This window comes from Ipomoea nil, unplaced genomic scaffold, assembly GCF_001879475.1.
Source record: "Ipomoea nil cultivar Tokyo-kokei standard unplaced genomic scaffold, Asagao_1.1 scaffold1421, whole genome shotgun sequence".
Classification (NCBI taxonomy): Eukaryota; Viridiplantae; Streptophyta; class Magnoliopsida; order Solanales; family Convolvulaceae; genus Ipomoea; species Ipomoea nil.
In genome coordinates this window covers 742,084-795,510 of record NW_017617849.1, presented here as the reverse complement: position 1 = coordinate 795,510, position 53,427 = coordinate 742,084, and the positions used below count along the sequence as shown (strand labels likewise).

Genomic DNA, 53,427 nt, shown 5'->3' with positions numbered 1-53,427 from the left:
ATAAAATTGAGGGGTCAAAACTGAAATTATGGAGTGGTTAGCTTTATGCAGATGCGTCTGGCAAGCCGTACGCTAATCAATGTGAGGGAGGATATTATAAGTTGTACTAATTGTAGTATAAATACTCCTCGTTTATAAAGGAAGGGATTTTGTGAGGAATCGAGGCAATCTCAGTCAAGTTGGTTAGATAGTTAGTTTGGTAATCACAAATTTTTAATGTAATCTAAGTTAATTTATCTCATTATGGTTCTTTGTTGACTAAGGTCATAATATAACTTTCAACTAGACCGCATATTTGTGTAGTTATTGTGAATTTCTCGTAAATCAAAAGGATTTGGACTTACTTGCAAACTAAAGAGATAACAACTTCTTTTGTCTAAAACTAGAGTGAACTATGGATTTTAATTCGATTGATTGAGAAGGCAAATAAGATAATTTTATTCTTCATACCGGTTATCTACTAATTCTTCTATGTTCATCTAACATATTCTCTTGTGACACTAATTACCAATTGTTATATTTGTTATTTAAATATGGTCAGCGTGCATTACAGATTTATGTGCTATTTCGTTTTGAAAAATATTATGTATACTCTAATTTTGAGTTTTTACCCATTTTGGTCCCTTGACTATAGCTCATTCTCAATTTTACATTCCGACTTTCAATTGCACCCAATGTGGTTCCTTGACTTTTAAAAATTACCCCAAATTAATCCTCCGTTACATTTTTCATCAATTAGGCGTTAAGTTTGGGATATTTCAATCATTTCATTGTGTTTTTGTGGGTTTCGGAGCAAATTAAGCTCAAAGGTTTCGGAGCAAAAACAGGGTCTGGGAATGTTGACCGGAGGTGAGCGCTATGGCCTTGACTCATGAGACCCTTCTCTGGCGTACGCTGAACCATAACCGTCGGACGTTGTTCGCCAACGAGAGTAACTTTCACAACAATGGAACTTCTCACACTGTGTTTTTTATCAAACCATTTTAACACCCCAAATGCATAATCAGCAGTAGCGTTTTCCCCCTTTGCTTTGAGAGTAACTTTGAAACTTTGCTCCTCGCCAACCTTTTCGAACTTGAGAATCTTGGGGTTCACAGTGACAGAGAATCCAACCGGGCTACGGGCAGAAGCTGTATAGATATCTGGAGAGCCGACGTTTTTCAGAGTTCTTGTCACGGTGGTTGTGCCTTTGAGGTGAGGGACAACAATTGAGGGATAGTTGAAAGTGAAGAGACTAATGTGGTCAGGGCACTTGTATGGTGTCCCTAAAATCGCCGTGATCTCAATTTCACGGAGACACTCAAGCGCATAACAATTCAAGGGAGTCCGTCTCCCTTTGCTTTTTGTGTTCCCGCTGATTGTTCTTTCGCGGCAGCTCTGGAATTGGTTTAGAAAGGTTCCCTAGTTTTGGATTTTTGAGTTTTTGCCCCAACCTAGGCTAGGGGGTCGTTAGACCGTAGCTTGCTGCTGAAAAACGTAATAGGCTAGTGCGGCTCGCTTCGCTCTTCAAGCTCCCCCCCCCCCCCCCCCTTACTCAACATCAACATCTTAAAAAAAAAAAAAAAAAAAAAAAAAAAAAAAAAACCCTTGATTTAGAATAAGGTAAGCTTTGAAGCCGTAGCTTGCTGATTTTTCCATCATCTAATCCACAACAAATCGAATGAAACCTGGCAAAAAAGAAGTGAACACTTTGCTGAGGAACGAAGCTTCGTGTTTTTTTTTCTTCAAACCCCCAATCCGCTCTCGTTCGCCGCTACTAACGGGCTCTCGGTTGGTTTCCTTTCCTTTAGCTATAGGTTGGGCGCTTTCACCATTCAGCCATGGATACAAAGAGACTTAGCGAGTGAACTAGGCTTGGGTATTCGCTTCTCTATTTCTTCCGTTAAAGGAGATTCGAGAAAAGATAGAATAGGAAGACGTGTTTGACGGGAAACGGAGAGAAGACTTAGTGGAAGTCGCCGACAATACTAGAAAACCTTCGTGGAGTCACCGCTTCGAACAACAACAGCCAAAGAACAATCTGGTCGCCGGATTATTTTGTCGTCAACAGAAGGGATGTGAGGAGCTCTGGTAACGAAGGACCAGAAACCACAAATACCAAAATACAACGAAATCACCAAAATACCCCCAAACTTAACGCCTAATTGATGAAAAAAGGTAACGTAGGACCAAATTGGGGTAATTTTTAAAAGTCAAGGGACCATATTGGGTGCAATTAAAAGTCGAAATGTAAAATTGAGAATGAGTCATAGCCAAGGAACCAAAATGGGTAAAAACTCTCTAATATTTACTTCCAACTTTTAATCTCATACATAAAATTGACATTTGTACTGCGATCACATGAAAAAATAGCTTATCAATTACATAGAAAGTAAAGGGAGTAAGATTTGAAAGTCCATATAATATAACTCTTTCATTTTATACAATTTCATCCTTATATACTAATTTTTTTAATTTAGCATTTACATTGCATACTTTAAAATTTACTCCGTATTACAATCAACGACAATTATTAACAATAATATACTCCTGTTCAAAAAAAAAAAAAACAATAATATACTTAACGTGAATATGACATCATCGTTGTCATGTCAAAAAGATTGACATGAATATATTATGTCATATTTCTCTATCTTTTAAAATTAATAAATAAAATATTTTTTGTTTTGTTTTTAATACTATCAACTCTATTACAAGATAATGCCCATTTAATATACTTTCTCTATCTATTACAATTTAAAGAGTCAATAATACACCATCAGAGTTCAATTATGTGACCACCTTCTTACAAAGAGAGCCAATTTTTTTTTTTTTTTAATTTTTTTAAAAAGTGAAAGTCTCAATCGATTAAGCTTCCTTTGTTGGTTCACTTGGTTGTCCATAGAGTAATGATAATCTGCCCACCCGCACAGCTATTTCTAAGGTGTTTTTGCTTTGGTGATGATAGGGAATTGGAATTTGATGGAGAACAAAAAAGGTGAAACATAATTGTTGTTTAAAGCTTTCTTGCTTCTTTTTATTTTTTATTATTGAATTTATTAATTAAAATTTTGTTACGTAACGAAAGAAATCGTATGTACCACCTGAGAGAGTGCATACTGACTAACTCTCGCTTCTAGAGAGTGTGCACTAAATAAATCTTGTTCATGTATAATAACTCACAAACTACATAAAAAGACTCCAATACAATGAGCTCGGCCAAAAAGATGTTGAGCTTAATTGAACTCGTAACTTTTAAGTATGAGAAGCATATTTTACCCGCTTGATTCCATTTTGATGATTAATTAAAATTTTGATGTAGCAGTTATGACACGTCAATATATTCATATTTAATTATTATACCAAATGTTATAATGTAGGGGTCTAATTAATAAAAAATTAATGTACAAAAACTCAATTAAACAAAATGATATAGTACATAGACTTTATATATGTGATTTGATATTTAATTATCAATTAAATTAATGTACCCGTGGGCTGCATGCCTGCATAGGATCGTGGTCGAGACTAACTCGGAATCAATGGTTCATGCCATAAAAGAGGAGTCTGAGTCCCGTACGAAAGCTGAAACTTTAATCACTAATTGTAAAGCCATCACGAACCAGATTCGAGATATTGATATCATCTATGTTCTATGGGAAAACAATCAATGTGCAGACTACCTACCCAACTTGGGACAAATAAGAGAATAGGGGACGGAGATCTTGAGTACTCAACATCTTAAGGGCATCAAGGCCTTATTGGAGAAAGATGCTAGAGGAGTAGCCATGAAGGAGAATTTACTAATCTTGGAACCGATTGATCCCTCGGACCAAAAAAAAAAAAAAAAACTATTAAGTTAATTCTCATTTTCAAAAAAAAATAATAATCATTTTTTTGCTTTTGAGTTTAAAATTAATTATATTCTATTTATTTAAAATGTGTCAATTTCTTATATTTAGTTGGTGAGAGGTTTTTTTCCTTCAAATTTCAATTTTTAGATTATTGAAAATTTAAATTTCTCTCATGCAGAAAGTATATGAACAGATACTACAATGTAATAGAGTCAGTAACATTCAAAAAAAAAAAAATTCTCTCATGCTTTAAAAATTTCAAATTCCTTATTTTTTAAATACTACTGACTCTATTACATTGTAGTATCTGTTCAAACATATTTTTTAAAAATTTCAAATTCTTTATAACATTTGTAAAATATTTATTGAGCAAACAGTAAAATATAAAGTATTGTTTTATTCATGAAAGTCATTTAAATTTCATTTTTGGTGTATTTATTTCGACACTGTAATGGAAGGTAAAGTAGACAATGAAGGACATGGCAGATCTAATCCCAAATAAGTCAAACCGTATCCAACCGTCTTTCACTGACAAAGCCAAACAATGCACAAAATCATGACACTTCACTCCAAATTACCAAACTACCCTTCTGCCGAATTTCCCGAAGTACCCCCACCTCCTTCCTCACCATGCTTTTCACCGCCTCTCCTCCCTTCACCCTCTCACCTGAATCCTCAATGGAAGACTCTCAGTCCCACTCCCACTCTCAGTCTCACGCGCAACACCACTCCGGTGAAGACCTCGATGATCTCCAGAGCAGTCGTGTGATTCACGCCGGTGATGGAAGCTCCGATGCCGCCGACGCCGTGTTCTCTCGCAGCGTCGCCGGATCCAACTGCGGCGCAAGGTACAAGCTCATGTCTCCGGCGAAGCTCCCGATCGCGAGGTCCGCCGGTATTACCATCCCCCCTGGCTTGAGTCCGACTTCGTTCCTCGAATCTCCTGTTCTTCTCTCTAACATCAAAGTTAGTTTCTCTCTCCCCTTGTCTTTACTCGAGACTGGAACTTATTCCTTTTCTCTACTTTCTCTATTGATTTTTAGTATTTTGTAGCTTCAGATTCGGATTCGGTGCGTAGTTGCCTGTCCTTTGGTTGATAAGAGAATGAAAAATGGATTAATAAAATGAACATTTACATAATTTTAATCATTTTCTTGCTTTGCTTTCTAGCTTTAATTAGTTTATCTGTTGCTAGGAAGGTGTACAGTTGTGCTGTCGTGAACTGGAGTGAACTATACACTTCTGAGTTCTGACTATCTTATACATTAATTAAATCACTCAATAGTGGTTTGTTGCATCAGAATTCAGAAGACTCGCAGTGGAGAATTTGAGGAATTCCTTTATGCCATTGCGACTTTGTTAAAGTAATTTGAATTATTGATTGGATGTTTGGTTCTTTTCATTTCGTGCAATTTGTTCCCTTGATTCCTTTTCCTATATGAGTGCTAATTTTTTTTTTTCCTTCTCTTTTTGAGAATACATAATACATAATTTTATATTATACATGTGGAGAATTGCAATCCTCTTTGTACAATTCCAGACCGTTGGACCTCTGATGCTCACACTGGGGCTATATTTTATTGGATTTGTTACAGAAGTCTGCCTCTAGATTTTCCTAAAAAGAGATTCTTTTTCCCTCTCGACTAGAAGCTGACTAGGCTCCAATGTTGTTTCTTCGCATAATGGATTTTTCCCTTTCCTAAAGGTGGCTGAGCTTTTTTATCGTGTTGTTCCATGGGGAAATGGACGTTGGTGACGTATATGTTCTGATTGAACAATGGCATCGTGATAGTCTTTATTTATTCCATCTTTCTCATTAGTACACGCAGAATTCTGATATTTGTGGGATTTTAGTGAGATTGCTTAGATGTAGTCAAATACGATGGTCATTGAAAGAATGATCACATTTGAGGCTGTCCTAGCTTCCCTTCTTTGTTAGACAATCTCCTTTTCTGCCCTAGGCTCCAGTAGAAGAAAAAATAAGTAGAAACACACTGACACGGAACTCTGATTCTCTGAAGGAAGAAAATTTCTTTATGGTTTCTTCTTCAGAGGGAAGGAAGAGTGAAGGCAAAAGGGGTAGGGGTCCCGGGAAGGCAAAATCTACATGATATAACTTTGAAATTTTGTGAGCTAGCTGCTAGTGAGAATATGTTTTTGATCACCAATTTTCTTAATTGTTTTTGTATTCTTGCAGGCAGAGCCTTCTCCCACCACAGGATCTTTCTCAAATCTTCATTTGATGCAAGGCTCTGGTGGCTCTGCTGCATTTTCATTTCCGGATAGCAGAGCTTTTAGTGAAAGAAAGTCGAGCAACTTTGAGTTTAGGTTTCCCATTGGATCAAGTTCTACATCTGCATCAACATCAATAGAACATATGGTAATATCTAATCACTATGTGAAAGAATCTCCAAGAGGCTCAATATTTTTTTGAATTAGTTAAGAAGATGAAAAAGCAAAAATAAGATCACCATTGACTGTTTTCATTTTTTTGTCCCTTAAAGAAGTTACATTGGCTTTTGTTTACTCGCAGTATATTTGTTCATATTATTCTCCCCTATGCACATATAATTTTGTGCATTGAGAACCTTCAACAGGAATTCGCGCATTGCAATTCATGTCAAGTCATGCAATTAGCATCTTTTATTTATTTATTTATTTTAAAAAAACTGAATTTGATTGTTGATGCCCACCGTAATGCTCTGCATTGTAATGAAGACATCTGCAGGCTTGAACCAGCAGCAAAGTGAAACTCAGAGACAAGTTCAAAATCAATTCGTTTCTCAGTCATTGGTCCCTTCATCTTTGGTCGAATCTTCAATTCCTACATCAAATGGATTGAACTTATCTTCAGCTGTTGCGCTGCATACTTCGTCTGTCGGTACTGATGCAATTGAGTCTGATGGCCTAAATCAGAGGGGGAAAGCAGTGAATGCTGATCAGTCTTCTGTCACAGCTGAAAGATCATCAGATGATGAGTATAACTGGCGAAAGTATGGCCAGAAACTTGTAAAAGGAAGTGAATTTCCACGGAGCTATTACAAGTGTACGTATCCAAATTGTGAAGTGAAAAAGATATTTGAACGCTCTCCTGATGGAAAAATAACAGAGATTGTATACAAGGGTTCACATGATCATCCTAAACCCCAACCCAGTCGTAGATTTACTCCTGGTGCAATGATGCCCATCCAAGAAGATAAATTTGAGAAAGAATCATTTTTCAATGGTCAAGAAGGTAATCTATTTTGAGCTAATTTACATTTCCTACACTGATTTTTAGACAATGATATAATTTTTCTCATCATGTCTTTTCTTGAAGATAAGTTCAACTCCATTGCCCAGACTGGTCGTCCAGAACCAAGTGGGATCCCCATTCTTTCACCACAACGAGTAGATGATGATAGCCATGAAGGTGCAACTTTACTACTGCAGGGTACTAATGATGACACTGATGAGGATGATCCATTTTCAAAAAGAAGGTAAGCAATAAGCCTGTTATATAGGCTTAATTTTTATTTTCATGGCAGTATCTAATGAGTTACCTGAAAACCTAAATCAGGAAGATGGACGGCTGTGTTGATATAACACCAGTGGTTAAGCCTATCCGTGAACCACGTGTTGTTGTTCAAACTGTGAGTGAGGTTGATATATTGGATGATGGCTATCGGTGGCGTAAATATGGACAAAAAGTTGTCAGGGGGAATCCAAATCCCAGGTAAGGCTACATATTTTGATGTTTTGGTGGTTTAACGTCTTGTACACCTATACTGCTGCCTCCTTTGGTAGTGTTATCTCTGGATTTGAGGTTTAGGAAACAAGGGGAGGCTTGTCCTCAATTTTTTTGACATTGCTGGTTTACTTTTTCAAATTTTATGAATTCATAATAATAGTTGCTGCATATTAGAAAAACTAGTGGTGGTAGCAGGGATTATTCCAGTGTTTTTTTTATAATAATTCTTGACAGAATGGTGGTAACTTCTAAATTCTAATCCATACCTAGTTCTTCTTGCTGATTTTACAAGTTTGCTATACTGAGTGTTGGCTTGTTCTTACATAATGCAGGAGCTATTACAAGTGCACTAATGCTGGATGCCCAGTCAGAAAACATGTTGAAAGGGCTTCCCATGATCCCAAAGCTGTTATAACCACATATGAGGGAAAGCACAATCATGACTTACCAGCAGCAAGGACTAGCAGTCATGAAATGGCAAGCACAGCACCCGAAAGTGGAATATCCAGAGTCAGGCCAGAAGAGAGTGACGTGATTAGCCTTGATCTAGGGGTTGGTATTGGCTATGGCACTGAGAACAGGACCAATGACCAGCTTCATTCACTGGCTCCAGAAACTGTCCCAACTCAAGTTCTAGCTTCTGGTGGTGGAATGATGGCAGTTCAAGCACCAGCAATTGCCCGCTATGGTATTGTAAACGGTGGTATCAACCGATTTGGGTCTAGGGAAAATCATGTTCAAGCACCTGGCTTTGAGACTCTACCTTTACAATCGTCCAACCAATGCCCTCAAACCCTTGGACGAATACTTATGGGCCCATAACTGTCTTGCAAACCAAGCTATAGGCGCAGTAACAAAAAGCCACCAATGTCTTGATGGATGACTGGCTATATCTCTAGTCTAGCCTACATATTTTAAGAACTAATGTTGTTGTATAATACCCTGTCTTTGTTCCTTCGCAACCACTTTTCTCTGTAATTAATTGGCTGTCCTAGTTCCTATAGGAGAAACATCTGAAATGTAACATAATATGGAACCCGAGCGATTGTTAGCCCCAGTGTCTTCTGTGCAAGTCATGGCAATTTTTGTCTCTTCTGTACGTGTGAGATGAGAATTTTTATGTGATGCAAATAGCTTGGAGTCCTTGGAATCTGTAGCCCCCTTAGCATGGAACTTTTTTGTCATCTCTTTAAACTTTTATCCTATCTTTGCTGTATAGATAATAAATGCAAGTATTATCCTTTAGACATTGCTATTCTTTATCGCTCAAGGACGTAAGGTGTATAATTTATGTGTTTTTATTTTTCTGTAGAGGATTTTTTTTTTTTTTTAAATTACATGAACACAATTATAGGTTCTAATGGAATTTGGGAAGAGGTTGCTAGGGAAAGTTATTTGCATTAATGACTTTATAATCCTTTATTATATTCATTGACCATTCGAGAACTTTGTGGTATACTTTTTGGGCACTTATTGTTTTGATAAATTTATTTGTATTGTATTAGCCCAACAGCAGTTTTGTAGTTTTGTGTATCAGCTAAGTATCAATGTAGCTTTCCAGGCTTCTTGAGAAAGGCCAAGCAACTCATAATTGGGTCTTTACTCTTTATGCATGCATACAAAGTATATAAATTCATCTTTTGGGTCTTTTAATGCATGCATACAAAGTATATAATAAATTCACTTTTTGTCCATTGTCTTCAACTGTTGCAGGGAAAACTGAAAACGTGGTGGAATGTACTCCCCAAAAACCAACCCAGCCAGTTGTGTTTGACCCTCAAGGGCTTCTGCATATATACAGGTTGGGTAGAGTCTCTGAGAAGTAAAGATGCAAACTTTGATGCAATTGTGAGTTTCAGAGGTATGTTTTGACTTCTAATTGTGAGTTTCAGAGGTTCTGAAAATGGTTTTCTAGCTGATTTGCCATTGCCAGAACGAACATGAAAAGCTGAGGTTCATAGAAAGCATGGCACAGATGCATTCTATGTGGATATCAGTGAAGAAAAATATCAACTGTAAATGCAGGCTGGCAGATGTAATTTGCCACCTACCAAAACCAGCTAATTGCAAAGGCAGCCACTTTCACAACTCAGAAACTGGGCTCACTCCTCAAATCCTGTGTGCCAAGCAATATCTTATATCTACTATGCAGAAGCAAAAACGGTTTCATGGTAACTATCCTATACACCTCTGCCCTTGTTTTCAAGTAATTTGTACACTAGTTGCCTAGAGTGATAGGAAACTAAACGCGTTTTGTGCCACAGAACTGGAGGCTGGGAACCCATCGAGGAACATAGTTGAGATGATCTTTCGAGCTGCTTCTAAAAACCCATCAAAGCATCCCAGGTTAATAAAGAGAGTCATGAGAGTGAAAAACACAATAGATGTCTTGGATAGATTTGAGAAGTACAGAGAGGCGGTGAAGAGCAGGTCTTGTGAGATGTGCAAGAGCCACCCAAGAAGCATGGTGGATGGAAATGAATTAATGCAATTCTATGGCACAACAATGACCTGCTGTAACAAAGAGAGGACAAAAATATCCGACCTTTGCAAAGACCCCAATTGCCGTGTTTGTAGGCTAATTCAATCTGGTTTCAACACTTCATACAACAAGAAAAATGGGATCCGGCTCAGTACAAACAGCGATACCCTCTGTGAGGATACAACCGTAATCTCTAACAGGAACAAAGCCAAGAGGGCAGTGATAGTTTGCCGCACCATTGCTGGCATAGTAGAGAAGGATCAAAACTTGCTCGAAGAAGATGGACTGGATACAAAGCTAGAATATTTAACTGTAAAAGACCCTAGTGCTGTACTCCCGTGTTTTGTTATAGTTTTCTGCTGACTATCCTTGTATAACCATTCAAACCTTTCTTGTGTCGCTAAACAGTATCTACAAAATTCATGTGTATGTATAATGTGTGTGCCGCATTTAGACTAGAAAAGTAAACTTTATGCCATTGCCATGGTACAACATAGATATAGAAGCAAACTGTTTTGATACTTTGACATTTTTAGGAAGTCTTAGAGCAAATCTGAGGTCAACAGATATGAAACAACCTAATTAAAATCTAACATAAGAGATATTAGTTGGATGCATTTACCTACCAAATCAGAGACTCCAAGTACAATGGGAATTCATTGCCACGCACAAGAGGCTACCAAGGCTCTGTTCATCCAACCGAGATAAAGAGCCTGATCTCTCTCCTCAAGTGTATAGTCCTTGCAGTAGTTCTCCAGAAGTGTCTTGATGGTGGCGTTAACAGAAGAGCTTAATGGGTAAGGTGTAAAACCGGCCATTGAAAATCTCGACCTCCATTTCTCGAGAACCTCGTGACGCTCCACTCGTTCCTCCCCTTCACATGCTAGAATATTGACAACTTCCCGAGCCAAGCAATGTTGCTCGACGTTTATACGTTCCTTATGGTCCCTCGGCAGAGCCACGTCTATTGATTCGAACACGGCTAGGTAATAGTTTAGTGTCTCCACGAACCGGGGAAAGAACGGGACTTTGTTTGTATCTGATTCTTGCTCCACGAGGGTCACGACTTTGGGAAACAAGCTCCTGACCATCCTCACCAGTCTGTCTCTGTGGTTTTGCGTGCCAACGTCCTCGTCTGGCATATGGTGCAATACGAGTGGAAAGTTCACAGCCAGAGCTTCTCCGGGTCGAACGTTTAGATGCTCAATCTTGACGTCAGCACATGAAGCAGCCACGGGTCGAAATTCAAACGGGACTTTGCATGATTCTGCAAGTGTAGACAACCTCTTACCCACAATCTCGAGCCCTCCTCCCCTGGCATGAGCCGATGTAGAGTCATCAATCCCTGTAATGCAGATCTGAGGTGGCCCACCAGGTCGGGCTGCAAGGGCGTGGATTAGGGTAATCCACTGGGTACCCTGAGAGATTTGGAAATCAATGATATGAACTCTCTCTTCATCTTTCATGGCATCAACGATTGCTCCATTGGCAGACAAATATCCAAATTTGAAGAACGGGCAGACTTCATAGAGCAAGTACATGTACGAGAAGAGCTCGTTGCTCGTAGGCTCTTTACACCTCAAGGCCTTATAGATAGAGCTTCCCGAGGAGGCTAATCTCGCAACCATACCCTCCAACATATACGCCCCTAACCGCTGTATCGGTTCACCACAAACCGAAACCATCGTCCGAAGCTCTGACATCCACCACTCGGCTCGTGGAATATCGTTATCTTCTATCGCCTTTGCACAGGCTACAAGCGATTCTTTCAAGCCCCTACGAGAAGTTATCCCCATCATCTCCTCTAACTTCTCCGCCTCTGATGACATCTGATCAGGATTGCCCATATTACTGCCATATGCTTCTGAACCATGGCCAAACATCGCAGATTCCAGCTCTCTTAGTTTATGCTTCAAGTCATTTTCATCCGTTAAGCTAGACTTGCTAGCTGCCGAGTGGTAGGTCTCCTCGGGAGAATGATGATGCACGTCTGCAAGATATAACTGCGAATCTTGCTGCAGAATGCCACTTGTATCAGACAAGAAGCTATCAGCAGTATAACTGTGGCCCGGGTAACCATAGGACATAACATCGTGATACTGGTCGTTAGTTTGAGCAAAGAATTCTGCGCCCCCAACAGCAAGAAACTGGTTATCTAGACCACCGGGAGTAGGTAAGCAATAGGACTCGAGATCCTGCACTGGTTGGTTATAGAACCTTCGAGACCCATCCATGTTCATATTGTTCTGAGATGGCTGCATCTCAGTTAACTCAATAAGTGATTTAGAAATTAGAATGGCCTGCAAAATTCAACAAGGTTATGTTATGTTAACCCCCCAAGTTCCCAAACTCCTATTTAAAACATTTGCAGCCTAAGTAAGCATGTTATGAGTGCAAAACCCAGAAATTTCAACCCAGAAAACTTCCTTAGAAAACACTTTGAACTTCAAGAAGTATGCCATTCATAAGCAGATGTTAATTTTTTCTTCAATACAACAGAATGGAGGAAAAAAAAAAAAAAAAGCACTACAAAACCCCATCTTAGGTGAACTAATATGTTCCCTAGGATTGTCTGAAAATCATAATCCAGCAAAAAAGGCAGAAAAGGGCAAGAAAATTGCAAAAGAGAGCTAGAACCAAACAACAAATAATACTCCTGTAATAGAATGAAATTGGAGAGAAAAAACAGATATTAGATGTAAAAAAAATCCAATCTTTTCAAGAACATGAAAATTTCAGAGGAAACCCAGAAATCAGCTAAGCAGATTAAAACAAGAAGACTGATAAATCAGAGGAGATAAGAAACACACTTACCCGGAATTGTGGAAGTGAAGTCAGAAATTAGACCTCAATCAAACTGCAATAAAGAAAGGGTTGAAGCCGACATCAGACAAGGAATAGCAGCGTTCACAAATTATCAGAGCAGAGAATAAGAAATCAAGTTGAAATGAGTAGCCCAGAATACCTGCGTCAAGAATTTCAACGCGTATGATATGATTATAGAATTGACTTGCTGGTATTAATAGTCAGCTCTCGATTTCAGACAAAAAGCTTGACTGTTGTTTTGGTATTTCTTCCTCGTTTTTATGCTTATGGTCAGCATTTAATATTGTCGCCCAGAGTTTTGAAATATTTATTATTATAATAAATGCATTGAACTGAAACGGTTGGAGGGATGGTGTTAAGTGTTAACGAATCAAACTTGGAGGAGAGGAGGGTATCCAAAGTCCTAAAATTCCAGTTTCGAACATAACAACAAATCTATTTCTATTATAGATCCTTATCAATTTTTGTGCGTAAATAAACAAAAGCAGAACAAAACACCATCGCAGTAATTCCCATCTATCAATTTAGTTATCCATTATTAGTTCATTCAAATTAATCTCTAATTGATCTCACAGATTAACTCACTGGTTCAGTATGCTGTATTTGAAAGAAGATACCAAGGTTGAAATCTCAGTGGCTGTGTGGGATTATGCCCAAAATGGACAGATCCCTTGTAAGCACGAACACAGAACACTAGCTGAACCATTAAGCTATGGTAATTTATATCTTCTGTTCAATCGATGATATGTGGGGCCCTTAGAGTTGGGGATTCAATTTTTTGAGAAAATAAAATAATCTCTAATTATACAAAATTTACAAAATTCAGTTCTCTAAAAGATTAAATTGAGTAAATTTTGCATAATTGATCTATAAATTATATTAAATGAATTGATAGTTAAAAATTATAGCATAGTTTAAGAGTTTATTTTGGACATTAACTCTTAAAAAAGAAAACAACATAAATAAACGTACTTTCATGACAAAAATATCCTAATTACTAGCATTTCCTAGTTCGATGTACTTAGCTTGAACAAGGTTATTGGTAATTAAGGAATTCATAATTACTCCGTATTTATTTATTATGATTTGTTTAGCAATTCATTGATGGTATTAACTGTATCACATTAATAATACGGAGTAGTTTTTTTCTATGAAAATATATTAATTGCTACATTGTGATTTAGTGACACGAAGTGACTTAAAATCTCAAACAAACTACTTTTTTTTTTATGGGTTTTAAAGTTGTTGAATAAATAAAAAAATAACATACAAGAATAATAATCTATTTTTATCCCTGTTACTTTTTTTTTTCCTAATAATTAAGTGTGAAAACTAATATAGGAAGGGCACAGCTCTTCCACTGTTTACCCTTCAATAAACTCTTCTAGAATCTAGTTAGTTTTTAGGAAAAGTAGTTGTTTACAAAATATAGAAATTAATTATTCTATTAATTTAAAAAAAAAAAAAAAAAGTAAAACCCTTTTTTTCAGAAAGGCTGTTCATTATGTTTGTGTGATTGTATCAACTGTGTGATGAGTAGGGTGCCATGATTCATTTGTCCCTTTTAAGTGCAAATCACATGCAACCACATGCACATTATATCATAATAAAAGTAAATATAAAAAGTAAAGAAATAAAAAATAAGAGAGTTGATTACAATATAGAATAAAATGTGTTTCCATGTTTTCAATGAAGGTTTGGGATGGAGTTTAAAATGATCAAGATGATAAAGAAGATCAGTAATAATTTTTTTTTTTTGAATGCAAGATCAGTAATAATTTAAATATAAAAAAAAAAAAGAAAAAAGAAATAAGCACATTGTTGGTATATATAGATGTTCAATGGACACATACTCTTCACATCTCTCATCACGTAGGTGATCAGGGTGGTCGTCACTCGTCATTCTCCAGTAATCTAATTATTATATTAAATTTTAAAATGTTTTATCTTTTTTTTTTCTTTTTTTTTTTAGAGTTAAAAACTCTCAAAATATCATCCATCTTATAATATACTTCTCATATAAAGTGTGTTGATTTATATACAATAAATAAAATCATTCTCTCTTGTATTTTGAATTTTGATGTGGACTTTAAAATTGAATACAACAAATAAGGTGCAAGTCCTCCTATATATATACAACAAATTAAAATTGTACTTTTTGCAATATTCTATATAGACAGTTGTCTAGGACTCTAGGTGTTGCGCCTTTTATAGATTATTGTTTAATTTGATTGCCATTTAAGTGACTTGACATTGACACCAACTTAGCTTCCTCTTTAAATCCGTTTTGCACCAAATAATTGTAAAGTATCTAGAATAATAATAGAGATAAGGCACAATTAGCTTACATATAGAAGAGAAAATAATTTTATTTTTAGGTGACAAGAGAAACTCGCAGTCATTACTCGATAATATGCATTGGACTGATTTTGCTTTGTGATTGATAGGCATATACGTAATCGCACTCGAGCTATGAAACAATGTCACCGGTCGGCTTGACTTCATCGCTGCGCAACCTTCTCAAGACCGATCGGCTCCGAGCCCGACCGAGCGATGTGAAACTCCCGACCGGCCGCCTTCTCCCAGTGACAGGCTATCTAGGTAGCATTGGGATGTACGCACCACGTGTGAAGAGCCCCTCAGGCGGGGTGCCGACAGCTGCATGCAAGCCACGCATCCACCATGTCAAGGACCTGGGGTGTATCCCCTCAACTCCTATAAATACCCACATTATTGTTGCGGATGAGACTTTTGACTCTTCGCTTGACCGGGAGCTTCTTGACCCAGGCCACTGTTGTTAGTTCCCGAGCTCAAGTCCTAGACAATCGTACAGTATATACGAGTCACCGTATATACACTATCAGTGATACTATCTAGTAAAGGACCACACGGAGGTAAATTAGCGTAGATTATCTGGCTCATAGCTGATCGGCTCAAAAACCAAGAAGCTAATACCAAATAAAATCCTTATATTATTAGAGTTTTGCTAAAATACGATAATGGCATAATATATAGTACACAAATGTTGGCTAAGCTAGCTAGCTTGCTCGGGCTAAATTTATCTCGAAAGCTTGATGTTGGCAAGACCGCAAGATTACATGAAAGTTTCAAAAGAATTTAATTTTTCTGTTAATGGTGGCATGAGTTGCAAGCTTGTAACACGTATAAAAGATTGTCGAGTTTTTTTTTTTTTTTTTTTTTTTGGTGGGTACTTTTTTTGTAAATGTGGTGTATGTGAATTTATTTTTAAAAGTAAAAGAGTATTGATTGCATAGATGTAAAGAAAATCGTGAAAAAATTGTAAAATTAGTTATCTGTAAGTATGATCACTTTTACATGACGTTTGGTTGGAGGGAATTTAAATTCCCTTCCCACTTAATTCCCACCTAATTTCAAAGGCCATAAAATTCATTCGTTTGGTTGGAAGGAATTGCAATTCCCCCATTTTCATGGAATTAAAATCTTATGTACTCCCTGGATTTTAATTCCTGGGATTTTGGGAAAAAAAAAAAAAGTCGGAGACAAAATTATCCCTCCTTTTTTTTTTTTAACCTAAAATTAATACTACAACAAAAATGGGCATTTTGGACTTTATACTACTTATTATATTCCCTTTCAATACCAATGTTTGGTATACATGGGGTGTAAACCAAACACTGTAATTTAAATTCTCACTTTATTCCTAGTAATTCATCTCCCATGGAATTACAATTCCTTTCCTACGTAATTCCTTCCTTCCAACCAAACGCGCTGTTAGGGGGTGTTTGGTTGAGAGGAAGGAAATGAATTGCAATTCGGTGGGAAAAGAATAAGGTATGAATAATGTAGAAATTCAAATTACATTGTTTGTTAGAGAGGAATAGAATTATCAAGGATGAGAATGAAAAAGTGGTATAAATACTAACATGTCATTGTGTAATAATAATAATAATAATAATAATAATAATAATAATAATAATAATAATAATAATAATAGTAGGCCCTTAGGATTGGGGTTCAGCCTTTTGGAATAATAATAATAATAACAATCAACAATAGTATTTTTGTTATTTTTTTTAATTTTTTCATTTCTACAAGCATTGAATTACAATTCAGGGATAGTTTTTATTGAATTACAATTCAATTACAACTAAATTACATCCAATCAAACGCCTTCTTAAAGCGAGAGAATGATAAAAGATATCCTAAAAGTGAGTCAAAATTTGTTGAGTAAGACATACATACACAAACAAGTACAAATTCTACATTATATTTTTGAATATACCATTAATAAGACATCATCATTATACGCATCTGTAAAAAGGAAGTAATGATTAAAGAAGATGATAAGATGGATGATGGGGAGAATGAATTGAAGACACTCCACTGCACCCATTTTCAATTTTCAACCAGTGAAGAATCTTTTCCAAGATTGCCATGGCAAAAATCCACCTGCAGTTAGTAAGTATATATTGCATATGGAGAACAACGTTAAATAATTTAATCACAACATTAAATATAATTAAGATTATTAATTGATCGGATGGTGTGAGATAGATATGATATGATGTTTGTACCGCAGGTAGGGCATCGGAAATAATCGGTTTCTCTAAGAACAAGGCCGGAGCCACCACAAGTAGTGCATCTCCGCTGTGCCACCTGCAATTATAGTAAAAGAATATTATTGGAAATTTATTTTGTTTTTAATATATAGGTGTAGGCAGGGCAGGGCCGGTGACGTACAATTCTCTTTCCGAACTCGATTCCGGCAACTATGAACGGTGTAACTCCAGCTGCGCATATGCAAAAATCACACTTCCAACTTCAACTTCAATTCGCTCCCAATTAAAATTAAAATTAAAGCTAAACTAAGGCAATTAACTAACAATACTATACATACATACCAATAGTCCCGACGATGATTTGCCAGGTGATCTCCACCGGAGTGGCGGCGGCGTCTGATGTAATAGCTGCAGCAGAAATTACGTCGGTGACGGGGTGGATTTTTGGTGCCAATCTATATGTATTATTATTATTGCGTTTGATGCAGTGGCGGTGATTATTGGCGTTGTAATTTGTGGAGATTGGAGAATATAATGAGTTTGTAGTGGAAGGTGAGATGAAGGGTGGTGGTGTTGGAGTGGATATGGTGGTGGGTGGCAAGACGGAGAGGCGGCGTGCGGGGAGTGAAGCTACAAATTCCATTGTGTTTCTCTTTTCTTTTTTAATTCTGAATTTTTTCCGGCCGGTGTATGATAAGAATATGTGTCTGCAACCACAACCACTGAATACCACTGGAGCTGCCAGTCTACCCACGTCGGCGGTTTTTTTTTTTTTTTTTTTTTTTTTTTGTGGCCAATTTTAACATTAATTGATTAAGTTGTCAGAGGGAATTACTGAGAGTATATGCCATGAAAATAAATGTATAAATGATCTGTTTTTTTATTAAGATATTTGATTTGATATATTTAGTTTATATATCAGGTTATTTAATTTGTAAGTCCTTTGATTTTTATATGTTTTAGTCAGGCTATATAAATGATTAAAACGTGATTAATTATATATGTACACTATATGAAATAATTATATTTGTGTTTAATCAAGTCCTTAATTTGGTTGATAATTTAAGGTGCAAATCGTTTACTAACATGAAAATTTTTCCAATTTTCTGAAATTTTGGATAATAAAAAAATAAAAAACATGTTTATTAGTACAATTTTTCATTTTGAAAACAAAAAGCACTTTCCAGTTTAATAGAAAACTAGAAAACTTTTTAAAAAATTATTTTTAAAATGAAAAACAAAATCATATATCATTTATTTGGCTATATATCACTATAACCACATTCTGACAATTATCTACTTTTATATATATATATATATATATATATATATATATATATATATATATATATATATATATTACTATGATTATTCATTATCGTATTTGCACGTACTCATGATGGTCGAGCTCAGACTCCTTGTGCTCGTGGTGGCCAAGCTCGAGCTCCTTGCACTCGTGGTGGTCGAACTTGGGCTCCTTGTGCTCATAGTGACCGAGATTGGGCTCTTTGCACTCGTGGTGGCCGAGCTCATACTCCTTGTACTTGTGGTGGCTGAGTTTGGTCTCATTTAAGTTTCTCGAGGTGAACTTGGTAAGACATGAGCTTGGATTCTCTGAGCAAAATGAATCCTTCACCATGAGCTCGGTATGTCACGAGCCCGACTTTTCGAAATGAGGCGTGATCTTCGATATGAGATCAACAAATCACGATCTCGACTTCGTGGGGTGGGAAAGGTTCTTCAACGTGTGCTTGGCTTCTAGGATGATGAGAGAAAGATGAGCCCTTCGTCGTGAGCTCAGGAAATCACAAGCATGTCCACTCGTGATAATACCAAGTCCTTCAAATGTGTGCTCGGCTAAAGCAGGACTCGATTAAACTAAGGTTGGCCACCTAACGTCGCACTAGGAGAATTGACATCTACATTAGCTCAGGCTCGGGCTCAAGTTCATTCCTCTTCTTTCATGTCGTGCCGATGGTCGGGGTAAATTGTCCTCCCCATCAACTTGAGCTAGCACTCGTGGCGACCAGGTACCCGCTGTTATGTTCGACCCCGAAGGGGGTGGGGTAAGGGTTTGCTTCCCTTGCACAACCCCATACTATGCCCCCGTGTCAAGTTAAGGGGGCTACACTACTCCTTGGAGCCCCTTAATGAGGTGAGTTAGCAAAGCTATAGCTTGTTGGATTGTGACCACTTCGTCTTGGAGGTCCAAGGGCGGAGGTGGGGCGATTGGGACCGACCCGCCATTGCAGTTGCTGTTGAGTTGGTCCCATGGGTCCCTTAGAGGTCGTTCTCGCTCAGGGTGAGGTGGGTGCTACGAGAGTTACGAGAGTCGAATGAATTGGACTTCTCCATTGCTATGGGAGATTGGTAGGTCAGAAAATAGAGAGCACGCTCGAACTCGTATGTCAAGATCTCAATGAAAGCACCCCTGATCGATTAAATTAACTCGGGTAACCCGAATTAACAAAATTCGATAATTAAAGAATAAATAAATGGATAATGATAAAGACAAAGGTATTGGTCGCGGTGACAAAGCTTATATTAAGACTTGAGTAATGTGATTACAAAGAGAATTTGAGATGTATTAACAGAACAACAATGAACGAATTTATACTAATCCACCCTCTAACTAGGTCCATCAGAATAGGGTGGGTGGTTGGGGACCTATTGATCGAGTCCATGCACCTCTGAAATGCCTACTCACTAGCTACCCCTAGACCACAGAGGTCGAGCCTAGAGCTCGACCTTAGACCCCAAAGGCACTGAGCACTAGGCTCGAGCTTGGGCTTGGTCTTGGACCCCAAGCGCCAGGCACCGGGCTAGGCTCTGAGCATTGAGCTCGGCCCTTGATACCACAAGGCTATGTGAGGTGCCAGACCCGAGTCGGACTGGGTTGCCTCACTTTCTTGCATAGGTCGATTTGTTCTGGACCCGCTCCCATATATCCATCATCTATACATATACAACACATCCCCATAAAACAATGTTCTTCAATTTTTAACCATTCTACAAAGATTTTCTTATATTATATTTGAAGATATGTTTTTTTAAAAAGTTATATTATCCTTCGAAAGCTTCATGTATTAATTACATGGTTAGAAAGATGTTATTACTTCTTCCCCCAAAAAGGTTAAATCACCAATCACAGAGATGGGCCAAAGGCTCCTCACATCCCGGTCTGACAGAGAATTTGGGAGGATGTAAATTACGGTGACTCAATGACTCAATATATAAAACTAAATGCCTGTGCACACAAGGGATTGCACTTTGGGCATAATTTCCACATTACCGCTGTCGAGGCTCGAACATTAATCTATTCTACCAAATATTATCTACTAAATCAGTAAGTTAAGTCCGTGCGGGTAAAAAGATGTTCTTACTTCTTACACGTTTTAGTCAAATAACCTTTTTAAATTTACACAAAAATTATAATTATATTTTCAATGAATAGAACTTTAAATTTAGATTAATGATAGATATAAAATTTCTACATTTAAACTTTTTACCTTACAAAACTAATACTGTTCATATTTTTAATGAATATTTAATGGAAGAATGATAATTATTTAATGTGTAAATATGATTGGAGTAATTTGTAAACATTTTTTTACCTAAATTTGTTCAAATTATACATGGAAGATGATAAACGACAGAAATTAATGGCGGTCGGCCCCGGCGTGACAGTAACAATCCACACCATGCATTCCAGAAAAGAAGAAGAAGATAAGGCAGAGTTGAAACTGCTCAGAAGAATTTTACATTTGAGGACAATAAAACCTCCATTTCTCAACTTCTTTCATATTCTAGGGTTTTAGAGTATATTCTCTGAATCTCTTCCCCCTTTTCGTACTCTCTTCCAAAAGGGAGACCAGCAATGGCGGTTCTTTCTGTCGGAATCGGCCCCTTTAGCCCTTCTCATTTCGACGGAAGACGTGCTGCCGGTAGAGAAAATAGTAGCTTCTCCAGGCTGAACCGGATTGTCGTGGTGTCTTCGCATTCAAATGCCAAAATTGTTAAGCCCAATCGTAAGTCTCGCCACGGCCGTGTGCTTTCGCCTTATGACTCCGACGATGACGGTAGCTTTGTCGACGATGATGACGAGTATGGTTCTGATGTGAGTTTTCGTCCTTTTTCTGTGAACTAATACCTCTTTTCTTTGGTTAAGTATTTCTCTGCATAGATGAAAGGGTGTAAGCTATATCATTGTTTAGTAATATTTCGTGATTCTATCTTCTAAGCGCAAGATGTTTATTCATTTTACGTTTTGTAAAAATTGGATTAAGCTGCGAAATTCTTAACAGGTAATTGCAGTCATATAAGTAAGTTGTTGTTAGTATCGAAGCAGCATTTATCTACTGATTGAAGCCATGAAGGTAGTTAACAAAATGCCACTAAATCGTTCCTAAGTGTGAGGAAATGAGGTAGAAAATTTCAAATGAAAAACATGGTGCTTTTGGTTTTCATAGTTGCTACAAATATTGTCTCTTTTAGAGGGTACTCTGTATTTAACAATTTTATTTCAAAACATCATAACCATGCTTGCAACAGTTGAGTTTGGTCAATGCTTTTAATTTGATCAGGTTTCTGTATGCAGGATGAGTTAGCAGCAATTAAAATTTCTAAAGCTGATAGGCAGCGGTTAAAATCTAAGAAGAACTCTACTGGTTTCATTCAAGGTATGTAGCTTGTTTTTGCAATAATATGATGGAAATCAAGCATCCACTTTACGTTATATGCGTCTTGAACAGGCAATCACAGGCATACAGAGTCTACATGGAATTCAGAACCATTTAAGTCGGGGAACCAAGGAAAGATGGGCATTAAGACTGGTGAAAGAACCACAGAGAAGAGAAAAATTGACACTTTCCATCATGCTACAAGTAGATCAACAGGCTCTAGTTCCTTGCACTCAGACGGCAAAGGAGAGGTATTAACTTTTAACATGGTATGCTATTAGATTTGACTTCAAATGTAATATGAGCAAAGCTTTTATCTTCTTGCATTGTAGGAGGAGGAAGGAAGATGTGTGAAAGAGAGATTTTCTCGTCTATCAGAAGAGCTAGGTTTGGATGAAAGATGTTTTCCACTTTTCAATTATCTCAGTACTTTTGGATTTAAGGACTCACACTTCATCCAGATGTATGAGAGGCACATGCCGTTCCTTCAGATAAATGTGGCATCTGCCCAAGAAAGGCTGGAATATTTGTTGAGCATTGGGGTGAAGCATAAAGACATTAGAAAGATAATCTTGAGGCAGCCTCAAATTCTTGAGTATACAGTGGAGAGCAATCTGAAATATCATGTTGATTTCTTGACCAGTCTGGGTATTCCGGATTCAAAAATTGGGAGGATAGTTACTGCAACTCCATCCCTTTTTTCTTATAGTGTGGAGAATTCACTAAAACCCACAGTGAGGTACTTGCTTGAGGAGGTAGGCATCAAGAAAAATGAGCTCAGCAAAATTTTGCAGTTGAGCCCACAAATTCTAGTGCAGCGAATTGACAGTACATGGACTACTCGGTTCAATTTTCTTACAAAAGAATTGGGTGCACCTAGAGATAGTATAGTGAAAATGGTTACGAAGCATCCTCAACTTCTTCACTATAGCATTGAGGGTGGATTACTTCCTAGGATTAATTTTCTACGAAGTATTGGGATGCGAGATTCAGACGTATTGAAAGTACTGACTAGCATTACACAGGTCTGCTTGCCTCCCAAGCCTGTTTGACATTTATGTTTCCTAGAATGCATATTATTAATGCTCACTGCTCAGGACATCAGGTCATGATGGATACTTTGGGAACACCATTTCTTCAAAAGATAACAAGTTCATAAAGTGATAGAACCTAACATACTTGGGAAAAAGAAAAATGCCCCTGATCCCCTTCTTAGCCGTTCTTCATACATAATTTTGAATACATAGTTTTCAATTTGTCTAGAACTTCCACAGAATATATCTTTTAGATTATAATATTGGTCTTCTCTTCAATTGCAGGTGTTTTCTCTATCGTTGGAGGGGAATCTGAAGCCCAAGTACATGTACCTGGTTAATGAACTTAAAAACGAGGTGCACTCCTTGACCAAATATCCAACATACCTAAGCCTGTCCTTGGACCAGAGAATTCGCCCCCGGCATAGGTTTTTGATTTCACTAAAGAAGGCTCCAAAAGGACCTTTTCCTTTGCGTTCACTGGTCCCAACTGATGAATGCTTTTGTCAGCAGTGGGCAGGGACGACCTTAGATACGTATCTCAATTTTCGACAGAGATTACTGTTAAAGGAATTTGCAAAAAAATATGAGAAGCGATGATGGGTTCAAACTCATTCCTAGTGTCTTCCACATGTGAAAAGGGATCTTTTTAATCCTGCTCTCAAGTGCCTAATTCAAAAATCTTTTCTTCACATACCTGGTAAGCAGAGCCACTAGATTTGCTATGAAATTTCATGAGATTCTGTTTTGTATCATTAAATAGAAAGGGATTGCATATATCACTCACAGTCTCTAATCTTTTCAGGGTCTAGCTAGGCTGTCTTATACAGTTCTTTTGTAGCTAAAGTGGATTTCTGCACATCTCTGGAGATTAATTAATTCAAACGGAACAAACAGATACCAATACTTTAGAATGTAAGCATTCCATTATTCACCTATATGATTAGGTCTATTGCATCCAATGTTATGTGGGTCTCTGCTGAAGATGAATGTTGATTTCATACAGGTACAGACATATATTGCAAGCCAAAATGGCAAATTTTCAAGTGAATTTCTTATGTTGAGAAGGTCTCATTTTAGGAGTTTTGTACTTCTTTTTCTTCTACTTTCTGTATGAAATTTTGACTTTCAATATGGTACATATTGGAATTTATTACCTAATAATTAAGGTATTTATGCTTCTCACCTCTAATATTCATATGTTCCCTTGATATCTCTTCTGAATCAGATGCAAATAAGCCACAGTTGAAATGAAGACCCTCTTGGTATCTACTTGCAAAAATCTTGTTTGAACACCCCCAGCCCAGCCCCCCACCCCCCCAAAAAAAAATACAAATAAAAAATTCAATCTTGTTGCTTGTGCTTCTTTAATAATGTTTGTTTACTTAATCTTACTACCTTCCATTGTCAACTACAATGATTAGTTGACCATAAAAAATGAGGTGTCTTGTATTTGATTTATTGCATTTGGATTTTGGAGTCTGAGAGGATTAATTACTACTGTATGTTAGATATTTCAATTTTTAAGTGAAAAAACCATTGGTTTGGTGCCTGCTGACTTGGCAGTCGGCCATGAGGATTATGTTTGAAAGGATCACCATACCAAAAGAATAATCATTGAGTTGATTGGTTGTCAGGTCTGAGCTGTACAATCTGTTTTAAAATTGATTGATTATTATTTTTAATACTCATTCTTATCCTTAAGACTCCCTTTTTCAATATATTTTAAATTAGTGTTTCCTTAGGTTCAAGAGTTCTTTATTCTAGAACCTACTATTAATTTTGTTTCTCTTGCAAAGGCACCATTTTAAAATGAGAAACTATATATTTGAAATTGTTATGTTGTTTTTATTTTTTGGATTAAAATATTAAAATGAAATTTTGTTTTCCTATTTACTTTAAATAAAAATTTCAAAAATGATCAACAATTTACATATTACGTGTCTTTGACTGATTAAATAAAATGAATTTAGTAACTAAAGAAATGAATTATTTATTAAAAAATTTTCAAATTTATTTACTAAAATTATTTTTTGAAATTAAAAAAATGGAGAATCAATTCCCACTTTTTATAGAATTTCAAGAAGAAAAATACTACTTGAATTTTTAAAGTTCTATTTTCTACTTTTACTCTTACACTTAAAATTTTTATGTTAACATTTTTTCCTTATATACAGAATGAAGATAATTTATCCTCTGGGCACATCCGGAGTAGAACTTTAATCCCTTGCAACAATATAGAGAGAGATATGATATTAGAATGAAGAGAAACTATAATCCAATAAAAATTGCAGTTGTGATTTGCGGAATCCAGTGTGTGAATGGGAGTTGTTCCCGTAATTTGCGGGGCATATCTGTCTGCCACTGCATCTAAATAAATTTGAGTCCACATATTACATATTACATATTACATATACAACATATACATATTATTGTGTTGGACCACAAGACAACAACATAAATAGGTGTAAAGAAAGAAAATAGTTCTCTTTTTTACCTATTTGATTGTCTTTCGCCATTTATAGCTGGTATTTCTGTGGCTCTCCCTAATAGTTAATGGGAGTATTTAGAACATTGAATTTTTTATTTAATAATTAATTAATGCATAAATATTGGGAATCTAAAATAAAATCTGAAGAATTACACAATATTTAATTTTAATTTTAGAGAAGATTTTATTTGTGACTCCATGCCCATGCTAAACAACCCTAAAATTGTTGTCATTGCTATAGTCCAATAGGCAAGGCAATTAATGAATCACAAATTTCCTTTTCCTCTGTGATATGATATGAAAATGTGGCCTCTATTTTAGACCTGACAAATTCTTATCCCCTCATGCACCGTCGCTTTCCCTTATTTTTATTCAACCACTCTACCTACTCATAATCATTAATTAAAAAATATCACCAAATCTAATATTATTCTTATCCAAAATCTAATTTTTGTCATGTCATCTCACATCATAACAAACTTCATAAACAAAACTCTCATCTAAATAATCACTTTTATTATCTCACTCCCTAAATTTAATCACTAATTATCACAAGTTGTAATTTTGATTCTTAATTAATTACAAAAATAGTTATTGTTAAAATAGTGTACTTTGATTCTCCTAAAGTGACTAAACGTATAAAAATTCAGGGACTGATAAATCAGTAACTTAAAATAAGAGATTATTAAAATAATAAAAGATAATAATAAAAGACACAATTAGAATGTCCAATCAATCAAGTCAAGTTAATGAACAAAACTTCAACATGCCAACCACCAATTATTAGTATTGGGCAATTGAGTACAATGAACTAAGCAAAAGAAACAAATGAATGCTGCAGTACATTTGTCTATATGATAAATTGCAGCTGTTTCTACAACAAATGACAAAACACAAAAAAGGCTGCTGCAAATGTAACCAAACAGCACAAACAAAGTCACTGTCCAACGTTTGAACTAATCTCATCTCAAACACAACACACACACACACACATATCTCCAAGTCATTCCAACACAACATCTAGCAGCAAAAAATGCACTACCATTCATGTTAAACAGTGAGTTATTCAGCACCTAAAGATTTTTTCGGTGTTACAGAGACATATATTTCTCTATCTCTGAACCATTGCCATATGTAACCACTACTTTCTTTCATCACTACTGTACATTCTTCTCTAAAGATTTTTTGTTTCGAAAGAAAAACAAAAGACATCCTTCTTTTATGCTGTCTCTAACATACCAAAGAAAAAAAAAACCTTTCTGTTATCATGTTCTTTCCTATGTATTCTTCTCACCCAGGTAAAAGGCGGGAAGATAAGCCTCACATTCTTCTTTAGCCGTATGTACTTGCTTTGCAGGGGGGAAACCTCTAAAACTCGCAAACCGAGAACTTCACAGGGAAAATAGTTCTGTATCTTGTGTCAAACGTAAGATCAGATGGCTGCCTTTTCAACTAGTCTTACCTATCAGACGAACGAACGACTTGTTATGTGTCATTTGGCCTACATAACTGCAGAGATGCTGGTCGGTAACGCAGACGCAAAGGGGCTGTCCGGGAGATTAATTCCTGAATTGCTGTACATTATCATCATCATCTCATCATTAAAATAAAGTATTAAACCGAAGAATTGGTGAGAAAGGAGGTTCCACGGATTTCGTACCTGTCGTGATCATGGTATTTTGTGCCTGAATATATTTGGTTATTATCATCACTTGAGGAGCCGCCGCTTGGACCATCCAACTGGTAGAAATCATCGGCAGATGTGAGCTTGGAATACTCTGCAAGAAACGAATGAAAAATGATAAAAACAATTTAGGAAATGTGGAATTTAATGTCGAATAAAACCAAATCTTATGGCACTACACCTTCAGACATTTTCAGATCGTCCATGGAATTGCCAAAGAAGGAATGATTAGACAACAGAGGCTTTCGTGCTAACTGCAGCTGCGAGAGTTGCCTTATCTCAAGTTCGAGAGCATGTTGTTCCTCGAATCTCCTTAGAAATTTGGAATCCAATCCTATAATCAAATATGAAACACTTACAACTAAACTTATTGGAAAAAAATAATAATTTAATTATGCAAAATGAGAAGCTAAAAACAAACTTGATTGATTCTCAGATTCAAAATCGTTGTGAGAGCCGTAATTCATTGATGGATCAATTTTGTCTTGAAATTTCCTGCAAAAGAGAGCAAGATACATCATAACGCAACGTCTCGAATAGGTAAATAGGTAAATCAGGGCTCGATTCTCAGCATTTGGAGTAAAACCTTTCAATAGGCTTCGACTTTTCTCTATATGGTTTCACAAGAACACGAGCCCCACACACAAAATGCGGGTTTCCCTTGTGCAAAACCGTCTTCACAGTATCAGAACTTGCAAAAGTAACAAAGCCAAACATCCGTTTCTGCTGGCAAGGAATTCTCACATCCTGAACAGGCCCGAAGGCACTATGAACAAAACCGAGAGTATATCAGTTAAAAAAAAAATTACAAGGTTCTGAAATAGGTGGGCAAAGTAACACTTCAGTATGATAATTGTTTTACTTGAAGTAATTGGAGACATCTTCCTCCGTAAAAGTGCTCTCCGCGGGGAAAGTGAGATATATTTGGCGAGAGCCACTGACAATAGGACCGGGATCATTCCTTTCACCCCGGAATTCAATGTACTTGGGCGCATCTTCAGCCAGTATTACAGAATGCTGCCCGTGAGGCCTGTAGTGTCGAATAAATTTACTAAAGTTACAAGTGCACTTACTAAACCAAATAGGTGAGCAATGTAGGAAAATGTCATAAAGGACCTGTCAATCAAACGAATACTGTTCTTCAACCGAGCAAGAAGTTTAGTCAAATTATAGCCAGCTTTACCGTGTCTCTGGCTCTCAGTTAGGTACCCTTCAGCCTGAAGGGTTCTTCCATATTTCTCATAGTACATCATAGGCAGAGACGCGATTGAAACCGGGCTGCCTCTTCTGGATTTCAAGAGCTCTGTTATCTCGAGCTCTAATTTCTCGAGGGACCCGGGGGAGAAAACTTGATCATCGTTACCATTATCGAACGCATTAGAGCCATACATCCCCCTCGGGTAGTTGTCCGGGAAGGGGTGTCCATGTAAATACCTACAGTTACTGCCATGCTTGCAGAACCCTTTGCTGAAATAATGACAGGCCTTGGGCGGAAACTCGAGAACAGCCGGAGAATTCCTGCGCCCCCTCACACTAAACCCAGGCTCCGGGTAAACAAAATCACTCGAGAAATCAAAGGTCCCAGAATTAGGCGATTCCTCAAATGGCCCCAGCTGCTGCTGGGGCTTGTGGGGTCCATAATCATCATGGGGCAAATGCGAAAACTCAGAATTGTAGACCATCTGCTGCTGCTGCTCGGGCACCGGAGGCTCCCAAAACGGAGCCGTCACACGAAATGAAGCCGGAGACGGGAAGGTGCGTGCCAATGGGGGCGCAATCGAGGGTAGCCTAAAGGAAGGGTCTGAAATGGGGACTTGGTTCATAGAAGGCGAAATCGGGGGCGAAAGACATGAGGTTGAGGGCAATTTAAGTGCAGTTTTTGCCTTGTGTATCAGTTCATAGATCAAAGTATCAGGCCCCATAGCCAACCTAATGATTTCCTGGTCAGGGTAGTCCCTCAAGTACATATACCCTATAATCTTCATTGTTACACTTTCTGGTTCCAATTTCAAGATTCTCTCATGCACTTTTTTCACTGCATCAAATTTATCCATTGTACAGAAACCTACAGGATACATACATACATATATACATACATTCAAACCATATCAGAATCCACCAAAAAACACCCTTTTCTTCCCCAACATCACAGAGATCAAAATCAAGGTCTAGATTCATTCAAACAGTGAAAATGGAAAATCTATTAAAAAAAATAAAAAAAAATTACCTATACAAGGGCATAACTAGGCTGATACAAGTCCAAAATGCTGTAAAGAGGAGACTTCATACCAAAATAGAACAAACACACAAGAGAGAAACTGTTTCCCAACACATAATTACCCAAAGAGGACGCCATGAAAACATGGCTAAAAACACAGTCAAAGAGAAGAAACAACAAATACCTTAATCTACTCGAGAAAATTTAACAAAAATCCCAAGAAATCATTTCACCGAGTCTAGAGGAAACAAAACTATACAGAATTACAGAGAAAAAAAACAGCACATGAAAGACTGAGCGAACAAAAAATAATAATAAATAGAAGATTGAGACATACCTATCCACGAAAACCTTTCAGTGTTTTGCAAGAAACCGAACAGTCAAACACCACAACCAAGTAACTGAAACCTTAATTGCTTGCAATCATATGGTTGCTTGCGACCATGAATTTCTCCTTTTCCATTTCCCTCTAAAGAGCCCACTCAACTAACTATACTATATTATATATATTTGTGTATGTATGTATGTATCCTCTACACATTCAAACTTCCGCGTGTGCCATAAAAGAAAGAAAGAAGGGGGGAGAGGAGAAAAAACTGAAAAGTGTAGAATGATGATGAGATGAATATAGAGAAGTAATTATAGGAAGAAATAAAAATGGGAATTTATTAACAAGGAAATTTGAAATTTACAGCTAGCAGTGTTTAGTTAAGATTTTCCTAGATTCACGTAATTGTTGAGGACAACTCGGGTTACCCATAAAAGACAAAACTGCCACTTGAACTATGTTCATATTTTGAGGATTTGACCAAATAAAATCACTAAAAAATTATATTATTAATAAATAAAAGTAAATATGCTTTCGGAAATTACAATGTAAGGAAACTGGAAAACTGTCTGTCATGTACTTGTTACTTGGTCTTTTCAGTTACCATTTGACTTTACTTACACACATATATGTATGTATCTGTGTATAATTTTCAAGATTAGAGATGAAAAACTGTATCCAAACATCATAATTTTTTATTATTATTTTTTTCCTTTTTTGGTGTGTGGTTATGAATTGATTAGAGAACAGTAGAGAAGAATGAAGGTGCACATGATTGCTTCCTCTCAATTGTGTGTTTTTCTTGTTTCATACAATGGGACCCACCTTAAGTAATCATTAGTGTTTACCATTTGTACTTGTTACTTTTGAATAATCATTAATTGTATTTTGTTAATTTTGAATAACCATTAATTGTATGTTGTTAATTTTGAATAATCATTAGCTGTATAATACAAATCATGTGATGAAAATATATATTGTGAAAATAAAAATGATCGGAATTGAGTTATTGTTTGGTTTGTTTTGTGGTGGAGTAGTGTTTTGTTTGGTATCATGTTACATGAAACTGTATCCACTAGTTAGCTGGAGGCTGGAGGTGTGCATTTGGATGGATGGGTCATTTTCTTTTCTTTAAATTGTTGGAAAGTAGAGATATTTGGGAGGACCAGTTTGATCCCAGATCACTGACAGGACCACACTCAATTTATCCAGTAAAATTTAAATAATTAACAAAAAAAAAAAAAAAAAAAGAAGTCCAAGGGCAATAGTGGAAAGGGAGATGAATAAGTTGAACGTTTTGAGCGGCAACATGATAGGGAAAACTGGGATTTTATTTAACTGACTGAATACATTTTGTGGGAAAGTTTTTTTTTTTTTTTTTTTTTTTTTTTAAATACAGTTGAGAAAAGAAGGGATAGTTTGAGTTGATCTAGTAATGTGGCAACTCTTTCCCTACTCTTTCTCTCCTCTTTGACTCTCTTTATTTCCTTCTTTCTGGTTTTGACTCTCTACTCTCATGCCCCAATAACATAACTGCCCCAACTCATCAGGCCCCGCTACATCTCTTCTCCATCCCACATTCTTCAATAATTATTATTATTATTATTATCATTTTGGTGGCTAGATAAAGTGAATAATGCTTCTTTTAATTCAATTTAACAGAGATCCTACTTATATAATTTGACTTTTATATAACTGAAATGTTAATTATTTTTTTCCAGTTGCAGACTAGATTGACCCATTATTAGGTACCTGGGATTTACCCCTTTTATCAGAATTATTATTATTATTATTCCTGCCCTCTGATATTGTGGGGCTTTAAGTATTGGTCTTAATTGTGGAATTAAGTTAAAGGTCTTCATTCCCAAGTGGAAGATCTTTGTCTAGAGAGCTAACCACTACAAATTTATACTAAAGAATGAAGAGTGTAACATTAACATGCCCAGATGAGAGCACAATATATGAAGACAGCTTAGCTTGCATGCATTAGTATGTGGACTGCCCATTGCAAGGAATGGTACGGTGTTGATTTTAGCAGCTGCGCTGGTTAGTTGTGGTGGCCGGAATTTGGCGAGCAAGAAACGAATGAAGCAGTATGGCCGGGAAGCCAAAGTTACGTTGCTCGATCATATCGATCTCCCCCGCGGCCCGCGCTTGGAGCGAGGTCGATCGGCGTCTCTCAATTATTGTATTATATATATATATATATTAAAGTTTCAAATCAAACAATCGAATTAAGTCCCAAACAATTTTAATTTATGATTAAAAATGACACATTTTTAATGATTGATGATCAAATAAGATTGGGTTTGATTAAATGATCAAAAGTTTATAGTATAATAATATAACTAGTAATTCATCCGCGCGATGCACGGAAAAAAATTATGTTATTATAAATATAAATAAAAAAATAGAAAAAATAAAAATATTTTAAATTGTTTAATATAATAATATTTTCGAGCTTCCATTGGTTAAGTATTTATTATTTTTATAGAATACAAATGGTCTTGGACTTATAAAATGACATTTGAGTTTATGGAATGCCATGTGCATAAAGAATATATTATATAATCATATAAAAAAATGTGTTCAATTAGAGTTTAAATTTACTCATACAAATTTCAAATTTTGTATGAGTAAATTTAAACTCTAATTGAACACATTTTTTTATATGATTATATAATATATTCTTTATGCACATGGCATTCCATAAACTCAAATGTCATTTTATAAGTCCAAGACCATTTTTGGAGATAATTCAAATGTATTTTTTTTTTCTTTTAAAAGTCCTAAGTTTAGACATCCAGAAAAACATTAAAGACCCATACGATATATACATTATATATATATTTAAATTTTTATTTATGGCTTAAATGATTTTTTTTATTATGAAGTCCAATAATGTTGGTAATTAATTGTAACATTAATTATTTCCCAACCATATAGCTTTATTATATGTAATGTATATATATATATATATATATATATATATATATATATATATATATAATTTGACTTTTAACAGAGATCCTACTTATATAATTTGACTTTTATATAACTGAAAGTATATGTTCTTCATTCGTGTCCCACGGCAGAGTTCAACCAGGGAAAGGATAGTATAGTAAAGGTTGGGAATTTTTTTAAAAAAAATGTTTCAAGTTGTTTTCATAATTAAAAAGAAAGTTATGGGATGTATTTTCTAAAAAGAAATGCATTTAAGGGTTTAATTGAAAATTTTATATATATATATATATATATATATATATATATATATATATATATATATATATAGCGTTAATTTTATTTTTGGTCTTAAATTTATAAGTGACACTTCACTTTTAATCTTTTTTAATCATAACATATACATTTGGTCCTATAATTATTATGACATGACCATTTTGGTCATCCATCAACAAAATCGTTAAAATATCGTTAAATGCAAATACATTTCGATCATTTTTATATAAAGTGAGTTGATCTAGCTATATTTTCATGTTTGTTTTTTTTGAAAAAAATCATAATTGATGACCGAAATATTTTTGTATTTAATCACATTAAAACTGTTTTGTTGATAGATGACAAAAAATGATCATGTCGCAATAATACTAGGACCAACTATAGATGTTCTGATAAAAATTAAACGGACTAAAAATAGACTAATACCTATAAATCTAGGACCAAAAATAAAATTAACTCTTTTAGGTACAACAGAAGATAATTAAGGGTCCATTTGAATGCTTACAAAATGACTTTCGAAAGTTATTTTTGAATTTTTCAGTGTTTGATTATGAATGAAAAATACTCATTCTATTCAAAGAAAAAAATAATTCATTTTAGAGGAAAATGTCTTCCTAGATATTTACTTAGAATGCATTTGTTGGATTCCTATTTCCCACTCACCTTTCTCTTTCTGAATAGTGTCAAATGTGCAAGTTAGTCTACTATATATCTGGTTATTGTTTAAATTTGATTTGATTGGACTAATCCGGTTAAATTATAATTGGATCAAATAATAAAAATCTTGACTCATCCCGACCTATAACTCAAAATATTAAAAAAAAAAACATTTTAAATTTTTTTCTTATTTTTTTTAGTTTAGATTTATTACATTTATTAATAACTTATTAAAATATAGATTGGATTGGTCATACCAAACAATAAAAATCTTAACCTAACCCGCAACACAAAAATTTAACTTTTTTTCTTCAATTTTTTTTAGTTCAGAGAATATTTATCAAGGTCTGATTAAATTAATATGAAACGGGTTTGGTCAATCTAAACAATAAAAGTTTTGACATTACATGCCTACATCCCCCAAAAAAAAGTAAATTTGTTTTCTTCAATTTTATTTTATTCCAAAATTATTATGTTTATCAATGTATTTATTTTTATTATAATAAATTACAAATTAAAAATTATTATATTATAACTATTGTTAATCTTTATAACTATTATAATTTTAATTTATAATTATATTTTAATATAAACAATAATTATTATTATCATTAAATCAATTAATGTTTTATAAGAAATAATTTTGTAATGAATTTATGTTCATGATTTTTAAAATAAACCAAACAAGAAAAATTACGCGAGCAGAATCACAATTCGTCCTTCATTACTTTGGTTTTAAGAGAACGGATGAGAGGATGTCTAATGATGGATATATATAATAGTATTTTCATAAGCTGTTGAGATATACGATTTTTGACTAAGCTAAAGTAGAGTTTACGAAAGAATTTTTTACTACGTATATACCATAAATTTCAAGTTACTCCCTTAGAGAATTTTTCATAAAAGTAACCTGAGAAATTTTACATTTTCTTATATTTCAAAAGTTCTTGTTTGATTACCCTTGTTACTTAGTAATGCAAATCGAAAACTTTTAGGATAGTGTTTTTCACATGCTTGAATAGGGAATACAGTAATGGAGTGTTTCCTTTTCTTTTTTTTTTTTTTGAAATAAAAGAGCTAATTTATTATTCATACGATGAAAAGTTTACAATAAGATTGATGGAATGATAAAACATTCTTACAATCAGACATTGAAACAAATTTCCAATGCTACACGAAACTTGAATCTCTGCCTGTTTTTCAAGATTGAAGCTGAATTCATTTAGAGAACCTAAAGCTTCTTTGATATTGTTAATGATCTTGCTACCCAAGTCTGACTCTATTGCGGCTCTTCTGTTCATAGACAATATCTCCATTAATCTGAACTGCATATCAAGGTTCAGATCTTCTTCGATGCTCGGGACGAAGCAAACATACTCCATTATTAGATAAATGGTTTCACCTTATGAAAAAAGAACTCGCCAAATAAACTAGAGGAAAACTCGCTAAAGACACGAGAGGAAATAACTCGCAAACGAAACGAGAGGGAATAACTTTAACAGAACCAACATATGAAAACCAAATCCAAAACAAGCCAAAACAAATCCTAAACACCAAACCACTCACTAGTGTGTGTGTGTGAAATTTATTGAACCGCTGAAAAAAGGTAAAGAAGCTTGGATCTGGAGTTGGAAATAGCGAGGGACGGTGGTGAAGGAGGAAGAAACGTTGGTGAGGGGCTGGAGGAGATGAAGGCGATGGAAAAGAGGCGGGAAGAGGTGCCGGCAGTGGATGAGAGGCCGAAAGACAGGCGGTTGATAGACGGTCAGAGTAGGGGAAGAAACGAGAAGAGGCTGGCGCCGCCTCAGCAAAACGAGCGGAGGCGGCGACCGATCAATGGAGGATGAGGGAAAACCCTTGCAAAGAGAATATTAGGTTGAGTTTTTTTTTTTCTTATACTTTCACAAATAATCGTGTTTTACCTCAATGGAGTGTTTCCTTGTTTGTACTGAGTCTTAAGTTCCTTATACGAGACCCAGATTCCTAAAAAGTCATACAATGGCATATGCCGCACTGACCGCACGGAAAGACTTGTTCTCACCGGAACCAAAATCTATATATATATATATATATATATATATATATATATATATATATATATATAAACATTGATTTTGTATAATGTGTTGTTTTCTTGGTACCTAGCTAGAAGCTACATGTGTTGGAATTGTGGTTTTGTGTAGCCTAAACCGAAGACCACAAGGAAGGAAGGAAGGAAGGAAGATATAGAAAGCAAGTGCAACTGCCAACTGCAAGCTGCATCCATTCAATTTCCATGGCAGCTTCAACAAATTCTTGAGAGGAACCCAACTTATATTCTTTCTTTATGACCCATCAACATCGTTTCATATTTTTGCCAAGATTTCCACCGTCAAATACAGTGACTAATTCCCTTTGCTAAATTATAGACACCTCTATTGGGTAGAACAACTGACCTAGAGACTGAGGTTACTTCATACTCAAAGCCAAGAATCAAACTCTTAACCAATGCTTACTTGGTTAATAACATCTCCATCTCTTTCTAAACAGGGCAACTGCAACTAATTTCACTTTCACCACTATCTTTCCTTTTCAACTTTTTATCCTCTTCCTAACGCAAATGCACCTTAAAGCCCTTTCCCGTTCATGTACCCATCAATCAATCCCAACACCAGCAAATGCCTCTTCATCTTGGACACAATATAACAGCTTCAACACAGTTCTCAAATTTACAATCTTTTCAAGGACATTATTATATTCATATGACCATTGCATCATTCCATAGGAAGAGCTCAGAGTAATTCCCCCATTCTCATTCCTCCTATTGCACTTTTGCAGAAGCACTTCAGGCACTTGCAGCAGCAGCAAGCAAAGGAGATGAGAGGCAACAACACTGAGTTTTACAGATGTTGATACTTCTCTGCATCTGTGAACAATGCTACATTTCCCTCCCTTTGTTATTTCATTAAGGATTTTGCCCGGATAATTTAGTATTATTAGATAGTTGTAACAAGTAGACCATTCATTCAACGTTATGAAGGTCATGACTGTTTTTGTGTTCAGATTTTACAAAATTGTTGGATAGGCAATTGCCGTTATCTGTTTTCCCATGAAAGCTGACCTCATTGTTTGATTCGTCTTGCTTGTTCCATTTTGCGATAATTTTTGGGGCCCAGTGTCTCACACCTTTGGTCTCTAGTTCTGCATCATCGTGGTTGATCCGTTCAAATCGAACCGCACTCACTTTTCTCGCATTTCCTGCTAATATCTGCACCGTACAAAAGCATTATCAAGCTACCAACTACCCTGCTAATTAAACATTCTAAAAAGTCCTACAACCTTTATCAAACAATACATAGAAAGAAAAGCTACTTTTTTGGCAATGAAATACCATCCAACATTATTTATTAGTGTGGTAGTTAAATATGATATAGCTAGTTAACTGGACATTGGAATTCGGACCTTTTCTAGCAAAGCAATCAAACCTAAGGCTTGCTTCACACTAATGATGATAAAGTAGTACTCATAAATATTGAGTCAAGGTGGACAATAAAGAAGGAAGCAGAAAGTGGAAAAAGAACAGTTATGAAATGAGAAAGTAAACATTACTTGTGAGAGGACCCAAAAGAAGGGAGACGAAACATTACCTCAAGCTTATAAATTTGATTCTTTTCATTTTTATCCCCTTGATCAGATTCCTTTCCAGAATAGTCATTGTGTTCTTCTTGATTTGACTTTTCAAGTATCACTTTTATGCTCTCACCCGTCCTAGGTATGTAACCAAATGCTTCACAAACAAAACCAGAAACTGTTTCGTATTGATGATCCTGAATAGAAATTAAAAGAATAAAGGTCAGTGAAGGAGGAAATCACAAAGGATCTTAATGGGAAAGAAGAGAATTGAAATTTTCATAGCAAATCAATCATTGCGGAAGATAACAATTTACCTCGGGCATTTTAATCTCGAGTTCATCAGATAGCTGATCAATGGATGTATTAGCATCCACATCAAAGATTCCCTCAGCCCTGAGAACAATGTAGCCAGTTTTCTTCTGGATCTCTTCCTGCCATGGTATCAAATACTGTGAGAACTCTTTCCTTTAACTTATAAATCACAGGTATGCTGATTAAAGAAGTTACAAGTAGTGGCATCAATGATGAATTGAAGCATATCAGAAATCATTAAAGTGGTGATGGTCTAGTGATAAATTGAAGTACAGATTCATCTGAAACCAGTGAGAGTATAATAATCACTTGAATTGCAAAGAAACAAATTTTTCGTATGAGCCTTACTTTGGAATCATTTTCATCAAAGATTTCACCAACAATTTCCTCAACCACATCTTCAAGGGTTACAATCTGATTCAAAGGAAAGACAATTGAAGAGAAACATGGCAGAATAGATGAGTATAAAATACAGATATAGGCAATTAGGCATACTGGATATGGTGGCTTGGATAAACAAAACTACTGGTAGAACTTTATTTCAAGATGAGAAAGAATACATACTCCAATAGTTCCTCCATATTCATTAAGAACAACAGCCATGTGTACTTTCCTAATGCGGAATTCTCTGAGGAGATTCCAAACTGACATTGAATCTGCAACATTGCAATGCTTTCTTATCTTATTGGCATCATATCAGCTACCAAACAGTGGGAAAAAAATAAATGGAGCAAAAGTCAAGTTCTATAAGCAATTAAGCATGAATTGGAAGCACTACAAAGATTTGGAGATAGGTCTGTAACAAGATCCCTGCACTGATTATGGAAGTATCAATCTTAGGCAGACATATAAGCCCAGCTCTAAAGGGCTTCAGAAGTATTGTCTTTACTCTTTAGGATTATGGATGGATATGACCAGAGTAAATATCAGTCACTCAAACTCCCAAAAGATATCTGTAATTATCTTAAGACTGGTGATCTATATATTCAATATAGCCCCTTTTTAAAGAATATATGACGATAATAAAGCTTATACAAGGACTACAAAAGAAATCATCTCGACCTAACTTTCTGCAATCATAGAGCTTCAAATCTTACTCCACAATGCATTCCGCAACTTACTCGTGACAACTACATATTTTAAGTAATCCCCTCCCACTATCAATGGCATTCTTATCCTCCTTTCTTAATGTACACAATTAGGTGAGAAAGGAAATAAAACAGAGTACATATCATGTGAAACTCAGATCTGAAGCATAATTAGGAATAAAAATTTTATTTTTAATTAATAATTCAAAATTAAATTAAATTGAAATTACCAGGTACAAAGTATGCAGGTTTGTGAGCTATATCCCCCACCATAGAACTTTCCAGTAGTTCCCCCTTCAAAAATCAAACAAAATATAATTCTGTATATTATGAGATTGGTGTACAACTAGAGAACAGCAACAATTAAGAACATGAAGTGCTAGAAATAGTAGGTGACCTTTTGCACATAATCCAGAAGATCCATTGCATATGCAATGCCAACAATATTATCTATACGCTGCTCAAAAACAGGCACCCTACAAGAGTATACTTTATAAGAAACTTGAAAAGGAAATAGCTTCTAAATTCACGAATGGAAAGTGTATTATACCTAGAGTATTGATGAGTCACCCACAAATTCTGGAAATCAACCAGTGTAGCACTGGCATCTATTGCCACAACATCAACAAGCGGTGTCATAACCTCTCGAACATGTGTATCTTTGATCTCTAACACATTTTCAATCATATCCTGCAAGAGGGAACACACATCAGACCCAGATTTTCTTTAGAACATACACAAATCCTTTACAAGGTGTTTGGTTGCAATGAGGAAATTAGGGGAGAACTGAATTGCAATTCCACGGGGGAGGAATAAACTAGAATTTCATTCTGGATGGTAGTAAATGAAGTAAAAAAGAACTTGCATCTATGTATGATAGTTTGAAGTTCCTGTTTGTTAGAAGTTCTGCGAACCGAGCCGCCCATGTAATGGCGAGAGAAGCTCGTTCTATGTCAGGCTGTTTGGAGTGGTTGTCTTCTCCCGGTTTCCTTGATCATGTACTGTTCTTTGATAATGATAATTAATGATGTTTCGTGTTTTGTTTTAAAAAAAAAAAAAAATTAATATAGAAAGTCATTTCATTGTTTGGTTGGTGGGAATAGGATTACTAAATAATCCTATTCTAGTGTTTGGTTTACATGCGAACAGAAAGAGAATATATAAGTAGTATAAAGGCCAAATTGTCCATGCATTATCATAATAGTATAATAAATTAAAATGAAATACATTCTATTATAATAAATTAAAATTTTAAATTAATTACATTTACAATATTATAATTATAATATAGTAATCTATAATTATAATATAATAAATCATAAAGTATAATAAGGAAAATTTATCATCTTCGTCCATAAGTTTTTGGGTAACTGTTACTTCATCCCAATTTTGGTTGTGCTTCTATTTTGTCCTTAAGTTTTTATTTAGGTTGTTCTTTCCATCCCTAATTCTTGGGAAATACCTTCTATCATGATTCTTCTCACTCCAAAACATTTTAATTGGTTGCAACTCTCTACATATGCATTGTGAAACTTTAATCTAAAAACTTGAGAACAAAGCAATTGAATTTGAGGACAAATTAGATGAATTCCTCAACATTTTACACTCTTAAATGTTAGGGAATTCAATTGATTTATCCTCAAATTTTTAAAATAAAGATTCACAATACAAATTTGGAGAGTCACAACCAGTTAAAATATCTTGGAGTAAAAAAGAATCTTTGTAAAATGTATTGCCCACAGAACTAGGGATAAAAAGAGTAACCTAGATAAAAGCTTAAGAACTTAATACAAGCACATGCAAGAACTAAGGACAAAAATAACAATTACCTAAGAACTTAAAGACAAAAATTGCAACTTCTCCATTATAATAATCAATTTATTATATTATACACAAGGTTCAAAAAAAAGCTAGTTTGGGTATCAAGGCGTTTTGTATTGGAAGATAGGGCATAAGCCTCAAAACATACCCTAAAAATGATCAATATATTAATTTTTTTAGTTATTTTATTTAATGGAACACCAAATTAAATCACATTGAATCATCATTATTAAAAAAAATTAATATATTAAATCAAATAGTTAGTATAAAATTTAAAATATAAGATTATATATATATATATATATATATATATATATATATATATATATATAATGTTATTATTAATTATCAATTATGTAATTAATACTTGAGACAGTTGTAGAGTTCTAAAAGTCTATCTCTTAGTTTCCCGGGATTCTAGAGAGTCTGTAATTAATATCTCCTTGTTTCTTAGTCTTACAAAGTACCTCAGAGTCTGTCTCCCTCTCACTCTCTATCCCAAACAATCATAGTAGGAAAAAATTAACAAAGGAACTATCGAAGAAGAGGAAAAAAAAAAAAACCTTAAACAAGAAGAAGACTCAAAGAAGTTGAAACACTGCTGCTAGAGAAGTTAGAAGTTACTTTGACTTCTCTAGCAACAGGGCAGTTCAGTTGAGTCATCGTAAGCTAGAGTCCAGAGGAGGTGAGTTCCACTCACCTTTTTTTAATTTAAACCCTAGGCATTTTTTACTGGGTGTGTTGATAGAAAGCACACTTCGCTCTCGCACCACCTTAGGCTGAGCATGCCTCAGAAACACCTTTTTAAACCTTGATTATACAAAATTCCAATTCAAAAATTTATTACCAAGATTATTAGAATTGGGAAGGCTATTCTTGTCAGGCAACCTCAATCTTTCTTCCCAAGAGTCACAAAATTAAAAATCCTGAGGGAGGGGGGGGGGGGGGGGGGGGGAGGGGAGAGTTGGGAGTTCCAACTCCTCAAACCAAACATGTTGTTAGGGTTTTCCATCAGGAAGGATGAGACAAGGAAACCGGAATACTCTCTTGTTTTTGGGTTCATGTTTTTTTGCCCAAGGCCTTGTGGTCGAATGGCACTAGCCTAAGACTTTAAGTTAGGATGTCAAGGTTCAAACCCCAACCCCCTCAAATGAACCCAAAAAAAAAAAGTTCATTTTGTTTTTGGGTGGAGAAAAGAGGGTGAGGTTGTACTGCATGATTATCTATCTTGCCTAACTAACCTTTGCAAGTATTCTAGTAATAACTTATTCTTCTAGAAGCCACTCAATACGATTATGAATATTGCATGTAGCGTAAGGATATGCACAAAACATGAGAACATGCAACACAAATTAGCAAAAATGTTAATTTAATGCCTTCAAAAATTACTCAGGAAATGCTAGTGCAGAGGTAGTTCTCGGTAGGTTAATCTTTGTTAGTTTAGTGGTAGTTTTGAGTGGTTATTGGTTACATCTGTGTTACATTATATATCTCTTGTAGATTATTCTAGATGAACTATATTACATCATATAGCATATTTTACAGTTTCTCTATGGTATCAAGAGCATCTTTGTTAACTATTGAAAAAAAAAAAATTGCAGCTGTTTTCTGCAATTCTTTCAGTTTCCGGTGATCTACAATATTTCGGCAATGTCCTACGTCTTCAATCTTTTCTTTTCCCTCTCTATGGCTGAAAATTCATCCATCACTCAAGCTGATTTTTTTCATCCTTCAAATGTGGATTCCTCTGCAATCACTTCTTCAGTTTTGCTTCAGCCACAGACTTCTGTTTCCATGCAACAGAAGCTTGGTTCTGCAATGCAATTTCTTCATCGAAACTTCTTTTCCATCTGCAATTCCACTTTTTGTTTTGGTCTTTTCCTGATGGTTATGAAATCTACCTCGGGCTTATCAATTCTACTACAGTTTTGTCTTCACTCTTCAGCTTCAGATTATCCTCTGGCTTCAACTACTCCCTTTTCAGTGCATATCAAGGTTTCAGTTCCAATGTTTCTTTTAGATAGCCCTTATAAGCAACAGTATTTCTCCTGACTTCCTCTTCAATCTTTATTATCTGCTACATCTTTGCCCTTCCCCTCCAACAATGTTTATATCTCTTTTCTTTTCCCAAAAAAAAACAGACAACTAATTAGTTTGGCAAGCAGTTTCTTCTACCCCTCACTTCTTCTATTGGCTTTGGTTTCTCTCATGGCAACTATCTGGTTTCTCATGTAACTTTTGATGCAGCTTCTCCTGGAGCTTTTTCTTCTTTGGTTTCCATTCAACCACTTCATGGATTAAGATGCTACATCACAGTCATTGCCCTGCTATTGCCCAGCTAAGACTGAGGGGGGTATATTAGTGTAGTGGCAGTTCTAGGTAGTTACATCTATGTTAGTGTAGTCAGTAGCGGTAGTCATATCCCTAGTAACTTCTATTGTAGATGAACTGTAATGCATCATAGCATATTTTACAGTTCCTAATGGAGGTTATAACCGCAGTCTTTTTCTAATTTGACTATTTGAGTTTCATACAGTTAATTACATTACTCTTCAGCAAGAAACGAAAGCACAAATAAACAAAGACTAGTGAATAAGGTTCATCCTAACTTAAATAAATATTGTATATTTTTATGCATCAAAGGAAATGCTGCAGTCAGTACAAGGTCAAAACCATTTGCTATTTTGGATAGGTTCAATTCATGCACTAGCAACCAGTGGATCATGTAGTAACCAGTTATGGTGCTGTTAGCATCCAAAATGTAGCTTCTATGCTTCATATTCATTTTCAAACAATGGAAGCTTGCACTATAAAACCATGAAACAAACTGTATTACCTGTTCTTCCTCCTCAATTGCACCACTTAACTCTGCTCCACGAAGCATCAATTTTAATTCGTCTTCAGTGACATATGGTTCACTGGAGTATGAAATGTTACAAAATAAATAAATAAATAAGAAAGTAAGAGGAAAAACAAAAACATAACTAAGTGCTCATGAGAGAGTAAAATTTATCTACACTCAATAAATTCACAGGGAAAACAAGAAAGGAAACAGAATTGGTAGGTTCTTTCAGGAATTCCTTGATTTTTATCAAATGTAATATTCTGAGCCAGAATATTTTCAAAACAATCCTCCTCTTTTTTTATGTTTTTGTCTGTGCACTTCCATTGATATGCTGGTTAATAAAGACAAATAATACTTCATTTCACCCCAGAAATATATTCAGTGCATCCTCCACAACTTGTAAATGTGTAAAAACAATGTATGAGGTGCATATGTTTGCAAACTCCATACAATTTTTAGTTTAGTATTTAAATGATAGATAGTTTGCCCATATAAAGAAACTTTTTACACCGAACATACATGTTTTAGAGGATTCAGACAGATGATGGGTACATGTAAATCAAATCTAAATAGAGCAGTTGAGTATTCATCTCAACTAAACCTTAACTCCAACCTAGTTGGGATTGGTAATATGGATTCTATCAGTCTATTCAGCTGTTCCCAGTGCCAGTTTGGGTATGCATATGCAGGGACTTGAACCCAGGTCTAATGCTTGGAAGGCAATTATCTTAGTTGTTGGACCATAAACAGAATAGTAAAGAATGCATGAAAAAATATACATGGCGTACAGAAAGTATCAAACTTTCATTTCCGATTGGCACACCTTCTTCCTTTCAAGCCAAGAAGTTTTAGCATCCCCATTGAGAGGTATGTGACAACTCTTCCCACAGGATACAGTATCAGTGAAAGCCATGCCACTGGCCTGACCTAAAGGCATTTTCAAGTCAGGCATTATCATCAAACATATCTGACCAATACTTTAGCTGGAAAACAAAGTCAGTCACTTCAGGGTGAAGGTCACATATGAACTTACCACAACCCTAGCAACCTCTGTGGCATTGTGAACAGCTATGCTTTTTGGAGTGATTTCAGTCAGAAGCAAAACTGCAACCTGATAGAGGAAAAGATTCCAGACTTGCAACCATAAAACTACCAAATGAGATATTCAACTGAGAAAAATGACGTACAGTCATGACTCCTGTTGCTGCACTGACACCAGCTTCACCAAAAGCTGCTGTTGCAGCCTCAGTAACTAATGCTGTAGCTCCAATATTCACAACTCTGTTTAAATAAATGAATTTCAATATGAGAAAACATTCTTTTTTGAAGTGGTGAAAGCAGAAAAATATATGGACAAGCTTCAGAAAGGGCAGTACGTTGTGCCTATAAGTATAGTTGTAAGAAATCGAGTAACATCACTCCTCAACATTTTAAAGACTCCATTTTCAGACTCTTTCTCGGCTAACTCCCTCACCTGATATGAAAAGAAGAAAAGATCAAAAGATAGCTGCATCAACTAATTATAGAAATGAATTAATATAAGAGCAAGAGATAAGCCTTACAGAGAGCCAAAAAAATGGACTAAGACACAATTCATATATCTAGTGCAGAAATCACACTATCTCACAATAAGGTAACAATAAAGAAGAAGCAACAGAAAAGCTTTAATTTTTACCAGAAATATATAAAATAACAAAGCATGTATGAGTGTGTGTGTGTGTGTAGCAATCCCACAAGTTATTTTCTAATCAATGGCAGCTCAAGATTCATATACTCCGAGATTTCAATACAGCAATAAGAAAGACATGAAATCAATTCCAAATTGCCAAAAAAAAAAAAAAGAGGTTGAATTAGCTACCTTCCATGGCCAAAGCGTAGTGATTGAAGTCTCAGCCATGGAGAAAAATGCCGAAAGCCCGAGAAGCAATGCCAACACCAAACCTTGCTCTTTAAAAACTCTAAGAACCGGCAAAACCTTTGGCCAAAAATTTCTCAAGGCCACAAGAGTTTGGTCCAAAGCCCCGTAGCGCGCACTGACAACCTCTTCAATAGCAAGCACTCTCCGACAGCCAAACACAAAAACCCCACAAACTAAAGCTACCAAAATCAAACCCCTCTTCAACAAAACCTCCACGAGCCCCACATTCACACTCGTTACGCCATCTTCAACATTTCGGCAAGCACAACCGCGACTTACCGATAGCGGGCTCAAACCGAGTCGACTCGGATGGAGCTCGGAGTTGAAGAAAATTCTAGAACCGTACGGTACGGAGTAACCCCCTCTGCCGGCGGATTTTGCAGCGCAGCACAGACTCCTGGCAGAGATACCGGCGGAAATCCCGAACCGACGGCTGCGAAGAACTCTGAATGCGGATCGATTCAAGAGATAGGGCTCAAGAGCCGCTACTGCTTCCATGTGGATTCGCAGAAACTATGCGTGAAATTAGAAAAACAAGTGGAAATTCAATCCAAAATTCCAAATAATATACGAGTAGATAGAGCGGGAAGGGTAGAGATTAGATCTTCTTGCGGAGCTTGAAGAGATGGAAACGTGCAGACGAAGAGCTCATCCTGCTCGGCCTCTACTGCGAGCTGCGTGGACGACTCAATTTCTTTGCTCGTGTGCTTCTGCCAAAAGCACAGGTTTCAACTTGCAGGTGTGAAATGACCGGAGTATCCCCCGCTTCTCTGTCTCTTTCTCTTCTTGACGTCGGGCTACATCTGACCTTCCACGCCTCTACCTAACCCTCTCCATCTTCTAGCAGTCGTTAAAGTAATACCCTTTTTTACGAATATGATTCTCGCAACAGTACAAACGAAATCATAATTTATCTTGTTTTAGTCTAAAGATGCCATCAGGCACTGGAATTTGTCTGGATATTTGGAAAATGAAATAAATAAAACATGTTTATTTGTACCATTTTAAAGAAAATTAAAAATTATTTTTGTTACTGAGAAAATAGTTATGATCAGATACTACATTGTAATAGAGTCAATAGCATTAAAAAAAAAAGTATTAAACCATTCAAAAATATATGTCGTAATAGTGTTTCGTTGGAGTTCACACCTTAACTACATCTACATCGACCTATTCACAGGCTAACACGTTATACTAGGACTCTCTCCCTAATTCTGTTGGATTCTTATGCAATAATCAATCATCAATTTGTTGCTTTAAAAAAAAAAAAGTAATATCAAGAGGAGTTTGGTTGTTAGGCTAGTTTTATTTTCTCCAACACAAAACATATACAGAGTATAATTTTCAACAAAAATAAAATAAAATCTTCTTTTACATATCTATATTCATGTGTAAAACCAAGATTGTCCACTACCATAGTTCTTTTCACAATTGGGCATAACTACACTGGAAATATGATTTGCAGGAAGCAAATATGTTTATTGCACCCTACATTATTTGACTTTGTTACACAATCCAAAGCTGAAAGCCTGAAACATTAACCAAACCTCCTACAATCTGATTGATGAATTCACGACAATTTTTCCAAACCAGAACTTGACCTCATGGTATATTCACCCACGAGCTTTGCGAATAACGACGATTTGTTATCCAGCAGATTTTCTGGAGTGTCATTTTCAGCAACAACCCCTGCATCAGAGAAAAAAAATGGTGTGAATTATCTACAGGTTTCATCGGAATCTGTCGTTCAAAGTGGAACACACAGTAGTACTAACCATTATCTAGGAGCAGAACCATGTCACTGTCTAGCACCGAGGTTATCCTATGTGCAATTGTTATGACAGTGGAATCTGAGAAGTGTTGCCTCAGAGTTTGCTGGATCAGATTGTCTGTCATGGTGTCCACAGACGCTGTAGCCTCGTCGAGAACCAGAATCTTGCTCTTCTTCAACAGCACTCGCCCGAGACACACCAGTTGCCTCTGACCCATGCTCCAATTCTCGCCATTTTCAGTAACTGTTTATGGAAATGTTCGGTTTCAGGACTGTCAATAAGAAAGTGTACAGATAGATAGCTATGAGGAATGACAAAAAACCTGCAGAATCAAGCCCAGCTTCCTTCTTACGAACTTCGCCTCCCAGCTGACACTTATCGAGAGCCTAAAGAGAAACACCATCCATCGATCAACTTACAAACGTTACGAACTAAAAAGAAGAAACAGAAATATGAAATGCCTACCTCCCAAATCTGTTCATCTGTATACTCTTCAAGTGGATCTAGATTTCCACGAATTGTCCCCTCAAACATGGTTGGATCTTGGGGAATTATGCTCAACCTAGCCCGCAAATCATGCAGTCCAATTGACGATATATTGATACCATCGATAAGAATTTGTCCGTCTGCTGGTTCAACAATGCGAAAGAGGGTCTGTATAAGTGTTGATTTACCACTGCCAGTCCTCCCAACTACTCCACTTTTCTTTCCTCCCAAAAACGTGCACGTGATGCCTCGTAAAACAAGGGGCAGCTGTGGAGCATATCGTACCTTTCAACCCATCCATAATCGTTAGAAAGAATACAAATACATGGAACGAGAAATTAACTATCAAATGAATATGGAGTTACCTTTAGATTGCTGATTTCAACTCTACCATTTGGTGGCCAACAAGCGTCGGGCCTGTTAGATTCAGTAACAAGAGGGGGCTCGCTAGACATAGAACTGTACTGAATTATTCTTTCAACTGATATAATACTATTCTCTACAATGCAAAAACTTAATGCAATCCAAATCAATTCTCCGTTCAAATTAAGCCCATATGTCACTGCTAAGACACCAAAATCTGCAAATTGTTGAAGGGGACAAATTATTAATATTGGATAAGCATATCTTCTTGCTGAAAAGAAAAAAAGAAGTAATATGATGAACACTCACTTGGGTCAATAGTTCCCACCGGAACAGATACCAAGAATATCAATGCAAAGGCAAAAGTGATTAGAGACAACATATTCAAGCGAAAGCATATCCACTGCATAGCACCAAACACATGAAACCTGAGCCGAGAATAATTATCTATCAGTTTCATATTTGTATCACAAAATCTGGACTCCTGGTCAAAACCACGAATCGTAGTTGATCCCGAGAGAGTTTCAGCAAAATGCTGTATGACTGGAGCCTTAGCAACTCCAGCTAATCGTGTCAATTCTCGAGCTGAAGGCAAGTATTGTTGCTGCAATCAAGAAATTTACAACAGCTTAAATATGATAAGATGCATATACATTAAATTTAGAAATAAAACCAACTTAATGTTGCATAAATCAGGTCTTTTCCATTATAAAAACAGACTTTAGCATAGAGCCTACCTGATAATAGATGCATATTGCAATCACAGGAATAAAGGAAGCAAAGACCTGCCATGAAACTAAAGACATTATGGCAACGATACCCAAAAGATCAATTATTGTGAAGGCAAATGATCCAATTTGAGAGGGAATGTCCAGATCAACAACACTTTGATCCGTAGATGCCTGTGATGACAAATACAACAATTAATCAAGCACTGTTTTGCTATCAAAAAATGATGATAAGAATGAATGATACAGATTTGTAAAAGAAAACAGAAGCAAATATGAATGTTCCCTTACTCTATTCAGAATACGCCCACTGGGTGTGGCATCAAAGAAAGACATTGGAGCACGGAAAATGCACAAATGCATTTTGTGAAAAAGTAGTGTGGCTGTTTCGAATCCAGCGGTCATAAGCAGCAAGGCTCTGGGAAGGATGCAGAAGGAACTTCCAATTGCAAAAGCAACATAAACAAGAAGGAGAGTAGAGCTTCCAACTGGTGGTGTCTCACCTTCTGACACCGGAGTAGCCCAAGTCATCCAATAATTGCTTCCAATTTGAAGTGTTTGGAAGATTATTTGTGCCAATAATATAAAGGGCACAAGAAAACCTCCAAACGCCATAGTAATATATTGCCAGTAAACCAGGAACCCAACTCTACCTTTCTCTCTTTCTTCCTCTTGGACAAGTTGGCCCTTTGGTCTTGCAGAGCTATCAATTTTACCATCTGTAGCTTCTTCATTTATAGCATCATTAATGGTCAACATGCCACCGCTCTCGTTTCTTACTGTTACTACTCTTTCCTCAAAGGAATCTATTGCTGATATTGCTTCGTTGTGAGCACCCACAAGCTCCATAAACTCACTTTCCAATTTGAGGATGCTGTTGTACTTTCCAGCTTGTGAAATCCTTCCGTCTTTCATAACCTGATTTAATGAGTTAAAATCTTTATACCTTGAATAGGTAAGAACAGAAGATAATAAATTAACAAACAAACATTGGTAACTTACCAAGATCAGATCTGCGGCAGGTAAGAACTCTACTTGATGTGTAACATAAATAACTGTTTTTGAATCCAGAAGTCTAAGTATACATTCCTATCAAGAGAAGATCATTTGTGGATAGCTTTAGTTTCAGAGAAGAAATTTGCCAGAAGTGGATAGATTTATATGAAAAAATAAAACAAAAAACAAAATTGAGAATTTAATGATAAAAATATAACATGTGATAAGTTTCTTACATTGAAGAGATGGGTTCCGGTATGAGCATCGACTGCACTAAATGGATCATCAAAGAGATAAATGTCAGCATCTTGGTATAAAGCACGAGCAATTTGTACTCTTTGCTTCTGTCCACCACTCAAATTGATTCCTCGTTCTCCGATGACTGTTTGATCACCAAAAGGGAGAACTTCCAAGTCTTTCTTTAAGGAACATGCTTCAAGAACTCTATCATACTTCTCGCTCTCCATTTTCATACCAAACAATATATTTTCTTCTATGGTCCCACTCTGTATCCAGGGTGACTGTGGAACATAGGCTTTAATTCCACACAGCTTAACACTTCCTGAAATTTTGGGCATTTCTCCCAAAATGCAAGATAATAGACTTGACTTTCCTGAAGCAACAGTACCACAAATGGCAACTTTCATGCCATGATACACTCTTACATTGATGTCTTTTAGAAGTGGAGCAGAAGAGGTTTCATTCCAACAGAAATTTCCTTCTACAATGTCAATGGCAACATCAGAACTACATCTAGGAAGCTTCTCAATAGCACTAGGTTGCAGGTCATCTAGTGAAAGGAATGATGCGATTCGATCAAGAGAAACTTTAATCTGAGCTATCATTGAAATTGCATCTGGAATTCTGTAAATAGGCACCTTCAGTGTAGAAAATGTGGCAAGCGAAGAAAGTACTTTTCCTGATTCAAGTGGAACCCCCATAAGCACAGCAGCACCAAATGTAGCGACAGACACAAATGAAGGGGCAACCCAATTGACAAAAGTAGTCAAAGCCGAGGTGTATCCATATTTTCTTAACCATCCTACCTCAGTATTTCTGATCCCAAGGATTTTGGATAGAAATTTCATCTCCCAAGCTTGAAGTTTAAGTATTCTCATGTTCCTTAAAACCTCAGAGGTTGCCTTCATGCGACTATCTTTGGATTTCATAAGTTTTTTCTGGTATCTCTCCTGTAATTTTGCTAAAGGGAAGTTTGCTAGCATCACTATAACAGTAGAAAGGAGTGCTACAATTGAAGCACCCCCGAGGTTTTTGTAGAGAATAACCAATGCAAGGCCAACTTGAACAAGTATAATCCACGGATCATGGATGTACCAAGTAAATTCAGCTATCCTCTCAGCATCTACAGTCATAAAATTGATGATCTCTCCACTTGTATGGCTCTGTCTTGAGTGGCATGAGAGTGTCAAACCCTTGTTATAGACTTTGGCAACCAGTGCAGCCCTTACCCTGAACCCAGCCTGCCGTGCTTTGAAAAAATACTGTGTCTCTGCCAATGACTCAACAAGCTTTGCTATGAAGAATGCAGAGACCAACAAGTAACCTTCACTTCTAAATTCCCGGCTTCCATTGAGGAATTGAACTAAGTTATTAATGAGATAAGCTTCAACATAAGAGGGCAATTTATACAAGAGTATATAAATGGCAGTTAACATAATGTCCTTCCAAACAGTGAAAATCAAGGCCTTTGCCAGCATAAATGTAGTCAATTTTCTACCCCCCTCACTAGAAGATCCTAGCTTATCTCTTAAAATTGGAAAAATGCCTCTAATACTATCCAAACCAGCAAGCTGAGGAATGTCCTCAAGGTTTAATATTCTCTTGTTGCCAAGAGAAATTAGAGGATTCATCCATGAGTAAGTAATTGTACTCAAAAGGCTAGCACTGATATAAGGAGTAACAGTTTCATCCCCAGAAGGTAATTTCACTTCTCCACCATTCAACAGGGGTTCCTTAAGAAGGTCACCTACACCCTCCTTTTTACCCGAAAATCCCACAACACAGAAGAACAACCCCATGACAGTGGACACTACGTCAGAAACCCAAAATTGTGTTGATAAAGTTTTGTTCTTTTTGTGATAAAATATGTCTACTACTAAACAATAACAAGACAGTGCAAAGAAACACACCCACCAAGCTCTCAAAACAAGCCGGTACTTGTTTTCAACAGAGTTTAAGAATTGGGTGTGTAAAACAACAGAGATTACTAACCAAGAAACAGCCTTTATTAAGAAATCCGAAAAAGTTAGAATTTTTTCTTCAGACCAACCACTTGAGTACCAGTAAAATTGAGTTACTAGACAGAGAACAAGATTGAACAGTGAGAGACTAACACAAGAGGAGATGGTTTGTTTGTAGCACAACATTGTGGCATTTTTATGAGCTTTTTCTTTTGTGTAGTTTTGAGTGTTTACGATTTTCTTGAACATCCAAACTAGGACAATAAGGATCAACAGAAGCAAGTGAAGCGAAGCAGAAATGCCCCGGAGGAATATAGGGTTAAAGAGGGGGTAGTCACCCTCATAGCTCAGAGAAAGAGACACAAACATTATGTTTATCAAACCAATTCAAAGGGTATCTGTAAATTGTAATCTCTTAAATAGAAGATGATGGGAGCGAGTGAGCAACACAATCAAAATGAGCTTAACTGAACACTCTAACCAAAGCAACAAAAATCCTGCAGGCTCATATATATATACCAAGCTTTGGCGCTTTGCTAAGATCAGAGAAGTTTCCTTGCGTTGCTCATCAGATAATATCCGTGAAAAATGAAAACGATACCCCAATGCCCACTGGCCACTGGGGCGTTGGAGCTGTCTCTATGTAGAAACGTGGTGACCAAGTTCCACTAACCATTTGACCCACCCAGTCAATAATGGCGCTGGCTAGTAGGACATGGCTCTTTCCCCTCTGTTTTTGCTTTCTAAAATCTCATAGGAAATACGTGCACTCTCCTTTCTTATTCTCAACCTTTACTTCCTTGACAAACTTTTTATATAGACATATTCTTTAGGACCTACATGATAAAATAGTCAATCTTTATTTGTCATGTCATGAAGTATAAGTGAGAGAGTAGAATTTAAAAATAAATGTAGTAGAATTCAATCTTATATTAGTATATATACTAGTTTTTTATGTGCATTGCGCGATTGGGATAATGCCCAATATTTTTTTTTTTAAATGAGTACTTTAAAGTATATATTATATTGGAATTGTTAATACATAGATAATTGAATGTTAAATTTACGTATTTAAATAGGCAATTCTAAGTTTACAAATGCAAGATAATATAGTCAAGATTGATTATAATAATTATCAATAAAATAATTTGGTAGGGAATATCCCGACCGACATAGCTTCACCACGACCGAGAAGCCTTTGTCCTTTTCTCTTTGTCTTTGCAGGTAACAGGTCGGGCTCCTTGAGAAGAACCCGGTCGGGGGCCGACCGGGAGTTGCCCGAGCGACGGTGTCGACTGCCGAGCGGTAGCCCTTTGGCGAGAGAGCTGACGAAAGATACGTGGCGATTCTCTACGACGACAGACAGGGCACCCGGGAGGGCGACACGTGGTGGCTACGTGGAGGGCATGCCGAACGGCTGGAATCCTGTCCCCAGCATAGCGGCTATAAATTCCCACAGTAGCTACAGTGTAGGGGACTTTTGGACGATCGATAGGTTGTTGTTAGAGAATCCCGACCGCAGTCAGTCGGCACTCAGAGCAACCA

The 53,427-nt window shown here is 36.2% G+C and overlaps 8 protein-coding genes across 13 annotated transcripts; 3 read left to right on the top strand and 5 right to left on the bottom strand.

The window, feature by feature from the left end:
• The first annotated feature begins 4,326 nt into the window (after positions 1–4,326).
• LOC109188057 (probable WRKY transcription factor 20) lies at positions 4,327–8,715 on the top strand. The gene is made up of 6 exons (XM_019338552.1): positions 4,327–4,799; positions 6,031–6,213; positions 6,552–7,068; positions 7,153–7,312; positions 7,393–7,548; positions 7,896–8,715. Exons 1-6 carry the CDS (start codon positions 4,464–4,466, stop codon positions 8,383–8,385), a joined length of 1,842 nt encoding a protein of 613 aa, XP_019194097.1. The 5' UTR covers positions 4,327–4,463; the 3' UTR covers positions 8,386–8,715.
• Positions 8,716–8,863: 148 nt separating this feature from the next.
• Positions 8,864–10,433, top strand: LOC109188059. Its single transcript, XM_019338556.1, has 2 exons — positions 8,864–9,734; positions 9,828–10,433. The coding sequence occupies exons 1-2, from the start codon at positions 9,530–9,532 to the stop codon at positions 10,406–10,408; spliced, it is 786 nt and encodes a 261-aa protein (XP_019194101.1). The 5' UTR covers positions 8,864–9,529; the 3' UTR covers positions 10,409–10,433.
• Positions 10,434–10,494: 61 nt separating this feature from the next.
• Positions 10,495–13,125, bottom strand: LOC109188058 (scarecrow-like protein 21). Of its 3 annotated transcripts, none has more exons than XM_019338554.1 (3): positions 13,011–13,125; positions 12,860–12,902; positions 10,495–12,345 (listed from the first exon to the last, which is right to left on the bottom strand). In XM_019338554.1, exon 3 carries the CDS (start codon positions 12,304–12,306, stop codon positions 10,702–10,704), a length of 1,605 nt encoding a protein of 534 aa, XP_019194099.1. In that variant the 5' UTR covers positions 12,307–12,345; positions 12,860–12,902; positions 13,011–13,125; the 3' UTR covers positions 10,495–10,701. The 3 variants fall into 3 exon arrangements, with proteins under 3 accessions (XP_019194099.1, XP_019194100.1, XP_019194098.1); XM_019338555.1 differs by lacking the exon at positions 13,011–13,125 and having other exon boundaries at positions 10,495–12,205; positions 12,239–12,345; positions 12,860–13,004; XM_019338553.1 differs by lacking the exon at positions 13,011–13,125 and having other exon boundaries at positions 12,860–13,004.
• Positions 13,126–17,072: 3,947 nt separating this feature from the next.
• LOC109188202 lies at positions 17,073–18,147 on the bottom strand. The gene is made up of 4 exons (XM_019338772.1): positions 17,755–18,147; positions 17,594–17,643; positions 17,428–17,509; positions 17,073–17,302 (listed from the first exon to the last, which is right to left on the bottom strand). The coding sequence occupies exons 1-4, from the start codon at positions 18,053–18,055 to the stop codon at positions 17,256–17,258; spliced, it is 480 nt and encodes a 159-aa protein (XP_019194317.1). The 5' UTR covers positions 18,056–18,147; the 3' UTR covers positions 17,073–17,255.
• A 2,915-nt stretch (positions 18,148–21,062) lies between these two features.
• LOC109188201 (transcription termination factor MTERF9, chloroplastic) lies at positions 21,063–24,317 on the top strand. Of its 2 annotated transcripts, none has more exons than XM_019338770.1 (7): positions 21,063–21,529; positions 22,010–22,091; positions 22,164–22,342; positions 22,424–23,116; positions 23,411–23,825; positions 23,931–24,040; positions 24,132–24,317. In XM_019338770.1, exons 1-5 carry the CDS (start codon positions 21,290–21,292, stop codon positions 23,723–23,725), a joined length of 1,509 nt encoding a protein of 502 aa, XP_019194315.1. In that variant the 5' UTR covers positions 21,063–21,289; the 3' UTR covers positions 23,726–23,825; positions 23,931–24,040; positions 24,132–24,317. The 2 variants fall into 2 exon arrangements, with proteins under 2 accessions (XP_019194315.1, XP_019194316.1); XM_019338771.1 differs by lacking the exon at positions 21,063–21,529 and adding an exon at positions 21,765–21,788.
• Positions 24,318–26,453: 2,136 nt separating this feature from the next.
• Positions 26,454–30,189, bottom strand: LOC109188200 (zinc finger CCCH domain-containing protein 18). Of its 3 annotated transcripts, XR_002055364.1 has the most exons (9): positions 29,860–30,189; positions 28,417–29,365; positions 28,163–28,330; positions 27,887–28,066; positions 27,722–27,795; positions 27,482–27,634; positions 27,277–27,394; positions 26,630–27,182; positions 26,454–26,577 (listed from the first exon to the last, which is right to left on the bottom strand). XR_002055364.1 is itself a non-coding variant. In XM_019338769.1 (8 exons), the coding sequence occupies exons 2-8, from the start codon at positions 29,352–29,354 to the stop codon at positions 27,118–27,120; spliced, it is 1,704 nt and encodes a 567-aa protein (XP_019194314.1). In that variant the 5' UTR covers positions 29,355–29,365; positions 29,856–30,174; the 3' UTR covers positions 26,638–27,117. The 3 variants fall into 3 exon arrangements, 2 of the variants coding, with proteins under 2 accessions (XP_019194314.1, XP_019194313.1); XM_019338769.1 differs by lacking the exon at positions 26,454–26,577 and having other exon boundaries at positions 26,638–27,190; positions 29,856–30,174; XM_019338768.1 differs by lacking the exon at positions 26,454–26,577 and having other exon boundaries at positions 26,638–27,190; positions 29,860–30,174.
• A 6,460-nt stretch (positions 30,190–36,649) lies between these two features.
• LOC109188274 (putative DUF21 domain-containing protein At3g13070, chloroplastic) lies at positions 36,650–46,196 on the bottom strand. Its single transcript, XM_019338880.1, has 14 exons — positions 45,277–46,196; positions 44,795–44,892; positions 44,606–44,699; positions 44,452–44,529; positions 44,242–44,345; positions 43,410–43,491; positions 39,303–39,442; positions 39,150–39,228; positions 38,983–39,046; positions 38,229–38,320; positions 38,013–38,078; positions 37,667–37,783; positions 37,367–37,546; positions 36,650–36,987 (listed from the first exon to the last, which is right to left on the bottom strand). The coding sequence occupies exons 1-14, from the start codon at positions 45,832–45,834 to the stop codon at positions 36,742–36,744; spliced, it is 1,998 nt and encodes a 665-aa protein (XP_019194425.1). The 5' UTR covers positions 45,835–46,196; the 3' UTR covers positions 36,650–36,741.
• Positions 46,197–46,607: 411 nt separating this feature from the next.
• LOC109188346 (ABC transporter C family member 3-like) lies at positions 46,608–52,454 on the bottom strand. The gene is made up of 10 exons (XM_019338980.1): positions 49,918–52,454; positions 49,688–49,774; positions 48,977–49,603; positions 48,695–48,859; positions 48,267–48,561; positions 47,960–48,174; positions 47,574–47,879; positions 47,431–47,494; positions 47,112–47,351; positions 46,608–47,025 (listed from the first exon to the last, which is right to left on the bottom strand). Exons 1-10 carry the CDS (start codon positions 52,249–52,251, stop codon positions 46,907–46,909), a joined length of 4,452 nt encoding a protein of 1,483 aa, XP_019194525.1. The 5' UTR covers positions 52,252–52,454; the 3' UTR covers positions 46,608–46,906.
• Positions 52,455–53,427: the final 973 nt, after the last annotated feature.

Excerpts from the sequence above, each read along its gene's own strand:
- LOC109188058 (XM_019338554.1), bottom strand. The coding sequence starts at position 12,306 with ATGCAGCCATCTCAGAACAATATGAACATGGATGGGTCTCGAAGGTTC.
- LOC109188059 (XM_019338556.1), top strand. The coding sequence starts at position 9,530 with ATGGCACAGATGCATTCTATGTGGATATCAGTGAAGAAAAATATCAAC. Across the intron at positions 9,735-9,827 it reads GAAGCAAAAACGGTTTCATG|AACTGGAGGCTGGGAACCCA; the intron begins GTAACTATCCTA and ends TTTGTGCCACAG.
- LOC109188202 (XM_019338772.1), bottom strand. The coding sequence starts at position 18,055 with ATGGAATTTGTAGCTTCACTCCCCGCACGCCGCCTCTCCGTCTTGCCA. Across the intron at positions 17,510-17,593 it reads TCGAGTTCGGAAAGAGAATT|GTGGCACAGCGGAGATGCAC; the intron begins GTACGTCACCGG and ends CTATAATTGCAG. Across the intron at positions 17,303-17,427 it reads TTTCCGATGCCCTACCTGCG|GTGGATTTTTGCCATGGCAA; the intron begins GTACAAACATCA and ends TACTAACTGCAG.
- LOC109188200 (XM_019338769.1), bottom strand. The coding sequence starts at position 29,354 with ATGGATAAATTTGATGCAGTGAAAAAAGTGCATGAGAGAATCTTGAAA. Across the intron at positions 28,067-28,162 it reads GATGTCTCCAATTACTTCAA|TGCCTTCGGGCCTGTTCAGG; the intron begins GTAAAACAATTA and ends TTTTGTTCATAG. Across the intron at positions 27,635-27,721 it reads TGAATCTGAGAATCAATCAA|GATTGGATTCCAAATTTCTA; the intron begins GTTTGTTTTTAG and ends ATTTGATTATAG.
- LOC109188201 (XM_019338770.1), top strand. The coding sequence starts at position 21,290 with ATGGCGGTTCTTTCTGTCGGAATCGGCCCCTTTAGCCCTTCTCATTTC. Across the intron at positions 21,530-22,009 it reads ATGACGAGTATGGTTCTGAT|GATGAGTTAGCAGCAATTAA; the intron begins GTGAGTTTTCGT and ends TTCTGTATGCAG. Across the intron at positions 22,092-22,163 it reads CTCTACTGGTTTCATTCAAG|GCAATCACAGGCATACAGAG; the intron begins GTATGTAGCTTG and ends CGTCTTGAACAG.
- LOC109188057 (XM_019338552.1), top strand. The coding sequence starts at position 4,464 with ATGCTTTTCACCGCCTCTCCTCCCTTCACCCTCTCACCTGAATCCTCA. Across the intron at positions 7,313-7,392 it reads GATCCATTTTCAAAAAGAAG|GAAGATGGACGGCTGTGTTG; the intron begins GTAAGCAATAAG and ends AACCTAAATCAG. Across the intron at positions 7,549-7,895 it reads AGGGGGAATCCAAATCCCAG|GAGCTATTACAAGTGCACTA; the intron begins GTAAGGCTACAT and ends TACATAATGCAG.
- LOC109188274 (XM_019338880.1), bottom strand. The coding sequence starts at position 45,834 with ATGGAAGCAGTAGCGGCTCTTGAGCCCTATCTCTTGAATCGATCCGCA. Across the intron at positions 44,700-44,794 it reads ACTATACTTATAGGCACAAC|AGTTGTGAATATTGGAGCTA; the intron begins GTACTGCCCTTT and ends TTATTTAAACAG. Across the intron at positions 36,988-37,366 it reads ATCAAATTTATAAGCTTGAG|ATATTAGCAGGAAATGCGAG; the intron begins GTAATGTTTCGT and ends TGTACGGTGCAG.
- LOC109188346 (XM_019338980.1), bottom strand. The coding sequence starts at position 52,251 with ATGTTTGTGTCTCTTTCTCTGAGCTATGAGGGTGACTACCCCCTCTTT. Across the intron at positions 49,775-49,917 it reads CCGGAACCCATCTCTTCAAT|GAATGTATACTTAGACTTCT; the intron begins GTAAGAAACTTA and ends TTCTCTTGATAG. Across the intron at positions 47,352-47,430 it reads AGCTGGGCTTGATTCTGCAG|TTACTGAAAATGGCGAGAAT; the intron begins GTTTTTTGTCAT and ends TTCCATAAACAG.